The 57001-nt window shown below is 38.7% G+C and overlaps 1 protein-coding gene across 1 annotated transcript; it reads left to right on the top strand.

Annotated features, from left to right (window-relative positions):
* The first annotated feature begins 7288 nt into the window (after positions 1–7288).
* Positions 7289–51988, top strand: ERCC3 (ERCC excision repair 3, TFIIH core complex helicase subunit). Its single transcript, XM_043998094.1, has 15 exons — positions 7289–7456; positions 10216–10418; positions 10978–11214; positions 16868–16917; positions 17348–17483; positions 17597–17761; positions 20406–20610; positions 21518–21832; positions 26563–26747; positions 29332–29534; positions 35980–36076; positions 38059–38176; positions 44083–44201; positions 49892–50044; positions 51115–51988. Exons 1-15 carry the CDS (start codon positions 7429–7431, stop codon positions 51247–51249), a joined length of 2349 nt encoding a protein of 782 aa, XP_043854029.1. The 5' UTR covers positions 7289–7428; the 3' UTR covers positions 51250–51988.
* Positions 51989–57001: the final 5013 nt, after the last annotated feature.

The raw sequence follows: 57001 nt of genomic DNA, 5'->3' as shown, positions 1-57001 counted from the left end.
CAAAAAGACCACTGAATTGATAAATAAAATTAGGAACTGTTTTATTTAGGAACCTTACAATGGAGAATTGAAATAATTTGTATTATGAGAAAGTAGAAAATACCACTACTTATTACATTTAATTCACTAAAAATGTGTCAATATAATTACAGTTTACATGATGGTTCTTACCTTGCTAGTCTCTGGACTATCAGGGTCAAACTGAACTTGTTTAACAGCCAGCTCTCTTCCTGTATCAACATCATAACATAAATATACTCTGCCAAAGGCTCCCTGACCAAGCAATTTGCCCAGTCTCCAGTTAGTTGGTGCTCTTGGTGCTGAAAAAAAGATCTTTTACTTAATAGGGTATAGTTAACAACATAAACAAACAATTAGAAATCAGTGAGTAAGGGCATTAAAGTTAAACTAATAAATTCAGTTATTCAAGAAAAGCTTTTAAAGGGCATACCTTACTGAGGTGGTAAGCAATCAGATATAGGTTATACATGTACAATTATATAAAACATTACCATATTGGTAATTTTGTATAAGAAAATTTGAATAAAAGAAAAAATGAAAGAAAGTGAAAGATAGCATGCTTCATTCTGTGTTCAATCAATATCAGTTCTTTCTTTGGAAGTAGATAGTATGCTTCATTACTAGTCCTTTGGGATTATCTTGGATCACTGTATTACTAAGAATAGTTAAGGGGGCAGCTAGGTGGTGCAGTGGATAGAGTACCAGCCCTGGAGTCAGGAGTACCTGAGTTCAAATCCGGCCTCAGACACTTAACACTTACTAGCTGTGTGACCCTGGGCTTAACCCCAATTGCCTCACTAAAAAAAAAAAAAAAAAAGAATAGTTAAGTCATTCACAGTTCTTCATCAAACAATAATGCTGTCTCCGTGTACACTTCACTATACATCAGTTCATACAAGTCTTCCCAGACCTTTCTGAAATCATCCTGCTTGTCATTTTTTATAGCACAATATTCCATCACAATCATATACCACAGCTTTTTTCACCATTCCCCAATTGATGGGCATTCCCTTGATTTCCAATTCTTATTCACCACAAAAAGAACTGCTATAAATATTTTTGTACAAAGAGGACTTTTTCTCTTTTTTGTGATGTCTTCAGGATATAAACCTAGCAGTGGTATTGCTGGGTCAAAGGGTATTTACAATTCTATAGCCCTTTGGACATATTTCTAAATTGCTCTCCAGAATGGTTGGATCTGTTCACAATTCAACCAACAGTGGATTAGGGTCCCAGTTTTCCCACATCCCTTCCAACATCCAATATTTTCCTTTTTGTTATATTAGCCACTCTGATAGGTGTGAGGTGATACCTCAGAGTTGTTTTACTTTGCATTTCTCTGATCAATAGTGATTTAGAAATTTTTTTTTAATATGACTATAGATAACTTTGATTTCTTAGTCTGAAAACTACCCATTCATATCCTTTGACCATTTATCAATTGGGGAATGACTTATATTTTTATAAATCTGACTCAGTTCTCTCTATATTTGAGAAATGAGGTCTTTATCAGAGATACTTGTTTCAAAAATTCTTTCCCAGTTTTCTGCTTCCCTTATAATCTTGGTTATATTAGTTTTGTTTCAGAAAAAAACTTTTTAATTTTATATAATCAAAATTTTATGTTTTATATTTTAAATTGCTCTCTATATCTTCTTTTATCCTAAATTCTTCCTCTGGCAATAAATCTGACAGATAAACTATTCCATGCTCTTTTAATTTGCTTATAGTATAACCCTTTATGTGTAAATCATGTACCTACTTTGACCTTATTTTAGTATATGATGTGAGATGTTGGTCTATACCTAGTTTCTGCCATACTGTTTTCCAGTTTTCCCAGAAATTTTTGTCAAATAATCTGATTTTTAAAAGAGGAAAACTGAATTGAATATATAAAAAATGAAAAAAATCATAGCAATTAAAGAGGAAATAAAGTAAATTATCAGAAACTATTTTGCCCAATTATAAGGTAACAAATCCGATAACCTAGGGAAAACAGATGAATACTTACAAAAATAAAATACATTAACAAAAGAAGAAATAAACTATATAAACAACCTAATTGTAAAAACACCCTAATAATAGCTATGTGACCCTGGGCAAGTCACTTAACCCCAATCGCCTCACTAAAACAAAACAAAACAAAACAAAAGACCTAATAAGCCATAAATGAATCACCAAAGACCTCCAGGATCAAGCTGATTTGCAAAATAATTCTTTCAAATGTTCAAAGAACAATTCATTCAAATGCTACATAAAATGTTTACAATAAGAAAAGAAGGCACCCTACCAATCTCCATCTGTTATAATATTGTCTTGATACCTAAAGAAGAGAGACAAAAAGAGAAAAAAGTAAAACTATAGATCAATATTTCTAATGAACATTCATGTAAAAATGTTAAATAAAATATTAACAAGACTTCCACCAACATAATAGTAATAATAGCTAACATTTATATAGAACCTATTATATGTCAGATACTGTGCTAAATACTTTACAAATATTATCTAGTTTGATCTTCAGGACCATCTTGGAAGATAGGTACTATTATTATCCCCATTTTTATAATTGAGGAAACAGGCAGAAAGGAGTTAGATGACTTACACAAAGTCACACAGTTAGTATGTGACAAAGGTAGGATTTGAACTCAGGTCTTATTTCCTGGCCTAGTGCTCTGTCAACTGCATTAGCTAGCTGCCGCTGTTAGAAAGATTATATAGGCAGTAAGCGCTTGGAGCTCCTGACAGAATCACTCCAAAAGACTCCAGATAATGCCATAAAACAATTCCTGGAGCAGCAGAAAGAGACTTCTGGAGCCTCTGACTTGGCTGCAGCTGCAGCTAAATCAGCTCACAGTCTGGTAAGAGGGTCAAGAAGTTGCCCAGGGGGAGATTATAGGGATCTCTGCTGGCACTAAAGTGGAACTGTGACATTTTGCCTGGACTCATACAGGACACATTCTTGGGTGGTGGTCCCAGGTTGTGGAAGAGCTCAGGCACGCCCTCACTTGCAACCAAAATGAACCAGATTTTCTTCCAGGTTAAAGAGCAAGCAGCCTGTTGTTACTTACGGACTAGCACACAGGCCAGGTGAGTTGAAAATGTGCCTCTCCTTAAATCTTACCACCTTGGACCCACTGAAGTTCAGGACAGTGCATCCAGGAAGCAATGTCCCACTTTAAAATGGAGTCAGAAGTCAAGAAATAGGCTGGCAAGATGAGCAGGTAGAAAAAGGTGTGGACCATAGAAAGTTTCTTTGGTGACAAGGAAGATCCAAGTACACCCTCAGAAAAGGATAGCAATGTCAGGGCTCCTACATCCAAAGCTTCCAAGAAAAATATGAATTGGTCTCAAGCCATAGAAGCACTGAGAAAGGACTTTGAAGATAAAGTAAGAGAGAGGTAGAGGAAAAAATGGAAAGAGGAATGAGAGTGATACAGGAAAATCATGAGAAAAAAGTCAACAGCTTGAAAAGCCAAATGGAAAAGCTCTCTGAAGAAAATAATTGCCTAAGAATTAGAATTGAACAAATGGAATCTAGTGACTTTATGAGAAACGAAGACACAAAAAAGCAAACCCAAATGAACAAAAAAATATAGGCAATGTGAAATATCTCCTTGGAAAAACAGCTGACCTGAAAGATAGATCCAGGAGAGATAATTTGAAAATTATTGTACTACCTGAAAACTATGATTGAAAAAAGAGCTTAGACATCATCTTCTAACAGATTATCAGGGAAAATTGCCCTGATATTCTAGAAACAGAAGGTAAGATAGAAATTGAAAGAATCCACCAATCACCTCCTGAAAGAGATCCCAAGGCAGGGCAGCTAGGTTGTGCAGGGGATAAAGCACCAGCCCTGGATTCAGGAGGACCTAAGTTCAAATCCGACCTCAGACACTTGATACTTACTAGCTGTGTAACCCTGGGCAAGTCACTTAAACCTCACTGCCCTACTAAGAGAGAGAGAGAGATCCCAAAAGAAAAACTTCCAGGAATATTATAGCCAAATTCCAGAGCTCCCAGGTCAGGGAGAAAATATTGCAAGCAGCTAGAAAGAAACAATTCAAGTACTGTGGAGCCACGGTCAGGATAGCACAATGTCTACTGTAATGGATAAAATTCTAGCTAGTCTGTCTAAAATATCTGAGTGGTCGCCAATAAATTATAAGATTTAGCAAGAGTTTAGACTTTTAAGCATTTATTAAGGAGAGTAAGAATTTGGTGAAGAGAGAGAAAAAGGCCTAGATTCAGCTGTCTATCTCAGTGAGCCAATGTCTCCAGCTCCTCTCCCCACTGAGGTCCTCCAGAAAGAGCTCGAGAGAACAATCCTTGCCTCTTTTATAGACAGTGCCCACGAGCAAATGTCACTTCCTGACGCCAAAGAAAACCGCATGGCTTGCCCTCAGACACCTTCTCCTCATGGCAGAGCTTTCCTACAGTAACTCCCCAGCGGTTGGCATCACTCCAATTGTTACACTACATTAAAGGATTGGAGGGCATGAAATATAATATTTTGGAGGGCAAAGGAATTGGGATTACAACCAAGAATCACCTACCCAACAAAACTGAGTGTAATCTTTCAGAGGGAAAAACGGGACTTTAATGCAAAAAAGGACTTTCAGGTATTTGTGATGAAAAGACCTGAACTGAATAGAAAATTTGACTTTCAAGAAGGGTTATATACTATGACTAGGTTGAGTTTATACCAGGAATGCAGGGTTGGTTCAATAGAAAGAAGACTATAAATACAATAGGGGCAGCTAGGGGGCACAGTGGCAGTGGCAAGCCTGGAGTCAAATGAACTCATCTCCCTGAATTCAAATCTGTCCTCAGACACTTACTAGCTATGTGACCCAGGAACTAAATGAATCTAATTATAAAACACTTTTGTTAAAAATTGTAAGTGAGATTTTCCTCACCCCTTAAATATCAGTGACTTAATTATGGTAATAATTAGTATTATATGAGACAAATGGTGATTAAGTATTTTTTAGTCTCTTAAGTTAGTCAGTGTGGATATTATATCACTTGTTCTTTATATGTTCTGAATGTTCTTTAGTGGCTTAAGATAATGCAGTACTTATAAACTTATTTCTTGACCAGTCTCCCTCCATTGTGGTTACCAGCTTGGTTGTAATGTCCCTTTATAACACTAGAAATAGTCTTCTGAGCTAAAGGAACCAATCAGCATTGAGATTCAAGACCATAGCATTCTGTGACCCAATATGTGACATAGCCTGGGCTGGACCTGCGAGCTGGCTGAGTACCAGTCACATTTGGTAATCCTATCCATGCCACTGAATGCCGACATATATGGATTTGTTTATTGCTGACCATGTTTCAATACACTCTCTCTGTACACTTTGGAATATACTCTGAGGGTGCAATGGGAGGAGCCTGTAAGGGTATAAAAACAATGGGATCCCTATACTCGGGGTCTTTGAGTCCTAGACCTGAGACCAGCTTTATTGTGAGACTAGTATCCTCTCTCAAAAAACCTATTTTTTTTTTAAGTGAGGCAATTGGGGTTAAGTGATTTGCCCAGGGTGATACAGCTAGTAAGTGTCAAGTGTCTGAGGATACATTTGAACTCTATTCCTCCTGAATCCTGGGCCAGTACTCTATCCACTGTGCCACCTAGCTGCCCCTAAAGCTATTTTCTAGAGTTGGGAGACTTTGCTGTTTCTTTCTTTTGCTGGACTTAGAAATTTTTGGGACAAAATAAAGACCTACGCAATTAGAGAAACATTAATTGTTTGTGGTTAGGTAGAATCAATATTAAAAAAATGACAATATTACAAAAATTAATTATTTACTCAGTGCTATACTAATCAAGTTAGCAAAGAGCTAGAAAAAGTAATAACAAAGTTCATATGGTGAAACAAAATGTCAAGAACCACAGGGTCAATAATGACAAAAAGAGGGCATGAAGAGGGTTTATCAGTACCAGATCTCAAAGTATACTACAAAATGGTAATTGTTTAAATGATTTGGTCGTGGTTTAAAAGAGAGAGAGGTGGATTAGTGCAACAGATTAGATACATAACAAATGGAAGAAAACAAACTGCAGCACAGTGTTTGATAAACTCAAAGACTCTGGTCTCTGTTTGGTGTTCAAAGCCCTTCATATCCTGGCCCCTTCCTACCTTTCCAGTCTTCGTTCACCTTTCATTCTTTTTTTTTTAATTTAATTTTTTTTTTTTGTGCAGGGCAATTGGGGTTAAGTGACTTGCCCAAGGTCACACAGCTAGTGTCAAGTGTCTGAGGCCGGATTTAAACTCAGGAACTCCTGAGTCCAGGGCCGGTGCTTTATCCACTGCGCCACCTAGCCGCCCCCACCTTTCATTCTTTATGGTCCAGTGACACTAGCCTCCCAGGTGTTCCTTGCACACAAAGTCTATTTCTGTGCATTTTCACTGTCTGTCCCCGCATGCTTGGAATCCTTTCTTCCTCCCTACCTCTTGGCTTTCCTGGCTTCCTTAAAGTCTTAGCTAAAATCCTACCTTTGCTGGGCCATCGCCAGTCTTCTTGACTTCTGCCTTAGGTCAGAAGGAGGCTGATGACCCTGCGCAGCTCTGCTTCACTTAAATCTAATTCACTTGCAAGTCAAGTCATCCCCCTCCTGACGTTGGGCAACAACAATCCTACCTTCTACAGGAAGCCTTTCCCAACCCTCCTTCTGTTGATGATCTCCAATTTATCTTATATGTCTCTAGTTTGTAAGTTGTTTTTGTATGTTGTTTCCCCGTTAGACTGAACTCCTTGAGATGTTACTTTCTGATACCATTTCCTTTATAATTTCTTCAAACAGTAGTATTCCATCACATCCGTTTACATAATTTGTTCAACCATTTCTTAAATGATGAGGATCCCCCCCAAATTCCATGTATAAAATGTATCATTATGTATATTAATATATGAGTCGGTGCTAAGAAAAGTTTAAGCACGTGTGGTCTAAAGTGTTTTTAGCCTAGCCAAGGCCACTAATGGAAATGGTTGATACCGTGGTCACTAGCTGTGGGTTAGAGCAGTCGAGCAACAAACATTAATTGATCAAGCGCCAAAGCGCCCCACAGCAGGGAGACGAGCGAAGAAGGGAAAACGGAAAGAAAAAGAGCAAGCAAACCAGGCAGAAAGGAGGAACTCCGAAGAGACTAAGCTTCCGGTGACGTCACACCATGGCTCCGCCCACAGCCGCCCTCAGGGCCCCTCTCGCACCACCTCCCCCTTTTGGGAGGCGGGACTTCCTTTTGCTTAGCCGGAAGCTAAGTCACGAGCGCCGCATTCCAGACTGGGACCCAGGGCCGGAGGATACATCTCTGGCTCCCGGAAAGATCAGCCCCGTGGGGGTCTCCCGGCGCCGTCGTTGTCGCCGCTGCCGAAGCTGCAGACCCCGTTCCCAGCATGGGCAAGAAGGACAAATCCGACCGCGGTGAGCCTGGAGAGTGGAGACGGGGGAGGGGGCGCCGTGAACGCTATCCTGAGGCATCTCTCCCCCCCCCCCCCCAGGCTTCTCCGGAGTCTCCCTTGGCGGCCTCCCCGGGGAGCCTCCGGCCCTGTAGAAGAAGGCGCCCTTCGAGCCCTTTCTGGGTCCCGTCCTTGCCCCCTTCCCAGTCCGGGACCTCACAGGTTCCCGGGCCCCTGGCTGTGGGTGTCTCTGCCCTGCCCTTCTCCCTTCTCTACACCCCCCCCCCTTGATAACCGCTTCAGCCCCAGTGGATTTAACCCTCATCTCCGTGTGGACACTCCCAGGTGTCCACGGGGTGTCCCAAAGCTCTCGTCGCGGAAGACCGCACTGAGACTTTTGAGACACCCTGTACATCCAGCCCAGACTGACTCTGAGCTCCAGGCCCGCATCACCAGATGCTAATTGGAAATTTTGAACTGGACGACTTTTAAGCATCTTAAACACAGTTTGGCCAAAATAAAACTCTTCTTTTACCCCAGGCTTAGCTGTCTTTTTAATCAAAGGCACCGCCGACCTTTCGGTCCCTCGTTCCCACCCCTGCTGTTATCCCTCACTCTGATTTACTGCACCCAACCAATTAGTTGCCGCCTTTTGTTCTTGCCTTTATAAAATCTTTTGCATTTGTTCCCTTTCCCCTCACAGACACCTCCTTAGTTCAGGTTCTCATCACTTCTGGCCCGGACTATTAGAATCATCATTTAATTAATCTCCTTGTATCTAGTTTCTCTCTTCTCCGTTCTGCCCTCCACACAGCTGCCAAAGTGATTTTCCTAAAGTATGAGTCTAAGTCACTTCCCCTCTCAGTAAACTGCATTGACTATCACCACTGAGAAATAAATATAAACTCTTATGTTTGGCCTTTAAAACCCCACACTATACCGGATGTACCTTTCCAGCCTTATTAAACTATTCTCCCCTCCACACACTCAGTGGTCCAACCAACCTGGCCTACTTCCTGTTCCTTATACTCATCTAACTTCTCTCTTCCTTTGCACTAGCCACTCCTGGTACCTGTACTCTGCTTTCACCTACCTCTTAGAATGTCTAGTATTCTTCAAGACAGCTCAAGTACTACCAGAAGCCTTTCCTGACCCTCCCAGATACTGGTGCATCCTCCCACTCCAATGAGCATGTGTCTGTTTTGTATATTCCTCTATATATTTGTTTCTTCTTATAGTTCTATGAGGATAGGGACTGTCTTTATAGCCCCAGAGTATAGCATAGTTCCTGGAACATAATATACTATAAGTGAATGTTGATAACACAGAAGGGAATAGCGTGTATGATTTTCCTGAAATTCATCAACCAGTCCACAAACATTTGCTAATTGCTTACTTTGTGGTGGGTACTTTCTGATCTGGGAGCTCCGACCACACATGTGTTTTTTTGTTTTGTTTTGTTTTTTGTTTTAGTGAAGCAATTGGGGTTAAGTGACTTGCCCAGGGTCACACAGCTAGTTAAGTATTAAATGTCTGAGGCCGGATTTGAACTCAGGTACTCCTGATTCCAGGGCCAGTGCTCTATCCACTGCGCCATCTAGCTGCCCCCCACACATCTGTTTAACAAACATTTATTAAATGCTTTATTCTGTCTGAGACACTGTGCTAGTTACTAGGGATGCAAAAATTGATGATTCAAGGAGTTTACAATCTAAGGGACAAGAATAATAAACATGAATAGCTGTGATATACAAGAAAGTGAGTGTGCAAAGAGCTATGAGAAATTTAAGAAAGCTCACACGTGTTTCCCCTATTGCTTTTTTATTCTGGAATCACAGGCACATCTGTTGGCATGGGGTCAATGGGCAGTCATTTGTAGATTCAGTGTTGATGAAACTCTATGGGTCACTGCACCCCAGATATCATCTCTCAGTCTTGCAAAGTACTAGAACATGCTTTACTCTTGCTGAATGCTACTTGCAGATAGTAACTTGAAAAAGTATACTTGATGGTATCATTTGAATTTTGGCTTGGGGTTTCTCCTGGAAAACACAGCTACATCTCTCAAATATGCCTCCCTAAGTCTCCTCTGATCCTGCCACTACTTTGGTACAGGCCTTCATCAACTCATGCTTGGATTGTTTCAATAGCCTGCTAGTAGGGCTGCCTGCCTACCCCAAATCTCTCCCCACTCAAATTCATCTTTTCCATTCAGCCATTAAAGTGTTTTTCCTAAAGTACAGGTCTGACCACGTCTCCTCCTTATTTAATAAGCTCCAATGGTTCCCAATCACCTCCAGGATCAAATACAGAATCCTGTTTGACATTCAAAGCTCTTAATAACCTAGTGCCCCTTTACCTTTCCAGTGTTCTTACATTTTACTCCTCCTACTCTTTCATCCAGCGATAATGTCCTCTATGCTGTTCCTCAAAGAAGACACTCCATCTCTTGGTTCTAAGCATTTTCTTTGGTGGTCTCCCATTCTTGGAATTCTCCTCCTCCTCTACCTACTGGCTTCCCTGGCTTTCAAGTCCCAACTAAAACCCCATCTTCTACAGAAAGCTTTTCCTAACCCCTCTTAGTTCTAGTGCCTTCCCCATGTTTACTTATTGTCTCTCCCATTGTATTATAAGCTCCTTGTGGGCAGGGATTGTATTTTGCCTTTGCCTCTTTTTCTATTCCAAGTGCTGTTATTGCCTGGCACATAGTAGGCACTTAATAAATGTTTATTAACTAACAGAAACTATTTAGCCTGTATTTCATTGCTATGACTGTATTTACAGATAAAAAGAAGTCCAAGAAAAGACACTATGAAGAAGAAGATGATGATGATGACGTCCCTGGGAATGAATCTCAGGAAGCAGTTCCATCGGCAGCTGGGAAGCAAGTAGATGAATCTGGGACCAAATTGGATGAATATGGGGCTAAGGACTACAGGCTTCAGATGCCACTAAAAGAAGACCATGCCTCCCGCCCACTCTGGGTGGTAAGAGTTCCAAGTCAAATCAATTATTGACACTCTGGTATATGCTTAGCATTCTGGCAAATACAAAGGAAGTATATGATAGACTCTGCCCACAAGATACTTATTTTTATTTTTCTTCTTCTTTTTTTAACCACAAGATATTTACATACAAAACCATTAAAACAGTCTAAAATAGAATATAAAGGAAGCTTTAGTTTGTACCTGAAGGAATGGTAGAGTTGAATAAATGGTAAAGGCATGCTACAGTTGAAAATGTTAACTCACCAGTAGACTCAGATTAAAAAGAGGTGCCTTGGTATGGGTTTCTTATAATGTAAGAGAGAGCATTTCTTATTTCTTATAATGTAAGAGAGAAGCATTTTCTCCCCATCCTGTATTTCAGGAGTGGTTACGGGAGTAACCTTTATATTAAATGGAAGGTGTCTCAAAATATAATCTAAACCATGAAGTGTATATGTGTACAAGTTATCTGTTACGATATTATTTGAGTGTTATAGGATAGAAGTCTCTCTAACTCTTTTCCCTAACTTATGACTGTCATATTTGTCATTTGTCTTAGGCTCCTGATGGCCATGTTTTCCTAGAAGCCTTCTCTCCTGTTTACAAATATGCCCAGGACTTCCTAGTGGCTATTGCTGAGCCTGTATGTAGACCAAGTCATGTGCATGAATACAAACTGACTGCTTATTCCCTGTATGCTGCTGTTAGTGTTGGATTACAGACAAGTGACATCACTGAATACCTCAAAAAGCTCAGCAAGACTGGTGTTCCAGATGGAATCATGCAATTTATTAAGGCAAGTGACTGTACCTTTTTTTTGGGGGGGGGGGGCAGGGCAATGAGGGTTAAGTGACTTGCCCAGGGTCACACAGCTAGTTAAGTGTCAAGTGTCTGAGGCTGGATTTGAACTCAGGTTCTCCTGAATCCAAGGCCAGTGCTTTATCCACTGCACCACCTAGCTGCCCCTAAGTGACTGTACCTTAACCAGTACCAGAGGCTTCTGCAGATGCCATTAATAACATTTTATAATTGCCAGGTGTTTTATGATGAATATAAAAGTCAATTGGGTTCAGATCCTTCCTCTGTCAATTGCTCATTTATGACGTTGAGCAAATCATTTTAATATTTCTGGACCTCATGTAAAATAAGGAGGTTGGACCAGATGGCCTAGAAGGTTCCTTCTAAGATTAAATGTATGATCCTCTGATCCTAGTTATTAATTTAAAACCGTTGGCACAATTTTGTACTTTGGATTCTAATGCTATATTATTTAAGAATCAACCAACTTTTGAAAAGTACTCTGCTCTTAAAATTAAATTATTGGTATATTTCTTTTTGTATCACAGTCATTTTTGGTTATATCCAAGCTTGCCCTGGCTCTACTCTGAAACTTAACCTTTTCTTTTGAAGAAAAACAGAAACAGTTGATGCACAGACTTTCTAACAAAGTATATACTGTACTGCTTTTTTACTCCCTTGCTTCTCTTTTGAAAAGAGATAATTATTTCGGTTTTTGCTCTCCTGAATGATTATGTGATCCTTGTTTTTTTGAAGGAGAAATGATCATGGGACTGCTTTCACATGAAGTGATTGAGGGGGTAGGTTTACTTATTTTTATGTAGAAAGCACTCAGATTTGGGCAGTAGCCTAAAATTGATGGGGGAGATTCTGGTGATGGAGACAAGCTTGAGTGCCACCTTTGGCATGTATACTCTTGGTTATAGATCAACTGATGTATTTCTTTACCACTGATTTCTTCTAGCTTTCTTTTTTGAAACAAAAATTTTAGCCTTTCTCCCTTTTCCCCCCAAATAGAGTGCTGCTTCATTAATAACTTCATATGCTTGTGGCATATTTAGATTTGAGACTATCAAAAATTATTTATATTATATAGTGTAACTCTTTCTATAGTGCTTCATTATTACTATTTACTATAATTGATATTGAATCAGTGATTTTGAGAAACCAAGATTAAGTGTTTCATGAAGTAAAGGTCAGATCTCATAGGATCCTATTACCTTTTCCTAGACTGTTGTTTAACTTGTTTCTTCACCTCCATTGTTTCACTCCTCTAGTCTACCCTGTATTTCACTGCCACCAGATTAATATTCCTAATATACAGATTTGATTGATTCCTTCATTATTCAGAAATCTTTAGTGAGCACTGTTGCCTACCAAACAAATTCTAGACTCCTTATCTTGGCATTCAGAGTCCCCAATCTGGCAACAACCTATATTTCTAGTTTTTGCTCACATAATCCTTCTTTATGTACACACCTTGTCCCCCCCATCAAACTTGAACATGTCTCATGCTTTCCTACCTTCATGGATTTGTACACATTATAGCCTACATTTACTCAAAATGTGGTTCACTAGCATCTACCTCTCTCCTGCTCATTCATTATGACTTAGTTAATATGGCATCTTTTCTTTATTTTTTTTAGATAAACATTTTTATTTAAAGTTTTTAGTTCCAAATTCTATCCTTCTCTCCTTCTTCTCTCCCCTCTTTGAGGCTGTAAGCAATCAGATATAGGTTATACATGTACAGTTATGTAAAACATTTCCATATTAGTAATTTTGTATAAGAAGACTTGAATAAAAGAAAAAAAAAATGAAAAAAAGAAAGTGGAAAAATAGCATGTTTCAGTTTGTTCCATCAATATAATTTCTTTCTTTGGAGGTAGATTGCTTCATCATTAGTCCTTTGGGATTGTCTTGGATCATTGTATTGCTGAGAATAGTTAAGTCATTCACAGTTCTTCATCAAACAGTATTTCTGTCTCTGCACAGTGTTCTCTTGGTTCTGCTCACTTCAGTATACATCAGTTCATATAAGTCTTTCCAGGCCTTTCTGAAATCATCCTGCTTGTCATTATAGCACAATAATATTCTATCACCATCATATGCCACAGCTTGTTTAGTGATTCCCCAATTGATGGGCATTCCTTTGATTTCCAGTTTTTAGCCACCACAAAAAGAGCTGCTAGAAATATTTTTGTACAAATAAATTTTTTTCTCTTTTTGGGGATGTCTTTGGGATATATACCTAGCAGTGGTATCAAAGGGTATGCACAGTTCCATGAGCATTTTGCTTCTTTGTAAAAAAAAAAAGAAAGAAAGAAAGAAAGAAAGTGTAGTCTTGAGTATTTTTTTTAAATTTACATGCAAGCTCATTTCATATCCTAATTCGTTTTTATGAAATGTACTTGCCCATTAGAAAGTCAGAACTTGGATAGACTTTGAGAGATAGGGGAAGATGGAAGGGCCTGGTGTGCCATGGTCCATGAGGTCACCAAGATTCAGACAGGGGGCAGCTAGGTGGCGCAGTAGATAGAGCACTGGCCTTGGAGTCAGAGGACCTGAGTTCAAATCCGGCCTCAGATACTTAACACTTACTAGCTTTGTGACCCTAGGCAAGTCACTTAACCCCAATTGCCTCACCAAAAAAAAGGGAAAAAAAATTCAGACAGGCCCGAACAAGAACAGTAAGGAAGTCAGAAACATACTGTACCTAGAAATTTAATTCTCTACCATGTGGATTCTGGCCTGTCTTGATCCCCTTCGAATCATAAATTATTTTTCCTTGAAGAATAATAAAGTTTTTAAATTAATGTGCTTGAACTTTGAGCTTTCGCTATTTGAATAACTCACTGGCTTTACATACCCATTAGGGACCTGCGTAGGAACTTTCTCCAAGGAGCTCTTGGACTCAAACATATTTCTTCTCTAGAAAGTCTGATTCTTGAAATATTGAACTTGGAGTTAGTGAACAAGTAAATCTCAAAGCTGAGAAAGTCTACTCTTAGTATCTTTCTTCTCAGGCTATATGTAAGCAAACCTCTAAAACTGCCACTTGCTTTTGTAGGACCTCTGGTTCATTTTTTTAATACCACTGTTCTGCTGGTAGCATATGGTTACAAGACATGGGAGCATCAGAAACTTCAAGGAATTGAATATTAATTTTATCTCGTGAGCAATGAAGAGGTACTACTTGACATGAGTATACTGGAAAACATTTAGAAACAAGCAGTTGCAAGGGAAAAGCAGGATTAAGGTTATCCTTAAAGAAACATGTGAGTTTAAAAGATTTGGGGTTGGTCATGTGGTAAGAACAAGGAATAACCAATTGAGAGCCTGTATTGGAGGGATGAAAAATTATACCTACTTCCTGATAGAGATGGATAATAATAAACTAATATGCACGATGAGAGTTACATTCTTGGACATGGCCAGCCTGAGAGTTTGTTTTGCTTGACTATGCATATTTGTTACAAAGATTTTGTTTTTCCTTTATTCCCCCATAGGGAGGTAAAAAGGAGAAAAAGTCATGTTTGATCATTTTAAAAATATATTTTTAAAAAAAAGGTACTGTGGCTAGCACACAGTACATTTGGTAACTTCCATGTGTCAAATTGATAGGAAGACGTGGATAAGAATTAAATAGGGCATGTATGAGGTAATTGCATCTGTATCTTTGGAGGTGTGGTAAAAAACTTTCATATTTAGAGGGAACAACCACATTAATAAGATTGCACAGATCAGTGGGATTATTGAAGTATTTAGGGGCAGCTAGGTGGCAAAGTGGATAGAGCACCGGCCCTGGATTCAGGAGTACCTGAGTTCAAATCCGGCCTCAGACACTTAACACTTATTAGCTGTGTGACCCTGGGCAAGTCACTTAACCCCAATTGCCTCACTAAAAAAAAAAAAAAGTATTTATAGAAGTACCTATTGCAAAAATAGGAAACAAGATAAGTACCTATTTTGGGGGGAATCATTGAATAAATTGTGGTTTATGCATATAATGAAATACTCTCAATATAAAAAGCAAAAAATATTGGGGGCAGCTAGGTAGGTCAGTAGATAAAGCACCAGCCCTGGATTCAGGAGGACCTGAGTTCAAATTTGGCCTCAGATGCTTGACACTTACTAGCTGTGTGACCCTGGGCAAGTCAACCTTCATTGCCCCACCAAAAAAAAGGCAAAAAATATGAGGAATTTATAGTAACACAGGAAAAATACAAATGAGCTAATGTAGACTAAAATAAGAACCAAAAGTACAACATGCTCAATGACTACTTTAAATGTAAATAACACTAAAAGTTAGGTTTAATTACAGTGACCAAGTTTGATTCCAAAGAACAGATGATGAAACACAATTCCCTTTCAGTAGGAAAGTACAAAGCTACACAGGAGAAATGTTGCTTATTCATAGACAGATGTCATTTTTTCTTTGGTTGAAGGATAGGAACAAAGAATTACAAACTATTAACAACCATAAGAAAAAATGCTCCAAATCACTAATTAGATAGTGCACATCAAAACAACCTTGAGGTTAAATCTCACACCTTGTAAATTGGCAAAGACAGAAGATGAGATTAGTCAATAACAGGCATTATGAGAAGATAGACACAAAGTGCACTGCTGGTGGAGCTCTGAATCAGCACAACTATTTTGGAAAGCAATTTGAAATTATGCAAATAAAGTGACTAAAATGATTTCCCAATAAATGACTCCATAAAATTGAACTCTCTTGTAAGAAAGACAGTGCAGGAAAAATAACGGAAAAAAGTCAACTTTTTGTTTTGTTTTGTTTGTTTTTGCAGGGCAATGAGGGTTAAGTGACTTGCCCAAGGTCACACAACTAGTTAAGTGTCAAGTGTCTGAGGCTGGATTTGAACTCAGGTCCTCCTGAATCCAAGGCCAGTGCTTCATCCACTGTGCCACCTAGCTGCCCCTGACTTTTTTTTTTTTTTTAGTTTTTATTAGTCTTTTTTTATATCACTAAAGTTTTCTGCTTCCACTCCAAGTGAGCCATCCCATAACAAATAGTATTTTTTAAAGACAAAAAAGAAAAAATATACAATATTTATAGATGCCCTCCACTTTTGCAAAGGAGTAGAAGTGTCTTCTCGCATCTCTTCTTTTGAGTCATGCTTGTTCTTTGTAATTTTGCAAATTCACTTTTGATTGTTGCTGTGATTATTCCATTTACACTGTTGGAGTCATTGTGTATAGCATTTTCTTGATTCTGTTTACTGCAGTTTTCATTAGCTGTTTTTATGCTTCTCTATTCATCCTATTTGTCATTTTTAAAAGCACAGTAATATGTTTGTATACCACAGTTTATTTTGTCATTCTCCAAATGATGTGCATCTACTTTATTTCCAATACTTTGCTATCACAAAAAGTGCTGCTATAAATACTTTGGTGTATATGAAGACTTTCTTAACAACAGTAGCTTCCTTGGGGGTATCAGCCTAGTAGTGGAATCTTGGGTCAAAAGGTATGGACATTTTAGTCACTTTGTTCGCATGTCCCAATGTTCTGAAGGACAGTGAATTTGTAGAATTGATGTTTCCCGTGTCTGGATATGTTAATGTTTTCCTGATTCTGAATTCCTAATTTCCTAATTTGTCTTTGTTTGGTTTTGTTGTTAATTATAGTTGTGTACTGTCAGCTATGGAAAAGTCAAGCTAGTGCTGAAGCACAATAGGTAAGAAGTCATGGGCTCCAGAGGGAAGAGAGGGAATTAAAATTCATTGATAAACTAGTACACAAGGCTTTTGCTCTCACTCTCCCCACCCCTCCACCCCCATCTAGTTAAAGGGAATAATGGGGAATGTTTCTGAAGTTCTTGGAAAGAAGAGCCGTAGCTCTCCTGTTTCCTGAGGGGGTCATTTACTTTGCCATCATGTCTAGAGTTGGTTAACTAAGCAGATTGGTTTTTGTAGTAACAAGAAACTAGAACTAGAGCGGGTGCACATTGCCTGGAGAATGGTCAGACGTGAGTTTAGCCAAAACCAGAGGCTTGTGAGAGTTCAGTGACCAAAACATTTTTTATAGCATAGAATATTAAAAATGATAGTGTCAGTGATCAACTAGATCTGTATCTCTCTGTTCTTTTACTCCTTCCTCCCCGGTAGGTATTTTGTTGAAAGCTCTCACCCAGATGTCATTAAAGAACTTCTCCAGGACCAGGTGATTAGAGAATGCCGCCTGAGAAATGCTGAGGGGGAAGAAACTGAGCTCATCACTGAGACCTTCACAAGCAAATCCGCTGTATGTTGGGTTCCTGGGAAACTATTGTGAATGGGGAAATGTTTTTCTTAATCCTGTATCCCTTAGTTGTTCTCCCCTGTGCTACAGCTCTTGGTTCTGCCTTTCCTTTGTAGATTTCCAAAACCAGTGAAGGAGGCAGTGGACCCTCCACATCACAAGGAACAGATGGTCAGAATAAATCAGATGTCCCTGCAGACTTATTTGAGTTTTATGAGCAAATGGACAAGGATGAAGAGGAAGAGGAAGAAACACAGACTGTATCTTTTGAAGTCAAGCAAGTTAGTAAATATATTTTCCACGTGGTTCATTTGCCAGATGAGCTGGTAAAAGCAACAAATTATTTCATCTTAAATCTTCCTTTATTACTCCTTCCATCTTCAGGCTCTCCCTGATTCTAGACTCCCTCCTGATAACACAGCCTTTCTCACCTCCCTTCCCTCACCCCACCCCCCAATTCATTTAGTTATTTGTTGGGGGGGGCGGAGTTTGTTTTAAATTCTCTCCCTCCGGGAGGGGCACAGGCTTGTCAGAGCTGACAACCACAACACACAAAGCTGGTTGATTAGCAAGTTGGTCTGGGGTCATCTACTGACCAGGGAACAGGCCAGGCCAGTGAAGAACCTGATCCTCCTTAAATCATACCACCTGGGACTTCTGAAGCCTGGAAACAGTGCTCCACTTTAAGGAGCTAAAAGTCAAGTAAAAGAAAAGTGAGGACCATAGAAAGTTTCTTGAGTGATAAGGAAGAGCGAGGTGCACCCTCAGAGGAAGATGTCAGCGTCAAGGCCTCTATATCTAAAGCTTCCAAGAAAAATATGAATTGGTCTCAGGCCATAGAGGCACTCAAAAAGGACTTTGAAGATAAAGTTAGAGAGGTAGAGGAAAAAATGGAAAGAGAAATGAGGGGGATGCAGGAAAGACATGAGAAAAACTCCAACAGCTTGAAAAGCCAAATGGAAAAGCTCTCTGATGAAAATAATTGCCTAAGAATTAGAATTGAACAGATGGAAGCCAGTGACTTTACGAAAAACCAAGACACAATAAACCAAATCCAAATAAATAAAAAGATAGAGGGCAATGTGAAATATCTTCTTGGAAAAACTGCTGACCTGGAAAATAGGTCCAGGAGAGATCATTTGAAAATTACTGGTCTACCAGAAAACCATGATCAGGGAAAGAGCGTAGGCACCATCTTCCCACTGCACCAGTGATTCGAAGGCCATAATTTCCAGGCTAAGCAGTCTCAGTCCCATTCACCTCTCATCCCCTCAGCTCTTGACCTCTGACCAAGTATGCCTTGTTCTAACTACGAAACAAAGCATCTTGTAAAGGATCTGACAAATACTGCATTCAGTGGGAGGTGGCCTTCATGGTTTCGGTGCACCAGTGTCTCAATCACACATTCAGAGGAACAAAATTTAGTTTTGGGTTTGGGGTCTTTTGAAGGGAGAGAAAGGAGATAAGAAGAAGAGAAGTAATTAAGAGAAGCACAGTGCTACTTCTAATGGCCCTTCTCAGTTAATTACCACACTGTTAAAATAGTTTATTTTCCTACCCTAAGTGTATTTTTCTGTCCTTAGATGAATTACTGACTGGGCTAATTGGCCATAGTCTCAACCTTCTGGTCTCTCTGAGGCTATTGCCACTCCCCAGTTGTCTCAGCCATAAACCTAACAAGCATTCTTCTCTTCCTCTTATCCATCTACTTGAGGTAGGAGGCCATAAAGGAACTATGAATGAATTGCCATGCTTCTTTTTTTTTTTTTTTTTTTTGCGGGACAATGGGGGTTAAGTGACTTGCTCAGGGTCACACAGCTAGTAAGTGTCAAGTGTCTGAGGCTGAATTTGAACTCAGGTCCTCCTGAATCCAGGGCCGGTGCTTTATCCACTATGCCACCTAGCTGCCCCCATGCTTCATTTTTGTGTTTGTGTCCCCAATTCCTAGTAGAGTGACTGGTTTATAGGAGGTGATTAATAAATGCTCATTGATTAATTAACTTCTAGGTTCCAAGTCCTATGTTTAGTCTGTTCTCTGGGGCATACAAAGTATATGACATAGTCTCTGCCTTCAAAGGCAGCTTGGTGGTACAGTGGACAGAGTGCCAGTCAAGAAGACTTCTTCCTGAGTTCAAATATGGCCTCAGATACTTCCTACCTGTGTGACTGTGAGCAAGTCACTTAACCCTGTTTGCCTTAGTTTTCTCATCTGTAAAATGAGCTAGAGAGGGGAAATGGCAAACCAATTCAGTATCTTTGCCAAGAAAACCACAAATACAGTTGGACATGGCTGAAACAACTGAACAGCTGCCTTCAAGAAGCTAATAATCCACTAAAAGGAATGACAGATACATGGTAGGCATATAGGTTGGTAGTTACTTATGTCTTCTCAGGTTTTTTTTTGAAGTATTAATACCATCTCTAATTTTTTTCCTCATTTGGTAAGTATCCACTTTCAGATAGCTTAATCACTATGATTACACAGTGATTTCAAAATTGTGTCACCTCCAGCATATATTTCTTCTGTTTCTTGTGGCTGGGGTTGGTCTGGTCCATCTCTTCTACTCGCCTTCATTTCCTAAGAGTAATTACCCACTTCCTTAAATAACACCTCAGGAACTAAAGTGTTAAAATCCATATGTGGTGGTTTTGCTGTCAATGATGAAAACGGATGCTTATAGAAACTTTGTATAGTTATCATCCTTCCAGCTGCATCTGTAAACATGCTTGGAGTGATGACTGGCTCAGTGGGTTCTGTGTTGTTGGGCCGCATTTCCTTACTGTGGCTCCATAGCTCTGTCAGTACTGGTTAAGTTCTGAAGAGGAAGAGACTAACTCAAAAAGCTGTGTTCTAAGCCTAAGTTCTACCAGACCATTACTTCTGTTAAAATAGTCAAAAACACTTCATAAATACTTCTTTTCTAGGAAATGATCGAGGAGCTCCAGAAGCGGTGCATCCATCTGGAATACCCATTGCTGGCTGAATATGATTTCCGGAATGATTCTGTCAACCCTGACATCAACATAGACCTGAAACCTACAGCTGTCCTCAGACCCTATCAGGAGAAGAGCCTTCGGAAAATGTTTGGGAACGGACGTGCTAGGTCAGGGGTCATCGTCCTCCCCTGCGGTAAGTGACCTTGGGGGTCATTGAATCTCTGAGGCATACAAAGTATATGACACAGTCTCTGCCTTCAAAGGCAAATCTAATTTTAAACATTAGAAACCCAAAGTTCAGCACTGTTTGTCAGTAAAGACCCTTTTTTCCCTTTGGTGCTTCCAGCCTTTTCCCTCTTCCTTTATAAATGTCCCTAAAACTCATGTTTCCAAGAAGTATCAGCCCTAAGACCTCAGAATCAGGAACAGCTTATTTGTTTTTAAATGGAATAAGTCAGCATATTTCAGTGACAGCTATTTAATTTCTTTTCTTTCTTTCTTTCTTTCTTTTTTTTTTTTTTGCGGGGCAATGAGGGTTTAGTGACTTGACCAGGGTCACACAGCTAGTAAGTGTCAAGTGTCTGAGGCTGGATTTGAACTCAGGGTCCTCCTGAATCCAGGGCCAGTGCTTTATCCACTGTTCCACCTAACTGTCCCCTATTTAATTTCTTTATGTCATTAATTTGATCTTCTTTAAGGAATAGTTTAAGTTGTTTTGGGTTCAGGGTCATTTTATAGCTGAAAGCAGAGAATGAATATAATTTTTTTCTCTTTTTCTTTTTTTTTTTTGTTTGTTTGTTTTTTAGTGAGGCAATTGGGGTTAAGTGACTTGCCCAGGGTCACACAGCTAGTAAGTGTTAAGTGTCTGAGGCCGGATTTGAACTCATGTACTCCTGACTCCAGGGCCAGTGCTCTATCCAATGTGCTACCTAGCTGCCCTGGGAAGTCTGTTTTAAAGAAAATTATTGAAATGCTCCTTCTCTTTTTCTAATAAAAGTTGTTCTGTTAGGTAACAAGTAATGAAATTGGATTTATTTTTTTTTTTTTTTGCAATTTTTCTTGACCTGTCCCTGAATGACGCTTTGTGGCTTTTGTTGTAGGAGCTGGAAAATCTTTAGTGGGTGTGACTGCTGCGTGCACTGTCCGGAAAAGGTGCCTGGTCCTTGGCAACTCAGCCGTGTCTGTGGAACAGTGGAAAGCACAGTTCAAGATGTGGTCTACCATTGATGACAGCCAGATCTGCCGGTTCACTTCAGATGCTAAAGATAAGCCCATTGGTTGCTCCATTGCTATCAGCACCTACTCCATGCTGGGCCATACCACCAAGAGATCTTGGGAGGCTGAGCGAGTTATGGAGTGGCTCAAGACTCAGGAATGGGGACTTATGATCCTAGACGAAGTACATACCATACCTGGTGAGCTAAGTGCCCTTTTGTTGAGACTGTAAACTGCTGTTTAGTCTTTTAGAGGAGAGATAGGGAGAATAACAACAAAAATACCAGCAAACTACATGTCAGGTAAACATTATTTTGTTTTTTAATTCTTCAGTTGGGTACGTCTCTTAATAACATTCTGTGCTCTCTCTGGCTCTTTAATGTCTAGATCACCATTGGTATTTGCTCTTAGCTCTCCTGTATAGCACTTTGAGAACTGAGAGCTAAGACCATTGGGGATCTCAAAAGTAGTATTTTTAAATGAGGCCCAGATATTAGTGTTTATGATTACATAACAGTAAGCTTTGTTTAATAGAATGGTACATTTACATCCCACTCAGTCAAGCTATTGGAGGTGGGAATAAGGAATGGTAAGTTAATGGGAGGACTTTTTTTGGGTTTTTTTTGAGGCAGTGAGGGTTAAGTGACTTGCCCAGGGTCACACAGCTAGTAAGTGTTAAGTGTCTGAGGCCAGATTTGAACTCATGTCCTCCTGAATCCAGGGCCGGTGCATTATCCACTGTGCCACCTAGCTGCCCTGGGAAGTCTGTTTTAAAGAAAATTATTGAAATGAAGTTTTATTTCTTACATACGCACATACACATAACAGTGCTTCAATTGAGCTCACAAAGTTTCACATAGTGAGGTAGTCTCCACATTTTTTTAAGTATACACCTCTTTCTGTAAAACAGTTTTGAGCATGTACCTCCAACATATGTGTTTATAAATTATACATATAGACATCTGTATTAATAATTATGTGCATTTTTAATTATACAAAAATAGATATTTGCTCCTAGAGTCAATAAAGAGCCACTGGAATTTTTTGATTAGGGGAGTGCATATAGTCTCCTTTGTGAATGATGGATTGGAACTGGGAAGGGTCTGAGACAGGGAAACCTATCAGAAGGCTATTACAGTAATCTAGGTGAGAGGTGATGGAGCCCTGAACTCATGTGAGTAGAGAGGGGGAAGATATTTGAGGAGGTAGCAGGGGAGGGAAGGGAAAATTGTTCACCCTCTGTGACTGACTATCCCACTCAAAATAAAAAGTGGGGAGGCAAGAATATTATTCACCGATTATTGACCTGGAGCATAGAGTACATTCTGTGAGGATTGCCAGTACCAATAATGAGGTGATCTAGGGGGCAGTCAAAAGGTAAGTGGTAATGAATTTTTCCATTAGTACCTGCCTAGCTGCTTTGGGTATCCAAATAGTGATAAGGTGATAGCTACCCTGAGGAGAGAGGTTGAGACCTAGCACAATGTTATAAAGCTTTGGAGGCAAGCCTATACTATAATGAGTGTATAAGAATTGTTTATAAGAATATATAAGGGAGCAGCTAGGTGGCTCAGTGGATAAAGCACCAGCCCTGGATTCAGGAGTACCTGAGTTCAAATCTGGCCTCAGACACTTGACACTTACTAGTTGTGTGACTCTGGGCAAGTCACTTAACCCCCATTGCCCTGCAAAAAAAAAACACAAAACAAAAAGAATATATAGGTATGTATGTGTGGGTGTGGGTGTGCATATAATGTATATATATACACATACATACATACATACATATGTACATTTGAATAGTTTGCCACTTATGTTTAAAAGGGAATCCCTGCAGTACTTGTGTTTTAGTATAGTTTGTCTTCTTAAATATTTTTCCCCTTAGGTTTGTGTTTGTTTGTTTGTTTTTGGTCTGTTACTTCATCTATATAGGAAACTCCCAGCAAGAAAATTGGAGAAGAATGCACATAAGCCTTTCTTCTATGGCTAACCATTACCAGGGGCCACTGAGTGGTTAAGTGACTTGTTTCTTATCACAAAGTAGTATATGTCATGGGGCAAGACTTGAACAGAGGTTTTCCTGATGCTAAGGCCAGTCCCTCTGTCCCCTAACATGCTGCTTCCCATGATCTTAATTATAACTATTGTTAACTTGAATTGTCATTTAAGAAAGAATTGACGGGGCAGCTAGGTGGCGCAGTGGATAGAGCACCGGCCCTGGAGTCAGGAGTATCTGAGTTCAAATCCGGCCTCAGACACTTAACACTTACTAACTGTGTGACCCTGGGCAAGTCACTTAACCCCAATTGCCTCACTTTAAAAAAAAAAAGAAAGAAAGAAAGAAAGAATTGACATAAAAGTGTAAGTTTTTGTTTTCCTTTATAAACATTATCACAAATATGATTTAGTGGAATCTAACTTGTTAAATTTTCACTGTATAATAATATCTCATTTATCCAATATCATTAACGAAGGATGTATTTTACAGAGTTGGAATTTCTTTATAACCGAGGTACAGTGTTTAAGCATCAGAAGTTTTTTATATTAAATAATTTTTATTACAAAACCTTCCAGAATTTCACTTAGAGAGGTGAAGTCTTAAAAGAGTATACCTAACATAATTTAGATTTTTCTTCATAATACAGGGCAGTGGTCTCTAAAATAGGGTGTAGGAGCAGCTAGGTGGCACAGTTGATAAAGCACCAGCCCTGGATTCAGGAGGACCTGGGTTCAAAGCCAGCCTCAGACACTTGACACTTACTGTCTGTGTGACCCTGGGCAAGTCACTTAACCCTCATTGCCCCACCAAAAAAAAATTAAAATAGGGTGTAAACAAGAAAATTCATTGGAGTGAAGAAGGAAAATATTAGAACTTTTAACTGTATTTTTAATCTAAGAAAAAAATTAAGTCTTTACATATATAGTTATCCTCACCAAATCTAAATTTCAGACATGTCACAAAAGATATACAAAGGTATCTTGAGGGAAGAATTGAAGTTACATACACAAAGGTATTGATGGTGGCACCCTCACATTTTCATTCTCTTTTGTTATATAGTGACATAGTTCAGTTTGTTTGTGCCTGGTTAGGCAGATTTATAAATTATGTTATCTAGTTTTAACTAAACTAACCCTCATAAAACAGATAAGATTCCTACAAAGAGTACCACCTATCTTTTGGCCTAAAGTGGACCAGAGGTATAAAGTGAGACGTGCATATTTACACATGGCCAGTTTAAATTGTTTTGCCTGAATATATTTGTGTGTTACAGTGGAGGGTTTCTATTTGGGGTGAATGATTTAGAATCTAGTTAATGGGCAGTGATAAAAATGAGAAGGAAGGAAGCAAAAGTCACTAAAACTTTGGAAAGTATTCAGGAGAAAACAAAAATTCAGAAAAGGAAATGAATGACAGTTTTGTTACTATCTTTTTTTAAAATATGATATACACTTTAAAAAGAAAAATGTATCAGGAATTCATATGTAATATGTAACCTTTCTTTTTGTTTTTCATATACCCAAATATTAATGATTGTTTATTAAGTTGTTAATAAAATTTTTCATTAATGAAAAACAACAAATTTCAGATTGGGTTAATTCTAAAGTGCAAGCACAAGTGAACAACAAGAAAATGGCAGAGCTGACTCTTCTACTCTTTGTTGTTCAGTCATCAAGTATTATACACCTATGTGCCAAGGCACTTGTGTTAAATTCCAAGGATACAAAGAAAGGCAAAAACCATGCTCCTGCCCTCAAGGAGCTCACATCCTAATGGGGAAGTAATATGCAAACAACTGTGTACAAGCTCCTCATCAGCCACATTCTAAAGTAAAAAGCAATGATCTAGTCAGTTCTGACAGATCAATCAGGGGGAAAAGAAGAAAGAAAAATTATCAAGATTATTTAAATGCTGATTTACCTTGATTGTTCTTAACTGTGGGCCCTGCCATAAGTCTGTATTATGCCTTGAAATATTAGCTAATAATAGTATGAAACCATCATTAGTAAGACACTTAAAAACGAAGCTTTTGTTCCCCAAAACTGTGTATATATATATCATAATTCACATATTGTATACTTTAAAAGTAGAGTTAAATTTGGGGGTGTGTTTAAAAATCTTCCAGAAAGATTCTCAATAAGCTATTTGTATCCAGTAGGGATAGATACATTTGAAAGTAGGAGCTTGCTTTACTAAATGATTTTATTTGGTAGAATATATAAAGAAACTAATTTTGAAGAAGGGGGCTTCCCAGTATTCCTTGCCAACTCTGGGCCTCTGCCATCTTCTCCTGCCATTCCAGGCTCTTCAGGGCAGGATAGTAAAAGTATGGAGTTCCTTTTTCACTAAGGACTCATTTTATGAGGCAAGAGTTTGTTTAGGGAAGAAGAAAGACCATTTCTGAATCCCTCTCTCTCCACCTCCTAGTCATTCAACTTTCTGTAAAAGTTAAGCTTTTTGTTAAAAGGTTTCATGCTCCAAGTTACAGTGTTCTTCAGGAACCTATTTTCCCATGTAATTTGAGGTTCAACTATACTATAAATATTATAGACTAAATATTTAGAGTTTTCATTTAAATTCTTAATGACCTATAATTTCAATATTATATTTTGGGTTTTGGGCCAGTGCTTGTTTGCATGACTTTAAAACTATCTCTGTTTTCTTATGTTCTTCATTGATCCTTCCTCTATAGAGGCCATCATTTCTGTCAGGAGCTAAGAAGCTCTGACTCGGATTTTGGAATTAATACCATCTAGTCTATCATGGAATCGTTTTAACAAAGAGAACCCGTGGGTTGTGTTTCATGTATTTTAAAATGAAAAGTCCTGACGATATGCTGGTTCTTTGTAATGTCAAGCTTGGTGTGGATTTCCTGTTGACATGTCATAGTTATTTGTTGAAAATATTAATAATGTGGGTTTTTTCCCCCAGCCAGAATGTTTCGGCGAGTCCTCACCATTGTCCAGGCTCACTGCAAGTTGGGTTTGACTGCTACCCTCGTTCGTGAAGATGACAAAATCGTGGACTTGAATTTCTTGATTGGACCCAAACTATATGAAGCCAATTGGATGGAACTTCAGAATAATGGCTATATTGCCAAAGTCCAGTGTGCTGAGGTGATGACTATTTCCTTTTGTGTGAGGAGAGGTATGGAGGAGGAGGATCGTAGGGCTAATATATGTGTTATTTGTAATGTGGTAGCCAGGGCTGCTGTTCTTTGTAGTAGGTCATTACAGACCTGGAAAGGGGAGTCATATCAGAACGGGGTCTGGGCAATTTTGTTTAACTGAGGCCTAGAGCAGGGACAATAAATGGAGGTAGAGAAACCTTATATAGTTTTGCCTACCTGAGGCACAGTTGCTGTTCAGTATCTTGCCATTCCATCAGTGTCCAGTGATTCTAGTATTCCTGGAAGACACTATATTAATTGCTTGGAGGATCTTATTTCTGAGTACATTGATAATATTCAAACCCTGTAAAGGCTTTGATCTTTTCACTCAAAGCAAATTATTTGAGCAGTAGTGTTTTAATAGCTTAAATGATTGTTACTAAACTGGTCTGACAATATTCTTAAATCCTACATGGTTTCTTGTAATGTCTCAAAATTGGATTGGTAAGGTTTTTGTAAGTATCCAAAAAGTTGCACATAAATCATTAGTATAAAGGGTATGTGTTTTGACCACCAGATGGCACTACCTTATCTAGTTAGTTGAAAATTTTCTTGAGTAGCCTATATTGTTATCACATTTTTAATTTTTTTAACAGAAATAGTTTCTTAGTCATGTGATTGACCACTTCCAGTGAGGTGGTTTTTAAAAACTAGAACATTTTAAGTTATAACAAAATTATTTTGCCAAGACAGTGCACTAAATAATATATATTTTCCTGTATTAGACTTTTAGATGGTCTTTGAAAACATTTTAGATCAAAAGCTATTTAGGGGGCAGCTAGGTGGAGCAGTGGATAGAGCACTGGCCTTGGATTCAGGAGGACCTGAGTTCAAATCCAGCCTCAGACCCTTGACGCTTACTAGCTGTGTGACCCTGGGCAAGTCACTTAACCCTCATTGCCCTGCAAAAACAAAAAACCCCCCAAAAACAAAAGAATACATAAGATTGTATGGAATATTTTTTCATATATGGAGAATGCCTTTAAAACCAGAAATCAAGAAGTGGAGACTCCAGAGATCATTTTGTAATCTTGAAGAGGAAGGGCCCGAGTATTTTTACTGGGCAAATTCTTCTGTTGTAAGTCTAATGGGGATACCTGAGATGCACTAGAGCTTAGAAATATGAATAAATTTTTTTGGAGGCAGTTGGGGTTAAGTGACTTGCCCAGGGTCACACAGCTAGTAAGTGTCATGGTCTGAGACAGGATTTGAACTCAAGTCTCCCTGATTCTAGGGCTGGTAGTCTATCCATGGCACCACCTACCTGCCCCAGAAATATGAATAAATTTTTAAAAGGGTTTTCATGAATTCATGGTTGATAGTCTTAAGTCATCAAAAGAAATTAGAGCTATTTTGAAGCATATGTTGACCTTCCACAGATTGCCCCTAAATGCCCCCATTGGACATAGAATATAGACTGGATATATTATTGATATGCTTCTGTGTGGAGTGTTTTGTGTTGTTAAAACCTTGTCATCCAATGGCAGTTTTCCATTGCTTAGAACTATAGTACACACTTTCCTGTTTTCTCAGCAAAGCAGGTTGCTACTTGTGTACTTAAACCTCTCTGTTTTTATTTAATAATACGTGCAAATATTTAAATACACAAACAAGAATATCCCCCAAAATTGTATACAAAGTCATATGCTTTGACTATTTAACTGTATTTTGTGTGTATTAAGGTAGTAACAAAGTCATCCTGTTTATTCTCATGTCATCTTTTTGTTTACAGTGTATGTTTTTTTGGTTCTCTATCATTTCATAGAAGTCTTGCCACATTTTATTGATTATTTTACAGCTATGGTAACATTCCATTTTCCCGAGATATTAGGCAAAGAATATGAAAAATTTTGTAGCTTTTATGACATAACTCCATTTTCCTTTCCAGAAAGATTATACTCTGCATGAATGTGCTTGATTTTGTCTAGCCGCACTAGCATTGAATTCTCTAATTTATAGCTATCTTTGACTGTTTAATGTAGGTAAGATAGTTTGTCTTAGCGTTTTTAGAGGTAGCTTGGCATGGTGGATAGAACACCTTGGAGTCAGAAGGACCTGGGTTCAAATCCAATCACAGACACCTACTAGCTTTGTAACTAGTATATCACTTTCTAATGGAGATACTTTTCCTTTGGGAACCATAGATTTAGAATTGGAAGAGAGCTTAGGAGGGCATTTAGTCCAACCCTCTCCTTTTAAAGATAAGATAACTTTGGCTCAGAAAGGCTAAACAACCTTAAAGTCATACAGGTATTAAGGAGTAGAGAAATAACTTAAAACTAGAGCTCAACGCCAAATTCTTTGTTCTTACTCCTACCATGCTGTCTCCTAAGGTACACATGGCAAATGATAACTATGTGAGAAAGTGCTAGCTGGTTGAAGTGAGTGTTGAATGCCTAGTTGGTGACCATAACCACATGGAAATCTTGGAACTTAGAATACCAGGTTTAATAAATGAAAGGGCTTCATGAGCTCTTAATAAGGGGATGTTGTACTTGAGAGATTATAGCTATCTTCCTATTTCACTCTAGGTTTGGTGCCCAATGTCTCCTGAATTTTATAGGGAATATGTGGCAATCAAAACCAAGAAGCGGATCTTACTATATACCATGAACCCCAACAAATTCAGAGCCTGCCAATTTCTGATCAGATTCCATGAACGAAGAAATGACAAGATCATTGTTTTTGCAGACAATGTCTTCGCCCTGAAGGAATATGCTATCCAGCTGAACAAGTAAGTTTGGAAAATGTGATTGAGAGCTTCCTTCACCCCAGGGGGAACTTTTGCACCACTAGGCATGAATATATATATATATATAAAGAAAGCTCTTCCCAGAGTCTTTCAAGAGCTGAAGATGTTATTTGAGAAGAGATAATGTCATAGGTAGACATGTTATTAGAAGTTAAGGAGTTTGGGGACACATCTCTTAATATTCACAGGTTGATTTCCTGGAAGATAAATACTACTCTGCCTCCCAGAAACCATCCCTTACTTCTTTTGTCCAAGATAAAATCCTGGGCTAGTTGGAGCACAACCTTTCTCGTGTTCTCTCATAATGCTTCAAGTATACCTGTATATTGGCTAATGTACTAGATCACTAGATAGTTTTTGAGGAAATAAGAGGAGAACTTTTGCTTTGAATAGAAAAGAACTCATGAGTGTTTTTTACTTCTTAGAACAAGGCAGGGTTCTGCACACTCCAGTGATTGCAATAGAGGGCTGGGTATTCTGAGGACTTGCCCCAGATGTAACAAAAACAAACTTAGTACTAGGGTGAATAGACAGTATTAGCACTGAACTTCTTTTGTCTCTTGTGTTTGTCTCTCAAAGCCAAAATAGTCTCAAAAATAGTACTCAATTTGGTATTTTGTTATCTGAATTAATGCAGGTTTGGAATCTCTTAGGCAAAGCTGAAATTAGATCAACTAACTTCAAGACTTTTATTTACGTAGGATCTTAATGCAGAGATGGAGCATCTGAGCCCATGATCTGACCCTAAGCAGACTTTCTATACTATATTGAATAGTATCATGTTACATGGCAAATGAAATAATTATAACCAGGCCTTATCTGGAGGACACTTGTCTAACAACATGAAATGCCCAAGACATGTATGGTCAGTGGTTAAGAAATGAGGGGGGAAAAGATCTTGAGCAGTCAAACAAATGTCCCAAAATGAGGACAATAAAATTCATGCACTTGACTTAGAGCAGGGCTCTTAGGCCTTTCAGAGACTATTTGGACTTATTTTAGACTTGTTTCTAAGAAGCTGATGGTGGTTTAAAGTCCAAGTACATTGATACGAGCCAAAAATTACATTGAAGGAAATAGGAAAACTATAAAAATAAATGTAAGAACTCAACATTATATGTGTGACCATTTAGTATGAAGGCAGACAAATTTAAATACCTCAATACACCCTGAGGACAAAACACTATGGTAATTTTTGTTTATTTACATATAAAATAATGAAAATAAAACAGTTTTGGTACTTTTAAGATCTAAAATTATTATTTGAAAATTTTATTTACCTGGAACTACACACTCCCCATCCCTCTTCTCTGAAGATACCAGATAAATGACGTATCAGTGATATATTGCTAAGCTTAACTCCCAGATAAAAGTTGAGAAAAATTCCTCCTCCTTTGCAGAGGTTGAAAATCTTTTATATACCATAAAAAATGGAAACATTTCACTTATGGAAATCTCTCAGAATATATTGAACATAGATTAAGTTTTTTTTTAATGACTCATGAGTCATTTGCAAATATATTTCTATAATAGAGTGTTAGAATTCACCTGAGAACTGGCATATGTTCAAGAGCAATCATAACACAAAATATATGTCTTCCTCCCTCTACCCTCTTACTATAGACAGCTTAACTTACCAAGTGAATCAAGAAAGATATGGTTTTGAAGTCCAAAGTGTGATCAGCCCTCAAATGAGTGTTTTGGTTTACACTGAACAGCAACCGGTAGAAGGGCCTCTCATTTTGATGTTAGGCTCAGCCTGTTAAGCACTAACTGTGGCTAAGTATAAGTCACTTTTAATTGTTAAAGAATTGTTCAGTTAAGCCAGGCTTTTTTGTTTAGGTATATTGTGGTAGAAGACAATTTATTACTAATTTTCAAATGCTTTTTCTCTGTTAGTGGAATTCATCACTTCTTTTGAAATTACTGATGTCTTATGGCACAAAGTCATTGCCTTTATTGTACCTTGCTTCTTTCTTTTTGTCCCACCTCCAACCAAGAACATTCTTTCTATAATTCCCCACTTACCCCAAAAGATCCATCAGACCTCTCTGGATGACCAAGTCAAGGGTATCCTTCACCTTTGTTATTGCTTTAATGTATCAGGATTGATGTTAAACAGTGCTTCTGCAATGTTGTTTGCATGGCTAATATTTTGGAGGAGGTCGAAGTAAGGGAATGAATGCATGGCTTCTTTGAATGTAGAATACAAAGGAGGGAGGTAGATGGGATCTTTGTTGAATAAAACAGGACTGCCAGGAACCTTCCTAGAAAGAAGTTTGTAACCTCCTTGAAGAAAATATTTTCTTAATTAAGTTTAAGATCTGATAGTATTAGAATATTAGACTTTAATGAAGTACTTTATTAGGTAGCCTGTTAATAAAGATTGTCAGTTTCCGGAGTATGGTTGCCTTTCTCTGGTCCCTTTCATGTGAATAAAAACCTTCTGGGATGTTTGCCATCTGGGGACCCATGGAAATTGAGAAATTGTCCATTATGAAAAGTTTGATTGATTTGGCTTGTAATGAATACAAAAAAATAGACATACATAAAAATGTCCTCATTTTGACTAAAATTTCCCACCTGAATGTACCACAGTTTTTTGGCCCAGATGGAGAGTTCCCAGAGCTGCCAGTGATTTTTTTCAAAGGCAGAGCCTGTGGTTGGGAGTCTGAGGTTTGAGAAGAAGATTGCTTTTTTACTCTATGAGAGCCTCCACTTACCTGTCTAGAGACTATGAGTGCCTTGTCTTGGGGAAAGAATAAGATTTTACTTAGATTGTGTGGACTGCTGTGTGACTGTAGTAGCCTCATTGGGTGGGAATATCAAGTGGAGATAGTGAAATGTCTAATCCTTGTTGCTGGATGAAGCCTTCTTTGCCTCATTGAAGGTGTGAGGGGACAAAAATCTTTTGAAGTCTTGATACCAAAGAAAACTTTAGAGTTCCTCTCACGTTATGAGTAAATGGTCTTGAAATAAGGAAAGCATGTAAGCTTCTCCATGTGTATAAAAAAAGAGGCTTTTCTGACGCTTGATATTTCAGTGTGAGTGCTGGGAAGCTGTCAAGTAGAAATCACTCCTGTAGGAGAGTTTCCTTCCAGCGCTAGATCTACGCTTGTTTGACTCTTAATAGTTTTTGTAACTCACAAAATGAATGTTTAAAATGAACTGAAGTGCTGTCTTTGCTGGTCACTGTTTTGCAGTACCATCAGTGCATACAAAGTGCCCAACAGAGCTAGTAATTGAAACTTAACTGGAGAACTTAGGGAAAGAATGAGGACAGCTTGGTGAAAATCTGAGAAATGTAGAAGAGTGTTTCGAAAAGTTTTCTTGGTTTGGATTTAAGATGCTTTGAAAGTCTTGCAGATGTTACTTATATGGACTGGCTAGTCATCACAAAATCATAAAATTTAAATATGGAAGGGGCCTCGGAGATCATCTGGTTCATTTCCCTCATTTTGCAGAATGAGGAAACCGAGACCCAGAGAGGGGAAGCGACTTATTCAAGGTCAAACTAGCAGTGAATAATAGAACACAGAATTCAAACTCAGGTGTTCCTCAGACAACAAGTCCAGCGTTCTTTCTACTATACCATATTGCCAGAGTTGGCAATAATGGCAAACAGACATTACTAGCACTCATTGGAATTGGGACAGGGAAAAGAGCAAGGTTGAATGAGACCTCCTTCCCCACATTCTACACCCTCCTTACCATACTCTACAGAAGGTGAGAAGATTGAGCAAACAAAAGCTTAATTCAGGACTTGTGCAAACCAGATCTAGAGGGGAAAAGCAATCACTTGCAAGACAGCATCAACCTTAGTAAAAGTTGAAACTTCTCTCCTGATTCTTAGTTCACAGACATTGTCACCCATAGGAGATACCTGAGAAGCACAAGGGTCTGTGCTGAAATATCCTTGGGAGGGCTGTTTCAGCTGGAGGGCAGAGAAGTCTGGGAGACAGTGAGAATGGAGTGTGGTTCCAGGCTGCCAGTTGGTGATAACTGGTGAGAGAGCTGGACAGGTTTGTGCCTAGCTACAGAAGAGCCAAGTTGGATTCAAAAGGCAAGAAAAGAATGGAGGCATAGCCGTCCCATCTGCCAGATTCTCATATCAAACTAAACAGACATACATCCCTGTGAAGCAACTGCTTCCAGCCTTTCACATGGAATAAGTTTTTCATTCATAGTAGTGAATTTTCCTCTTGAAAGTCCCATTAGACCACATCAAACAAGGAAGACCAATAAATGTTATTAATTAGTCTCCCTCTAGCAATTAGATTAAAAAACTTGAGTAGGCTGTGTTATCCTAATTAAGCATGGAACTCTAAAGAATTTAAGAAACACAGGCGGATAAAAGTGAGGGGGGCGGGGGACTCAAGTCATTGGTCAACCTAAGACTAAGTCATTTGCATGGGGTTAAGTCTCTGCAGTCGATGGACAAGGAGAAGATCTCTGGCTGAAAGAATCCCTAGGTAGAATTTTTTCTTTCAAATGTGGAGTGAAGGAGAAGATAGTTGGGGATCATAATCTGTGTGATGTGAGATTAGGAACAGAGAAGAAGGAGTGCTCAGTAAATGGCCTCATTATATTTCAGTGAAATATGAAAGACAATTCTCAGCTGAGAGAATTGGAGAGGAGGAGCTAACAAAACTTTGAGGAAGTTGGAAAAGCTGCTGTGTGGTGAGTGGGATGGTGAGATAATTAAGGGTGTGGAAAAAGGATTGCGAGGAGTAGTGGTGGTGGTGCTGCTGGTGGTGACTAAATGACTGGCCTTGGAGTCAGGAAGATTTGGATATGATTGTTGGCAAGTGTCTTAAGCTCTTAGCACCTCAGTGCAGCTCCTTTAAGACTGTAAATTACAGAAGAAATGCTTATCTGCATGTGTGAAAGGGATTTCACCATACCAGTGAAATCACAGCTCTAAATACCATTCTCATTTATGTTAGGTTTTTAAGACAGTTTTTTTTTCATATAAATATTTTATTCCAATTACATTTGTTTTTATAAGATTACTAGTTTCAAATTTTTCTCCCTTCCTCCCCCTTTCCCCCCTCCCCAAGACAGCAAGTAATCTGATATATGTTATATATGTACAATAACATTAAACATATTTATGCATTAGTTATGTTATGAGAGAAGAATCAGAGCAAAAAGGAAAATCCTTAAAAACAACAACAAAAAACAATAGAAATAGTATGGTTCGATCTGCATCTAGATTCCACAGTCGCTGTTTTTTTCTGGATTTGGAGATCGTTTTCCATCATGAGTCCTTTGTAATTATCTTGGACCATTGTATTGCTGAGAAGAATCAAGTCTATCACAGTTGATCAACACATAATGATGTCGATATTGCCTACAATGTTCTCCTGGTTCTGCTCATCTCACTCATCATCAGTTCATGCAAGTCCTTCCAGGTTTCTCTGAAATCTGCCTGCTCATCGTTTCTTACAGCACAATAGTATTCCATTACATTCATAGACCACAACTTGTTCAGCCATTCCCCAGTTGATGGGCAACCCCTCAATTTCTAATTCCTTGCCACCACAAAAAGAGCAGCTATAAACATTTTTGTACATTTGGGTCCTTTTCCCTTTTCCATGATCTCCCTGGGAAAAAGACCTAATAGTGATATTGCTGGGTCAAAGGGTATGCACAGCTTTATAGCCCTTTGGGCATAGTTCCAAACTGCTCTCCAGAATGGTTGGATCAGTTCACAACTCCACCAACAATGCATTAGTGTTCCAATTTTTCCATAACTTCTCCAACATTTATTATTTTCAGTTTTTGTCATATTAGCCAATCTGATAGGTGCCAAGTGGTACCTCAGAGTTATTTTAATTTGCATTTCTCTAATCAATAGTGATTTAGAGCATTTTTTCACATGGCAATAGATAGCTTTGATTTCTTCATCAGAAAACTACCTGTTCATATCCTTTGACCATTTCTCAATTGATTTAGTTCCTGATATATTTTAGAAATGAAGCCTTTATCAGAAACACTGACTATAAACGTTGTTTCCCAGCTTTCTGTCTCCCTTCTAATTTTAGATGCATTGCTTCTGTTTGTATAAAAACTTTTTAATTGAATATAATTAAAATCATCCATTTTGCATTTCATAATATTCTCTATCTCTTGTTTGGTCATAAACAGTTCTCCTTTCCAAAGATCTGAGAGGTAAACTATTCCTTCCTCTCCTAATTTACCTATGGTATCACCTTTTATGTCTAAATCATGTACTCATTTTGACCTTATTTTAGTATAAGGTGTAAAATGTTGGTCTATGCCTAGTTTCTGCCATACTCTCTTCCAGTTTTCCCAGCAGTTTTTGTCAAACACTGAGTTCTTAAGACATTTTTAAGGGGCCTTCTATAAGCTGGCCCATACAGATTATTCCCAGGTCTTTTAACTATGCTACATTCTTCCCTAGACCCTTTATCCATGGTCCTACATCACAAGGAGAAAGGATGAAGATTCTGCAGAATTTCAAGCATAATCCAAAGATCAACACTATCTTCATATCCAAAGTAAGTAAGGGGTCCCTCAAGATGATGATAACAGGAAAAAGGTAGTTGGCTGAACATAGAGATGGTAGTTGGGACTTCGATGGCTAAATGAATGGCCCCTGGCTAGGCTAGCATTCCATTCTCTGCTTGCAGAGCAGCAAAACAGCAGATAATCCTGTGTTTTGAATGTAGGCATAGCAACTTTACCTTCTTAATTATGTTTTGCTTATAGTGGTGCCAAAATGAGTATACAAAAGTTGACCAATGGAGGATTCTGTCCAGGAGCTTTTGGGGATTTTAAACGGCTTTAGGATATTCCACAAGTAGGTTTTTATTGATTTGGTTATTTAACATTTTTTATAGTCCAGTACTTATCAGCATCATCTAGCCAATCCAGGTGTCAGAGTAAGATTTATTAATGCCACTTAATAGTAGTCCTCCCAGGGGGCAGCTAGATGGCACAGTGGATAAAGCACCAGCCCTGGATTCGGGAGGACCTGAGTTCAAATCCAGCCTCAGACATTTGACACTTACTAGTTGTGTGACCTTGGGCAAGTCACTTAACCCTCATTGCCCTGGTCCGCCCCCCCCCCCCCCAAATAATAGTCCTTCCATTGACCAAGACATTGCTGACAGAGTATGAGACACAGAAATTCCCATATATATTTATATATATTTCATATTTTTAGCATATTTTAAAAATTTTATTAATATCGTTTGTATTTATGTCACCTTCATTTCTAAATAATATCCCTTTCCTCTCTCCTATCCAGTATGTGATCCTTTGTAGCAAAGTTTATAGAAAAAAGAAAAGAGAAAAAACATTTCAACAAAACCAAATGACACATTGACTGTTTTTAATGGTATATACAATATTCTCTACCTCTACACAGAAGGGAGAAATTTTTCTCAACTCTTATCTGAAGCCAAGCTTAGTCACTCTAAGTACATTACATGCAGTTTCTTTTTTTCTTTTTAATTATTACAGTTGCATACATATTGGTCTTGATTCTGCTTATTTTACTCTGCATCATTTAATTCATCTTCCCATGCTTCTCTGAATTCTCCATATTCACCACTTCTAAAAGTGTAGTAATATTCTGTTATATTCTTGTACCACAGTTTGTTTGTCACTCCCCAATCTTTTAGCATACGTTTTTAGTTTTGATTCTTTATAACAGCAACAACAAAGTGAGATTCTTTAGCCTGAACTTTTGATATAAGATAAAACAAAAAGTTCTTTTTTTTATTCTGACAAAAGTGTTATTTTAAATTTTTGGTTTAGGCTTTGGATTAAGTATTATCACCCTTCTGCCAGGTTGTAGGCTCTCAAATGGCGTATTTCACTTGGTAGTAATGTATACAAATTAGATCTATATATTCTCAGTGATTAAAAACATAATGCTAATGTGACCAGTAAGTTAATTCTATATATAAGTTCTTTGGTGTTTTCCATGGCCACACCTGAACTCCTGAGCCAATCTGAACATCTCATATGTTGTTCAGAAGAGGGATACTGCCATCATCGTGATAATAAAAAATTGGGGATGAATGGATAAAATTGACATTGACTTAGGGTTTTGAAATGTTCCTTGAGGATGATCCCACCCTGAGGCCAATCTGATCATTGATATTCCCTTGCCAGAACCACCAAATCATCAGAAGTCCCAGCCATCCTGCTTTCTTCCCTTCTGGCTCCATCCTTGTCACTTTCCCTTTTCCCAAACCTTTCCCTGCCCTTGCTTTTCACCTCTGTTTCATGTGTCTTCCCCCATTAGGATAGAAGCTGTTTGAGAGGAGAGACCATTCTTGTTTTCTTGGTTTTGAATACCCTGCACTTAGCACAGTACCTGGCACATAATAAGCATTTTATAAATGCTGGATTTATCTAATTACATTCAAGGCCTTTTTAAGGGATAGATTTGTTCTTTATGTCTTTTCACTGTTTACACAAAACCTGGTTCTTACCTACTCCAAACTCAGTAGCTGCTTCACTTTTGCAGGTAGGAGACACATCATTTGATCTGCCTGAAGCAAATGTTCTAATTCAGATATCTTCTCATGGTGGTTCCCGAAGACAGGAGGCACAAAGGTTGGGGCGAGTGCTTCGAGCCAAGAAAGGTAATCTAGTTTTCTCTATGGTCTAAAGTAGGGGTCAGGGAAGTTTGAATTTGATGTCCCTTGATCCAAAAGTAAAGTATTTCCCTTCTGCTTTCAAGGATGGCATCCATCATCCATAGAGTATTTGCTATAATTTTCAAAGTCTCTGGGTTAAATGAAAAGGTTAATAACTGTGAACATTTTTAATTGGGACACCAATCCAGTCATTCACATGAAATTTGAAACCAATAGGTATTTGCTAAAGGAATAGTCCTACGAAATTTGGTTGATGATACTAGAAGCCAGATAGTCTAATCCAGAGGACTAAAGATGTTTTGAGACAGGATATAAAAGACACGTGAAGGGGAAAGATCTGAAGCTAAAAGTTATTTATAGGGTAGCAGTAAAAGAAAAAGAAGCTTAGAAACCCTGAGGCACAGGAGATGGTACAAAAAATGGAAAATGGACCAAAAAGAGTAAATGCACCACCAGAGAAGATGAAATTAGAGCAATTATTAGGAGGTATTTTACCTAATTATATGCCAATAAATCTGACATTCTAAGTGAAATGTAGGAATATTTGTAAAATTATAAATTGTCCAGATTAATGGAAGAGGAAATAGAATACTTAAATAACCCTATCTTAGAAAAAGAAATTGAACAAACCATAAATGAACTCCCTAAGAAAAAGTCCTCAGGACCAGATAGATTCACAAGTGAATCTTACCAAACATTTAAAAAAAATTAATTCCAATGCTATATAAACTATTTGGTAAAATAGGCTAAGAAAGAGATCTGCCAGATTCCTTTTATGACACAAATATAGTGCTGTTACCTAAACCAGAAAGAGCAAAACATTTTTTATTTAATGTTTTCTTTTTTTCCTAATTGGAAGTAAAAACAATTTTTAACATTTGTATTCTAAATTTTTTATTTCCAAATTCTCTCCCTCTCTTCTTCCCCTCACCCCTCATTGAGAAGGCAAGCAATTTGATATATATTATAGATGTGCAATCATATAAAATATATTTCTATGTTAGTCATGTTTTGAAAGAAAACACAAACAAAAAAACCAACAAGAAAAATAAATAAAGTTTTTTAAAGTATGATTCAGTCTGCATTCAGACTCCATCAGTTCTTTCTCTGGAGATAGCATTTTTCATCATAAGTTCTTCAAAATTGTCTTGGGTCATTGTACTGAGAATAGCTAAGTCATTTCATAGTTGATCATTTTACAGTATTGTTTCTTTGTACAGTGTTCTCCTGGTTCTGCTCATTTCACTTTGCATCAGTTCATGTTAAGTCTTTCTAGGTTTTTCTGAGAGTGTTCTGCTCATCATTTATGATAGTATAGTAGTATTCTTTCACAATCATACAGTTTATTCAGCCATTCCCCAATGGATGGGCATTGCCTCAATTTTCAATTCTTTACCTCACTAAAAGAGCTCCTATAAATATTTTTATACATATAGGTCCTTTTCCTTTTTTTTTCTTTTTAAATTTCTTTGGGATACAGACCTAGTAGTTGTATTTAGCAGGTAGTAGGGTATTCATGGCTTTATACTCCTTTGGGTATAGTTCCAAATTGCTCTCTAGAATGACCTAATCAGTATATAACTCCAGTACACAACTTATTTTCCTTTTCTGTCATATTAGCCAATCTGATTGATGTAGGATGGTACCTTCAGAGTTGTTTTAATTTGCAATTCTCTAATCAATAATGATTTAGAACTTTTTTTATATAACTGCATATAGCTTTGATTACTTTGTCTGAAAACTTCCTCTTCATATCTTTTGACCAATTTGATTAACTGAGGAATGGCTCTTTTTATAAATTTGACTCAGTTCTCTATATATTTGAGAAATGAGACTTGTATCAGAGAAACTTGCTGTTAAATTTTTTTCAAAGTTATGATTACTGTGTATTTCCCTCCATCCTATTTTTCCCGTTTATCCTACTCTCTCCTTTCACCCTGTCCATCCCCAAAAGGGTTTTGCTTCTGACTACCACCTCCCCAGTCTGCCTTCTCTTCTGTCAGCCTCCATCTCTGCTCCTCTTATCCCTTTTCTCTCCTGCTTTCTTGTAGGGTAAGATAGGTTTCTATGCCCAACTGAGTGTGTATGTTATTCCCTCTTTGAGATCAGTTCTGATAAGAGTAAAGTTTGTGTTCTCCTAACTCTACCATGTTCCCCTCCACTGTAAAAGCTTTTTTGCACCTCTTTTATATGAGATGATTTACTACATTCTGTCTCTCACTTTACCCTTCTCTTAGTGCACTCCTCTTTCTCACCCCTTAATTTTATTTTTTTAGGGGGCAGCTGGGTGGTGCAGTGGATAAAGCACCGGCCCTGGATCCAGGAGGACCTGAGTTCAAATCTGGTCTCAGACACTTGACACTTACTAGCTGTGTGACCCTGGGCAAGTCACTTAACCCTCATTGCCCTGCCCCCGCCCCCCCTAAAAAAAAAGAATTTTCTTTTTTTTAGATAATTATCCCATCATATTCACCTTACACCTTTCCATCTGTTGATGTATAATCCTTCTTTGTTTTCCTTTAATAGTATTGTATTTTTTTTTCCAATTACATGTAAAGATAGTTTTTAACATTCATTTTTGTAAGATTTTGAGTTCCGAATTTTCCTTCCTTCTCCCCAAGACAGCGAGCAATCTGATATAGGTTATATATGTACAATCATGTTAAATATATTTCCATATTAGTCATGTTAAGAAGAATCAGAACAAAAGGAAAAAAAACACAAGAAAGAAAAAACAACAAATAAAGTGAAAATAGTATGTTTCAATCTACATTCAGACTCCATAGTTCTTTTTCTGAATGTGAAAAGCATTTTCCATCATATGTCTTTTGGAATTGTCTTGGATCATTGTATTGCTGTCACAGTTGATCATCATACAATGTTGCTGTTACTGTGTACAGTGTTCTCCTGATTCTGTTCACTTCACTCAGCATGAGTTCATATAAGTCTTTCCAGATTTTTCTAAAATCTGCCCGCTCTTCATTTCTTACAGAACGGTAGTATTCCATTACATTCAAATAACACTACCAGGTTTGTGTGATCCTTATTGAACAGCTTCTTTCTGGATACTCAACATGTTTATTTCTTTGATGTGGAAGCTCTGGATTTTCACTTTGAGTTTCCTTTATGAGATGATTGATAGATTCTTTGTGTCTTCATTTTATCCTTTGGTCTGGACAGTTTTCATTTATGATTTCTTAAAATATAAAGCTCAGAAGTCTGCCCAGTGTGGTAATGCTCATAGATGTCACAATAGCTGCGGCTCCAGTTCCCATTTTGTACAGCTGAGGAGGAGGCAGCCAGCCACTAGTGTCCCACTCCAATACGGACTTCTCTTGTGACACCTGGCAGGTGGAACCCAGCATCCTGGGAAAGGATCCCAAGCCCAGTGAAGAATAAAGGGCAAAAGGCAAGTCAAAAATGCAGTGGAGAGGGGGCAGCTAGATGGCGCAGTGGTTAAAGCACCAGCCCTGGATTCAGGAGGACCTGAGTTCAAATGTGACCTCAGATACTTGACACTTATTAGCTGTGTGACCCTGGGCAAGTCACTTAACCCCCATTGCCTGCAAAAAAACAAACAAACAAACAAAAAATGCAGTGGATAGCTGCACCTTCAAAGCCAAGCAGGCCTGTATCAAGAATTTGTCTTGAGATTCATTTGGGATGTTTATTGACATCTACATGGGCCTTGACTCAAAGTATCCATATGGTACAAACTCTACAAAAGAATTTCTTAAAGATAAGGGGACAGAGAAATGTCCTGTGACCAAAACTTAGCTATCTGGGGGAACATATTTTCTTACACTGAGTATCTGGTGGAATTTTGTCAGGGAAAATACAACTGAAAGAACAGGATCGTTAGGGGCTCTATCATGAGAGGAGCCATTGATTTTAAAGTTGAGACTATTGACTGTTGAGTTGAATTAGCTGCTGCAGTTGATACAGTTACCTGTAATAAGAGCTACTTCTTGTGGAAGGGGAGCATATCACCTCTGCACTGTACCACTGACTGTGGAGGTTTTCCTGTGGTGTGGGGTTTTTTGGTTTGTTTTATTTTGTTTTCTGCGATCAAATTGTTACTTACAAGTGAAAGCAACTTCTGCTGGAGGAAGAACATGATGCCCCAGCACCTGAGCCACCCAGCAGGAGAAAATAGGACTTTAAATGTCATTCCCATGAGTATGAACAACTCAGTAAGTTTGTTCCCCTCTTGTATTGTTGGTGATGTGAAGGGGAATTTATTGGTCCCTGCTCCCTCCTTTTTCCTGAGCACTTACATTTGGTTCTTCCTAGGTCTTGGCAACTTGCGTTTTAGCAGGGATCTCTGGGCTTTCCAGGACTTCACCAAGAGAAATGTCACGGGCAGAGTAGCTCCTTAGAACAAATCAGAGGACAGTTTGTTGACTTCTAGGAATTACCTACCTTTGTATTGAATCTTCCTGACTGCAGCTATCCAATTTGTTACTGCTAAAATAGACATGCCAGTATTCTTTGCTGTTTTATTTTGGAATTCGTTGGAAACAATATATCATAAAGCCCCTTTTGGAAAGGGGAGGGTGAAGTGGAAGGGCAAAGGACAAAGTATAAGATTATTCATTCTGTCTACCTCATTTTGTGGCTAGGGAATTGTCCCATTATTTTGGCCACCACCAGGTCATCCGTGTTATGGAAATTATATATTTAAATATAGTTTGAAAAGATTAATTTGAAGAAAGAAAGAAATATAGTGTTAAAATTTTTATGCTAGTTTTTAGATTTTTAAAAAAATCTCTCCTTGACCAGGTCTGTTGTGTTTTTTCTTTTAATCAAATCTTACATTTTTTCCTATTTTTTTTTCAGTCATTTGATTTTTGCTATATTTATTGTTGTATAAGGTAATCATTGATTTATGTTTGAGCTGTTCTAGTTTTCAGGGAGTATATTTCTTGGGTAAGGTTTTTCTTTTTCTTTTGTACTACTTATTTTTTTCTAATTCTTTCCTTAAGAGATTTTATTTCTATATTTTAATTTCATAATATTTCTTCTAGATAGTCATGTGGTGCTTGTAGTAAAAACTTTGTGTTCTTTGAGTCACTGCTTATAGTTGTTATAGAGTTCCTATCTCCTTTTTGGGTTTCTGTAGATTTGTAACACTTTTCTGTATTAGTGTTTTATTTGAGTTACTCCTTTTCTAGCCTTGGTTCCTGAATTGGGGCTTTATTCCTGGGCTGGCTCCATCCCCTACTATGCTTTTCAGTAAAATGATTGGTTCAGCTTAGTCTTACCCTGAATTTCTATCCTGACTTACACCTGTCAGGGTCAGGGCATCCCCCACCCCCTCAACTCTTTGAGGTTCAGAGTACTACATCACCAGGACCCTCTCTGACATCCCAGGACACGGACTATTAGGGATTTCAGAACCCTGGGCCTGAGGTGTCCCAGTCTTGATCTCTATGGCACTGTGCCAATATCTGCTTTCTCCAGGGCTTCCCAGGTACCCACTCTGGTAAATTTGGGGCTTTCCAACCATCTTCAGGCTTTCTTAAGGGAACACTCTTTTTTCTGCCTCAGGACACAGAACCTTGAAAGCCACACATGTTTTTGACCATTTCTAGTCATACTGGGAGGCTGTTCTGGTTTATGGCTGACTTTGCTAGTCAAAGACTCCCTTCCTTATGGTCAGGCTTCTGGCAGACCTCTTGTAAAGTTCTAGCATGGAAGATTCACAGTAGTTTCTCTTTGGATATTTGATCATTATTCAGTCTGGTACAAACTTTATGGTCTTGATGGAGTGGGTATAGAGTAGTCGGGCAGTCCACCTCCCATTCAGGCACCCATGTTGGTAGAATATCTCATATTCTGTGGTTGGTTTTTTTTTTCCAAGTTTATATTTACTGTCTTATGTCCCCTAGGAATGGTTGCAGAGGAGTATAATGCCTTCTTCTATTCACTGGTATCCCAGGATACACAGGAAATGGCATATTCAACCAAACGGCAGAGGTTCCTGGTTGATCAAGGTTATAGCTTCAAGGTAAGCAGCATTGGGTTTCTTTTCCCGTTAGGACAAATGCTATAAGGAAGCCTGTTGTTTCATCCTCAGAGAGAAGCAGTGACCATTGTCAATATTTGCTTGAGAAAAACTCGGTAGTTAAGGATCTTACGTAAGTCCTCCTTTGTTTCTGGATGAATTGTTGGGTAACTAATTAGGAAGGTCCTCAATTGGTGGCTTGAAGAAAAGGCTTTTTTGTGCCTTTCTAAAGACGCAGTAACTAGAGGACAGAGGTGGATTTCTTTGGTGGGATAGAGAGGGAAGGTTGAAAAAAGAAAATTGGAGGCCAGTTGGAAAATGAGTTGAATGTGTTGTAATTTGGCATGCTTTGGAGGTTCTAACAAGGTTCCGAATCAGATTTGGGGCTAGAATAGGGGTGAGGGCATGTGTAGGAAAAAAAGAAAATTCAAGTAAAAGTTTCCTTAAAGGCCTTCTAATCATCAAATTACCATGTCTTAATCTTTCTGGCATCCATTCTTGCACAGCACTCCCCCTTACCCTGCAGGTAGGGGTACTCTGCAGTCCTAATCCTTTAGTTTGCTATAACTATGAAGCAGTAGGCTGAGAGAGGCATTTAGGATATATTATTAATCAATTAGGGCCACTAGATAGGGCATGAATAGAGTACCGGCCTGGAGTCAGCAAGACTCATCTTGCTGAGTTCAAATCTGGCCGTAGACATTTATTAGTTGTGTGACCCTGGGCAAGTCACTTTACCTTGTTTGCCTCAGTTTCCTCATCTGTAAAATGAGTTGGAGAAGGAAATGATAAATCACTCTAATATCTTTGCCAAAAGTCCTAAATGGGGTCACAGAGAGTTGGACATGACTGAAAAAATGCCTGAACGACAACAAAATGAATTGCTTAAAAGATTTTGCAAGGATCGGTTATTGGAGGTTAATTCATATCACAGGGAGATTTCAGGAGCTGGACTTTCTTGAGCCATGGCTATCCTTTTTAGGTTACTTATTGTGCATAGCAAGTAAGTGGCAGAATTTACTCTCCTAAATGAGTTATGTGGGGAAAGAGTGAGCAGAGGTACAGGTTGTTTTTGGCACACCATAGAAAGTTTAACTTCCTCTTACCATCCAGCCACCATCTCACAAATCTGTTAAAACTCTAATCCTAAGTAATTTGTCTTTAGAAAGGACAGAATTGGGGCAGCTAGGTGGCGCAGTGGATAAAGCATCAGCCTTGGATTCAGGAGTACCTGAGTTCAAATCCGGCCTCAGACACTTGACACTTACTAGCTGTGTGACCCTGGGCAAGTCACTTAACCCCCATTGCCCCGCAAAAAAAAAGAAAGAAAGGACAGAATTTACTAATCTGCTAATATTGAGCAGATTTTATCTTAAAACAATGGTATGGGTTTTTTGTTATAAATTTTTTTTAATCTTCATTTCCAGGTAGAGTTAGGGAGATTAGAATAGGGAGGGACTGATAGGGGAGCAGGAAACCTGGGTTTGGGACATAGTTCTACCAAGGAATCTTTTTTGTGTTCTTAAGTATCATTGAATCATAGAATATGTAAGGGGTGTAAGTTGTAAGAGAGAGGGTACAGATTATGAAGGGCTTTGAATGCCAGAGGATTGTATGTTTGATTCAGGGAGTAATAGGGAGCTACTGGAGCTTAGGGAGATGATATGATCAGACCTATGTTTTAGAAAGATTGCTTTGATAAGCATGAACTTACGGAAGGCCCTTTCCCATCCTGGTTACCCTCCTCTAGGTACTCTCAGGCTTTTTAATGTCTTTCCTAAACTCTGGCCCCTAAAAGTGAACACTGTCTCCAAATGTGATCTGAACAGGGCAGAATACAAAAGGACTATCACTGCCTTATTCCTGGAAGCTGAAAAAATGCCTGAACTCCCCTATCAGTCCCTCCCTATTCTAATCTCCCTAACTCTACCTGGAAATGAAGCTGTATTTATCTTAATGCAGCCCAAGACTACATTACACATTGAAGGTTTTTTGGCAGCTGCTATTGAGTCATACTCAAACTTGAAATCTCTTTAACCCTCCAAATCTCTTTTGTACACGCTACATGTTTCCCCTATCCTTAAAGTCTTCAATGCTTTACGTGAGTTTAAAAAAATATTTGTAGAATTAAATTTTTTTTAACACATGTAAGACATTATATTCATCTCTTGAATTTTACTTTATTGTATTAGCCCAATGTTCTAAGCTATCAGAAATCTTTTTAGATCCTAACTCTTCCATCCATAGTATTAGCTATTCCATCTAACTGTGCCATTTGCAAATTTGATGACTATATCATCTATGTCATTATCTAAGTAATTAATAAAACTATTAAAACAGCCTAGAGTTGACCACAGATTCATGGGGCATTCCATTGGAGACCTCCTGACAATTTGAAATCTCTCATTGTCTAAGACAGCCAGTTACAAATCCATTTAATTGTATCATAGTCTAATCTCCATCTCTCCATGTTTCCACAAGAAAAGTGTGAGCTTTTCTATCAAATACCTTGCTAAAATCTAGGTAAATATATTCAGCAACAACATTCTATACACATACATATACATATACACATATGTGTATATACACATACATACATATTTCCCCTATGTGTGTGTACATATTTTTCTTTTTCCATTTTACAGTAGGATGTAAATTCTTTGAGAGCAGAGACTTTTTCATTTTGTCTTTGTTCTTTTTGGGGGGGTTGGGGGGAGACAATGAGGGTTAAGTGACTTGCCCAGGGTCACACAGCTAGTAAGTGTCAAGTGTCTGAGGCTGAATTTGAACTCAGGTCCTCCTGAATCCAGGGCTGGTGCTTTATCCACTGTGCCACCTAGCTGCCCCCTTTATTTTGTCTTTGTATCCCCAGCACTTAATATTGTCCTCTGCACATTGAAGGTACTTAATAAAAGTTCACTGGATTGTTGGAAGTGATTCACCCAAATAACACAGCTATTAAATCAGAGAAATAGGACATAAAGCCCATATCTTCTAGGGCTTCTACTCCCCTATCCCATCCTCCCAATAAATATCAAGAATTGTCCTAAGAGCTGGAGCATAAAACCATCTTCATTGACGACTAATAGGAATGCCTGGATTTCTTATGCTTACCCCTATTGGGTAGTGGCTAATGACCATACAAGTATAATTTTATGAGCCAGAGAATTGAATTTTTTAGAACTCTCTGTGATCTCCATCATAGTGATGAATACCTTTCGCAAGTATACCTTACCATTGGTGCATCTTCCAAGGAATCCTGAATGATCCTGACCTATGGATGGATGACACCTTGATGTAAAAGAGCCCCTAAGGGTGCATTTTATTCTCCCAGATAGATTTTTCTTCATGTTCAACAAATAATAGCAACAGTGGGATATTTTATTCTCTATCTCTTTTTCAGTTAATTGTGAGATAGTAAAGAAGTGATATATTTTTTAATATGACTTGTTAAAAATTGCTTATTCGGGGCGGCTAGGTGGCACAGTGGATAAAGCACCGGCCCTGGATTCAGGAGTACCTGAGTTCAAATCCGGCCTCAGACACTTGACACTTACTAGCTGTGTGACCCTGGGCAAGTCACTTAACCCCCATTGCCCTGCAAAAAAACAAAAAAAAAACAACAACAACAAAAAATTGCTTATTCTTTACTAATGTCCTCATCAAATATGTCATTTATTTGTGTATGGATGACTTATAAGATTTTTGTATGGATGGGAGAATAGTCTAATGGAGCGATGATTATTGTTTTAATAATAAAAATGTAATGTAATAAACATTTTTATTTAATTGTAGTTTCCAATTTTTATCCCTCCTTCCCTCCCTCCCTCTGTCCCCTCCCTGAGATGGTAAGTAATCAGATATAGGTTATACATGTACAGTTATATAAAACATTACCATTTTGGTAATTTTGTACAAGAAAACTTGAATAAAAGAAATTGTCTTTGTTCTCTTTAGTGTCTTTTCTCCTGCTCCGTAAATACCAATGGTACTGTAATGTTAGGGTCCATTCAAGTGTGGTATTCCATTATCCATGATGCAGGGATCAGTTTGTTGAAAAGGTTTTTGCAAATCTTTGGCATTCTTCTTTTGTTCGTAGCATATTTACAACTATGAACACTCTTAGAACGATTTTGCTTTATTGGATATCTTGTAAAGCTTTCTTTAAACTAATTTAACCTTCCACCCTTTCACTCTGCTTTATGAGACAAAATTACTCATAATTATCCATCATTATTCTTTGTAAGATTTTACAGATGAGTTTATATTCTAACTTGCTATTGTCTTTGGCAAGTCTGATGGTGACTGACTAAAGCATTTTTTCTTTTGGTCTTTTGTGGAAATTAATTTACATTGGTTAAGTTTCAGGATAAAACTTAGAGTCAGTGTTGATGTCATTTCTGATGTCTATTTCCCATTTTTTATTTTTAATAACTTAATTGAGGGTGTCTTAGTTAAGTAGTTTTAAATATATAACATAATCTTTCCTTTTTATACTTCCCCTTACAAATTTTGATCTTAATTCTTATGATTCATTGTTCTGATGCTGTACAGACAACTGACTCAGGGATAAACTTCCACGGACATCAGTAACAAGTCTTTTCCTGTCTGTTAAAATGTAGTAGGTTTTGGTTTTGGGTGTTCACAATATATAACACCTACAAATTCACCTCTTAATGTAGGCTTTCATGATAGGAAGGCATGAGTCTTTATACATTATTTCATTTAAATGACAAAAGCAAGCAGAGGGGAAGAACCATGGGATTCCCTGGAAAAACAAGAGATAAAATGTAACAGGGAAGAGAGGGAATAAGCATTTCTATAGCATCTCCTATGTGCCAGGCATGACACTAAACGTTTTTCAAATATATTATCTCGTTTAATAATACGGTGCCATCACCTTAACCTAAAGGAGTGCATGAATATTTGAGTCTAATTGCTCTTTTCTTATTCCTATCTCTGCCACGAACTACCTTATTGACTTTGGGCTAATTATTTCAACTTATGAATCCTATCTCTGAAGGAAGGGGGTTAGACCAGATGACCTCAAAGGTGCTTTCTAGCTCTTTATGATCCATGAATCCATCCCCACCCCAGAGAGTTGCTTCCCTCTTTATAGTGTACCAAGAGAGTCATGTTCATATATTAAGGACTGTGTTACTAGGTGTTCTTTTGCCACACAACTTTCTCGCTGTGAAACCCGGATGCTGGGCCTCTTTCTTTCTTTTTTTTCTTTCTTTCTTTTTTTTTTTCTTTTGTGAGGCAGTTGGGGTTAAGTGACTTGCCCAGGGTCACACAGCTAGTAAATGTCAAGTGTCTGAGGTCGGATTTGAACTCAGGTCCTCCTGACTTCAGGGCCAGTGCTCTATCCACTGCGCCACCAAGCTGCCCCTCTGGGCCTCTTTCTTAAGCAGCACATTATTTCATGGTGAGCCATAAAGCTTGCCAGAGAAAAGGCAGCTAATTAGTGAGAAGTGGCAAATTCAGAACAACAACAATAATAATAATAATAGAATTAAAAGAATATCCTCGAAGAATACAAAAAAAGTTCAAAGGGGGTTCAGAAGAAGGACTTCTTTGTTACTCTTTTGTAAGTTAGAATATCAATTTGTTGATGGTTATTAAGTATATAATGAAAAATATTTTAATGGCTATCAAAAGAGAACAATCTCTAGACACTTTCTACTTTACAGGTAATTACAAAACTTGCTGGTATGGAAGAAGAAGAATTGGCATTTTCATCTAAAGAGGAACAGCAGCAGCTTTTACAGAAGGTCCTGGCAGCCACTGACTTGGATGCTGAGGAAGAGGTGGTAGCAGGAGAATTTGGCTCCAAATCCACTCAGGTGAGTTGGCATAAAGCCAGACATTATATTATAGCCATTCTTGTTAGTATGGATTTCAGGCTTCAATATACCCAAAGGACAGGGTTCTTCACGTTTGATGCAAAGAAGTACATGTGATTTTTCCCCCGTGATCCCACTTGTCGAGTCTATAGAAGAAAATGGAACTAAGAGCTATGAGTTAAATATCCTGGGCTACAATCCCTGCCTTACCACTAACTCACTGTGTGACCTTGGGCCAGTCACTTGACCTTATTGAATCTCAGTTTCTTCATCAGTCGCATAAGAGTAATCCTGACCTATTGACTTTATGAGATGATTAAGGATCAACTAAGATAATAAGGAAATCTTTGGATTGTGTCTTTTCTTGTGCTGTCCCTGGCTTTAAAAACCCATGGAGGGGCAGCTAGGTGGCACAGTGGATAGAGCACCGGCCCTGGAGTCAGAAGGACCTGAGTTCAAATCCAGCCTCAGACACTTAACACTTACTAGCTGTGTGACACCCTGGGCAAGTCACTTAACCTCAATTGCCTCACCAAAAAACAAAACAAAACAAAACCCATGACATCTGTCTTGCAAGCTCACAGATATGAGGTATAGTTTTGGGCATCATTTGTGAGAGTTCATTTATCTATTGATGACACTTAAGGAATAGTCATAAGAAGTAACCTACAATTTTTTTTGTTTTGTTTTGTTTTGGTTTGGTTTTTTTGGCAGGGCAATGGGGGTTAAGTGACTTGCCCAGGGTCACACAGCTAGTAAGTGTCAAGTGTCTGAGGCTGGATTTGAACTCGGGTCCTCCTGAATCCAGGGCCAGCACTTTAACCACTGCGCCATCTAGCTGCCCCCAAAGTAACCTACTATTGAAGCCTGGGATTACGACTTTTAAGGAGCTTCTGACTTGACTGTTAGCATGTATTTCTTGGATCTTCTGGTTAAGATGGAAATGAAGTAGCCCTCTTTCGTCCCTGGGACAAAACTAGGAACACTATTTTCCGTTACCTGTTTCAGTGTATTTGCAGTGGCTGTCCTCCGTTCTTCCCTCCTGATTTCTGATTATTTTGCCCACTCAGGTATCCCGTCGTTTTGGCACAATGAGCTCCATGTCGGGGGCAGATGATACTGTTTATATGGAATATCATTCTTCTCGAAGCAAGTCATCTGTAAACAAGCATGTCCACCCACTTTTCAAACGTTTCAGAAAATGATGTCAATGCAGGCTGCTTTCAAGGACTGTAGGTTTTGTACAACAACTTCCAAATAGTGAAGCATGAAGCGGATCCTTTGAATTTCCAAAGGAATGCTTTATTTTCTGCTGGCGTTGGCTGAAACGGTCCAGATTAAATAACCAACCTTAGCCACACCACAGAAGTAAATGCAGCAGGCTCCTGGTTATGGCTTTGTGGTACTTCAAGCATAATAAAAGAAAAATATTTTTGTCTTTTCTAACCACTTTTCAAATGCAGTTTGGAAAGAGGCTTTTGCGTGTAAAAATTTGTAACAATATTAAAGTTTATATATCTGAATGTTTTACTAAGTGAACATTAACCATTTACGAGAAAAGTTAAATGTTCACTTTTCCTGAAAACTTTTCTTGATTTCCTTAATCACTACTAGAGAACTGTGGTTATTTATACCTGAATTAGATCACACATATACACATCTGTGGATGGTTAGTTCAGATGGATAAAGCCAAGATCATGAATTCTCTCCCCAAAACCAGGAGAGCCACTGGCTGCTTCTCTTCAATCACAGAGTGAGTGAGACCAGTCTGATCTGTCCCTTCAGATGGAGAAACAGCTCAAAGCACGAGTTCCTATTAGTAATGAGTTAATTGCATCATCTTCAAATACATGAAGTACATTTTCCCCAAAATGTCAGGGTGTCCTCCCTCTGGCTCGCACGTTTTTTCTTTAATAACCATTTCCCCCAGTTTTTCTAAGTGCCCTTCCTTCTCATACTCTTAGTGGGAAAGAAGAATGTGGTGGGGGTGGGGGGAGGGGGGCGGGCAGAGCACAAGGACAGAAAAGTCTCCAAAAGTAACCTAGGAATGTGGCCCTCATTCAAGGAAAAGCTTTTTATACTGCTTAAGTTTGGTCAACAGGCTAAGTGGGCTGTCTATGTCTGTATTTTAATGGGAAACAGTGGACATCATATATGCTTTTCATAGCTGTGTAAAGTGAAAGATTATGTTAAATGACTCCTTAGCCTTGTTTGGTTTTGGTTTTGGTGTTTGGTCTCTCCCAAGCCCCTGGCATTGCTAAAACAGCAATCCCTTTTCATTATTGCAATAAAGCATCAGTCTGAAGCAGCTTCCTGGTAAACCCAGCAGCCCAGCAACTCCCTGATGGATTAGAAGACAATAGTGCCCCTTGTTACAGTGAGACTGAGCTATTGCGGGAACACTGCCTTCACAACCGCTTCCATGAATCCCATTTCTCAGAGAGGACTTCTGTGAAAGCTCTGGAAGTTTCTGGAAGAAGGAAGCTCCCTGACATCACAGAGTAGAAGTCTGTATTCTGTGAATGATGTGGGGATATAATCCTGTTTGTCCGACATCCATACTGTGCTAGCCATTAGAGAAAGTTTATCTGTGGACCAGTCAGACTGTGCATTCAAGAAGTCGTTCAAATCCTTTGCATTCTTGCTTTCAATCACACTGTTCAAATGAAACTGTTCTCTCCAAGTTACCAATGAGCTCTTAATTGTCAAATCTGATGGCCTCCTCTCAGGCCTTATTTTCTTGACCTCTTCAACATTTGAGCAAGTCATGTGAACGAGCATTAAGTGCTTACTGTTTGCCAGATACATTGCCAAGCAATGGGAATACAAATACAAAGAGAAGGAGCCCCTACCCTCAAGGAACTTTTAACCTAATGGGGGTAGATACACAAAGGAAGCCAAGAAGGGGTGGATGGAGAAAGTACCTTCAGTGCCATAAGGAAAGTCTAGAGAGTCAAGTGTGGAGCCTAGAGAGGACTGAAGACATGGCTGGCCATGGCATTTTCCTTAAAATGGGGATTCTGGGAGGAACCAAGTCAATCAGAGGAAGGGGCCACAGGATCACACTCTCTGGATACTCCCTGGGTTTTCATAACACTGATGTTTCTTTGTTCTATCTCACAAATTCTTGGTCTCCTTTGTTGGATCATCACCTGCTAACTGAATGGCCATTCTCCATGCCTGGAGTGCACCCTTCCTCACCTCAGCCTCCCGGAATCCTTCATGTCCTTCCAAACAATGCAACAAACTTCACCTTCTACATGAAGCCTTTCTTGTTATTCCCATCTGCGTAGGGTTAGGGACCAAGATGTGAAGAGCTTTAAAACCTTAAAGGGGTTTGAATTTTCTTTTCAAACCAGTAGGCAGTCACTAGAAGTTAGCAGGAGGGGAATGACATGGTCAGATGTGTGTTTAGGAAAATCCCTGGCAGTTTTGTGAAAATTGTGGAGAAAAACGAGGCAGGGAGACATTAGGAGTCTCTTGAAATATTGTAGGTGAGAAATAAGGGCCAGATTTAAAGTGATAGCTATGTGAATAGAAGTGTTGGGTGTGAGAGATGCTGTAGAGGGAGAAACAGCAAGATTTGGTAACATTAGGTATGTGAGATGAGAATGAGGAATCAAAGATGATGCTAAAGTTATGCACCTAGAAGACTGCTGGTACTAGAAATAGGGATGTTTGGAAGAAGAGGATGTCTTGCTTCATAATAGTTCTCTCGTGTGCCCCTTCTCTCCTCTGACACTGCCACCATCCTGTTGCAGGCCTCATTACCTCACCCCTGGACTACTATGATATCCTACTGGCTTGTCTCCTTGCTTCAAGTCTCTCCCTACTCCAGTCTGTGTTGTTTAAAATCTAAATTGTGAGTTCTAATCTGCCCCTCCCCCCCAGTCTTGGGGGGAAGCTGGCTAAAATCACTGATAAATTCAGCAAGAATTTAGGCTTTTAAAGATTTATTAAAATATATATTATAAGTTAGTGGAGAGATTGAGAACAGATTCCTTACAGCATGGAAATCCTAGCTCAGATCTAATTCGGTATAGCCAGAGAGAAAGAAAGCAATTTCCTAGCAGCCCACGTGAAATCTCTCACCACCAAACCAATGTCCCGAACGACAAGGGGGACTTCTGTTCTCCCTCTCTTGCCACGCGCCTCTTCCTCACCAAAAAAAATTCTTCTCTGCGCAAGCATTCACTTCCTCGTTCCTCTTTCCCTCCCCCAAAGGGGAGGTCCTTCAAGATGATTGGTTGAGAGTGCTCTCTTGCTGACCTCAGTAATACACTAAAGTTGCTCAGAGCCAGCCAGGTGTGGTCCTCATCCAATCATCCTTAAGTAGGTACTTAGTCAGTTTCTCATTCTCACCCAATTCAAACAATACTAAATCAGATGGGGCCACTGGGCATCTGCCAAGTCCCATTATTTTATCACAAGTCTATCCATTGTTCAGCTGCCAGTGATCCTCCTAAACTAAAGGTAAGTCTACCCATATCAGTCCCCTGCTCAATAAACTCTCATGGCTCCCTGTCACCTTGAGGATCCAATATCAAATCCTCTGTTTGGCATTCGAAGCCCTTCATAACCTACCTTCCTACCTTTCCAGTCTTCTTACAATTTTCACTGTTGCCAACATACTTTTTGATCCAGTGGCACTGGCCTTATTGTTCCTCAAATAAGACACTTCATCTTCTGACTCTGGACATTTGCACTGGCTGTCCCCCCCACCAACCCCCCCGTGGCTGGGAGGCCCCCCCTCATCTCTGCCTCCGGGCTTCCCTAGCTTCCTTCAAGTCCCAATTAAAAATCCCTTCTATAGGAAAACTTTCCAAATTCTTAATTCTAGTGCCTTCCCTCTGCTGATTATTTACAATTTATCCTGTATTACATAGTTGTTTATAGGTCATCTCCCCCATTAGACTGAGCTCCTTGAAAGCAAGGACTGTCTTTAGCCTTTCTTTGCATCTCTACTTCTTAGCATAGTACCTGACACAACAGTCACCTAATAAATGTTTGTTGACTGACTGACAGGTGGACTCTGGGAGTGAGAAAGATAATAATTTCTATTTGAGACATTTTGAGTTTGATATGTCTAATAAATAGTTGGTGATAAAGGCCTGGAGACAGGGGAAAGACTTGGCCTGAAGATATAGATCTGCAAATCACCTTCATTGAGATGATAATAAACCTATGATAGCTGATGAGGTCACCAAAAGAAAGCATGGAGAGAGAAGAAAAGAAAACATAGTCCAGAAAATATGTAATTATGATGAAAAGACCTTGTCCATTGTAAAGTACTCTATAAATGTGAGTTATCACATTTTAGAAATACATTGATTAATTTTTTTACCTTAGCTTTACTACTCTATTCTGCTCCTACTCTCATTCCTCTTAGTGTAGAGGTGACCCTGGCATTCAAAGCCCACCCCAAATCTAGATCCTACCAGTTATTTCATATCCTTTCCCTTTATAGACTCTCAATTCCAATCAAACTGGACAGTACATTAAGACACTGTTTTAGTTGAGCTGTGGAATGGTACAGCCATTCTGGAAGGAAATTTAAAAATGTCCAAAAAGTCAGTAAATTAAACATACCTTTAACCTAGCAGTACCACTACTAGGCTTATGCCCCAAAGATCAAAGAAAGAAGACCCATATGTAAAGAAATATTTATAGTATGTCTTTTTGTTCTATAAAAGAACTAAAAAAATAAGAGAGTACCCATCATTTGGAAGTGACTAAAGAAATTATGGTATATGAATGTAATAGAATATCACTCTAACATAAGAAATGACCAAAGGGACCAATTTAGAGAAACCTGGGGAGTCTTGAATAGCAACTTCTCTGGCTCACTCCTTCAACTGACCACTCACACTAACAGGTTAGGATCCCCAGAATGCAGCTCAGCCCACTAAAAGGAGTGACATTTCTAACACTAATTTCTGGGTTCCTATCAGGTGTGCTCCCCAATATCAATCAATCAGTAAAATTCCATTTACTGAGTAAGGTATGAGAATTTCTTCAGAGGGTTCCTGCAAATGTGAAGGCCACTCAAATATATATCGGAAAAAGCCCCACATGTATCATATAACACACCTCTTCAACTCACACTTTATCCAACTCATCTCTTGGCAGATTGAGTCACCAGAAGGCAACTGATTGACTTCCCTGAGGGCTTTAGAAATAACCCCTCAGGGGTTGAGGTTTCTAGAAATAAAGTTCTTAAACCTACTTCTCTATTTTATACCATGGCCCTTGAGCTAAAAATGGTTTTTCATTTTTAAATACAATAAAACTTTTTTTAAATGTAAAAAAAATCTTAGCTCTGCAAACAAAAACAGGCTGTGAGCTGGATTTGGCTCCCTAGTTATAGTCTAAGCCCCTATCCAGTGTGTTCCCCAATATAAATCAATCAATAGAATTCTTGTTAGCTTTTAGAAAAGGGATTTTCTTTTTTTTTTTTTTTTTTGCAGGACTATGGGGGTTAAGTGACTTGCCCAGGGTCACACAGCTAGTACATGTCAAGTGTCTGAGGCCGGATTTGAACTCAGGTACTCCTGAATCCAGGGCCAGTGCTTTATCCACTGTACCACCTAGCTGCCCTGAAAAGGGATTTTCTAAGAAGGTATAGCAAGAACAGTTGTAATTTTTTAAAATCCCCTCAAACCAGAGGTACATTTTCTCTGTCCTTTTTTTTTGTGGGGCAATGAGGGTTAAGTGACTTTCCCAGAGTCACACAGCTGGTAAGTGTCAAGTGTCTGAGGCTGGATTAGAACTCAGGTCCTCCTGAATCCAGGGCCGGTACTTTTATCCACTGTGCCTACTAGCTGCCCCACATTTTCTCTTTTAAAATTCAAACTCCCTTGGGATAGAGGGCTCAAACTTAAAGTATAAAGGTAGGCTCATATGTAGAGAACACAGAAGCCAAGATCTCTTGGTCATGGAAGTCCTTTCCTCCTTATG

This window comes from Dromiciops gliroides, chromosome 3 (genome assembly GCF_019393635.1).
Source record: "Dromiciops gliroides isolate mDroGli1 chromosome 3, mDroGli1.pri, whole genome shotgun sequence".
In the NCBI taxonomy this organism is placed as follows: domain Eukaryota; kingdom Metazoa; phylum Chordata; class Mammalia; order Microbiotheria; family Microbiotheriidae; genus Dromiciops; species Dromiciops gliroides.
Note: the sequence above shows the minus strand (reverse complement) of the source record. Positions and strands in the feature narration are given on the sequence as shown.

Excerpts from the sequence above, each read along its gene's own strand:
- ERCC3 (XM_043998094.1), top strand. The coding sequence starts at position 7,429 with ATGGGCAAGAAGGACAAATCCGACCGCG. Across the intron at positions 10,419-10,977 it reads CCTCCCGCCCACTCTGGGTG|GCTCCTGATGGCCATGTTTT; the intron begins GTAAGAGTTCCA and ends CATTTGTCTTAG. Across the intron at positions 17,762-20,405 it reads TATCTTTTGAAGTCAAGCAA|GAAATGATCGAGGAGCTCCA; the intron begins GTTAGTAAATAT and ends CTTCTTTTCTAG.